Genomic DNA, 72,089 nt, shown 5'->3' on the forward strand with positions numbered 1-72,089 from the left:
CAGCCCTCACCTTACTTGACCAATCAGTGGAATTTGACTCAAGTGAACATTTTCTTCTTAGTTATGTTCTTTACTTGGATTCTAGGACTCTATACTCTCTTAGTTTTTCTCTTATTTCCCTAGTTGCTCCTTCTCAATCTCTTTTCCATTCCCTGATCCCTTGTTTTGTAGTGTCCCAGGACCCAGTCCTTAATGCTCTTCTATTCTCAAACCACATTGATTTCTTTGATGATAACATTCTGGCTTGCAGTTTTAAAGCCTCATAGGTGCTAATTCCGAAGTTTGCTGTTCCCAATTCATGTCACTCCCAATGTGCATCACTAAATGATAATTCTGCATCTCTACGTGGAAGTCTCACAGACAGATCAGACTCAACAGGTCTGAAATGAACGCCTGGACTTCTCCTAAAGCCTGATTCATCTTTAAGTCTTTTTTTTTTTTTTTTACAATTATTCATGATATATTTCAATAGTTTCATAGTACACGTTTCTCAAAAGAGTTATTCTGGACTGTGCTATCTTGTCAGAAGGGAAGACTCTTAGAAATATTCCAATTCAATAGTTACAAGGCCAAAGAGTATGACAATATTTTCTGAGTAAGCATTGGACATGAGTGCAATGAAGCACAGCACTGAAATATTATGATATAACAGACATAAAAAGAATCAATTAAACTAGGGTGGGGAGTATTGCACATAGAAGAAGAGGGACTTTTCAAAAGCAACACTGGAAACTAGCAGAGAGTAGAGGGAAGGCTTCAAAGACCTGTGTGAAAATTATCCTTAGCTATTTTAGATCCTCAATAGCCAAGGATATTTTGAGACATGTAAGTACTCCACATGTATGTCCCTTGCACTCTCTTAGAAAGCTGTTAGAGGATAAGCACTAATAAAAAATAGATCAAAACGAAGAAAGAAGGTGTAAGATACAGTAAATAGATACTCCCAAATGAATAAATAGCCAACAGAATTCCAGAATAACAATCAAGTCAGAAGCCTAAAGAGAAACAATCCTTAAATGTTACAGGTATGACAAAGATAGTCTATACGACATTAATGATGATGATGATGAATATGATGATGATGATGAAGATAGATAGATAGATAGATATAGATAGATACCTAGATAGACACACAGATAGATGATTGATAGCTAGAACAATAGATTCATGCATATATATATAAACAAAAAGAGGAAGGAAGGAGGAAAGGAAGAAAGAAAAATGGCAATTTATGTGATGTGTTTCTGCACCTGGAAAAAATTGTTGATAGGTACATAGTAGCTTTATAGAAAAATATGAATAAAGAGAAAATAATAAAAATGTAAAAGTCAATTAATATAATAACACCAATAGCAACAAAAAATTACCCTAAAAATTATGATAAAATACTTGGCCAATCAACATACAATATTTGCACAATTTTAATTAAATCTTGTCTATTTTTGTCATGATTCTTTGAATTGGGGTAATTTATTTTATAAATTTTGTATAGTAACTAAATACATTGGGAGAATGGATAAGGGCAAGTAATAGTTCTTTGAAGAGTGCTAAGGCATCCTCTCCAGTAAGAATAGCCAATAGATACAGTGTTTGAAATGTATGAATCAAGACGTATCAGCATACATTATTGTGTAAGGAATAGGAAAATAAACAGTAGGGAAAATGATTACAAGAAATACAGTGTGGGTTTGGGAGGAGTACGTGTTAAACTGGTGTTTCTTCTATTTCTTTATATACTTACATGCTATTTTTTTAAAAGTTCATTTAAAACTTTAAAATATCTTTAAAACATAATGTGTTATCATTGAATTATCTCTGACATATGGCTAAATTAAAATGCAAAAGAAGAAAGTATATAAATAATATTTTTATATTTTAGTAAATACACATACTACACATTTAGGTATACATTGAACATCTCTGAAAATATAAGCAAGAAAAGGTAAAAGAGAATATTTTGGGGACATGTTCTTGGCAAACAAGATGAGTAGAATTATATTAATATTTCATTATACACACATTTTTAATGTTTAAATTATTTTCCATAAAATAAATTTTTAATTAACTTACCCTTCTATTAAAATTACCAGTGATATGGTTTGGCTTTGTGTGCCCACCCAAACCTCATGTTGAAATATAATTCCTAATGTTGGAGGAAAAACCTGGTGGGTGGTGACTGGGTTATGCAGGAGGATCTCCTCCTTGCTTTTCTCATGAGAGTGAATTTTCTTGAAATCTGATGGTTTAAAAGTGTTTGGAACTTCCCCCTTCACTTTCTTTCTTCTGCCACCATGTGAAGACATGCTTGCTTCCCCTTCACCCTTCCGCCATAATTGCAAGGCTTTCTGAGACACATCACTGGTGTCTCTTCTTTTTCTTATAAAGACACCAGTAACATGGGATTAGGAGCTGATACAGTTTGGCTGTGTCTCTCCACCATATCTCATGCTGAATTGTAATTCCCAGTGTTGGGGGTGGGGCCTTGGAGGTGATTGGATCAAGGGGGCTGAGTTCTCATGGATGGGTTAGCACCAAATTCTCGGTGCTGTTCTTGTGATGGTGCATGAGTGAGTTACTATGAGATTTGATTGTTTAAAAGTGTGTATCACCTCCCCCCTCTCTGTCAGTCCTGCTCCTGCCATATAAAATAGCTGCTTCTTCTTGGCCTTCCACCATGACTAGAAGTTCCCTGAGGTCTCCCCAGAAGCAGAAGTCACCATGCTTCCTGTATAGCCTGTGGAACTGTGAGTCAATCAAATCTCTTTTCTTTATAAATTTGGCAGTTTCAGGAATTTCTTTATGGCAGTGTGAGAAATGAGTAATACAGGATCCATCCATAGGACTTCATTGAACCGTAGTTACCTCTTTAAAGTTTCTGTCTCCAAATACAGTCCCATTCGGAGTCTGGGTTTCAATATATGCATTTAGGTGGGGAACACAATTCAATCCACAGTGTTGTGTTTTATGTATAATATGAGATGCATTTCAAATAGTTTGGGGTTCCTATAGAAGGTGGAACTTCGCAAAAGACACACTTGTGGAAGACAGCTCTGCCACCTAGTAACTGGAATGTGAGCCACTTTCTAAAAATCTCTTGCTTTATCTTCTTTCTCTGTAATATGGAGAAAACAATTTCACAAGATAGTGGGGATTAAATTTGATAATATATATAAAACAAATAACTGAGTTTCTAAGATTATTTTTAAAAACCTTTATTAACTGTGGTATTACTAATATGCAGTAAAATAAAGTTTAACATTGTGCCCAATTAAATACCAAAAATGTAACATAATTGCTTTGCATATTTTGTGATTTTGTTATCCAATCAAAAATGGGTGTGATTTTTGTTAATGTTCAGTGTTTCTTTGTTGAAGGCTGTAATTGTTGAGCCTGGGGAACCATTATTTCTCACCCTCTTGGATACAGTCAGCTGTAAAGGGCAATAGAGCAGATTCTTGCATCTCAAGATTCACTGCTGGGCCTGAAGAAAAGAAAGAACTTGATAGGAGTGGGGCATCCTCTGATAATAAAATCACCCTATAAGAGGGGGCGGACTTTTATGCAATGTCTCTGATTTATTGAGTGTCTGTGTCTCATCTGTAAAAATATCTTACCAGGCTGTTCTGATAACCAAGTGATGCCTGTATGCAAAAATACTTTTGAGTTCTGTAAAACTTGAAAAAGTCTCTAACATACCTGCTTATTCTTCTTTTATATTTATATTAATTCTGTAAACAGTGGTCATTCACTTTTATTTTGTTCTCTTGTTTACATTACACAGTTATAGTTTCCTGCATATTATTCTTAAGTACATCATGTGGACAGAAAACTACATTAAATATCTATGTAAATGGCTCTAACAATTACAAAACTGACACCTAGAAACTGCAACACATCAAAGAAATGGAACATTTGCTAACATGCTAGACACTCCCCACTCTGTTTACATCTTTCAAATAAAAATATCTTCCCTCCTTTCTGGAGCAAACCGCTACCATAGCTTTTGTGGTTAGTATGTTTTTGTTATTCTTTATAGCTTCACCTACTATGTATGTGTTCTTAAACAATAGAGTTTGGTTTTCATTGCTTTTACACTTTATAAAACTGGTACCATAGTATATGCATGTCTCTTTTCTTTTTTTCATTTAATATCATATTTGTATTTACTTGTAAAATGGAAAGGTACGCAGCAATAAAAGTGAATAAAGTAGTTATATAACAATAACTTTAATTGATTCAAAAATACAGAGAAATATAAATTAAAATACAAAATATTCATTTTACTCACATCCTACTCATTCCTTGTGATAACAGTTAAGGAGTTTGCTATGTCTCCTGACAATTTTTTTGCTATTCATTTGCGTATATTTAGACTTGTGAGACTACCTTAAAAAAAAAAAAAAAAACAAGACAAGGAAAGATCATACTCCATATAATATTCTGTGACTTCTTGTTCTGCTTAAAAATGTATCTTGGAATCTTGGACCTCTTTCCCATAGAAAATGCATAAATATTCCTCACCCTTCTTAACACTTGCTGAATGGTGGTTTAGAGTAGAGTTACACCATAATTATTGATACTTTACAGATAAACATATACATTGTTTCCATTTTTATTAGTGACAAAAATAATGCATTGGACATGCTTGCAGATACATTTTTAGGTGTGTGAATACACATTACTGTAGTCTAAATTATTAGAAATAAAATTTTTGGAACAAAAAATATAAATATTAAAAATCTGATATTTTAATTCCAAAAACTGATGTCAAATAGCCATTTATAAAGAGCTTTACTAATGCAGTCTCCCAAAATAGTGAGTCTAGTCACTCAGTTTTTAATGGCATGGAACAACCACATATCCTTCTATTCACTACAAATGTTTGCACCAGACCAAGCAAAGAACGAGAAATATGTGGCACTGTTTCTTTGCTATGATCGTCTCTCTTCTTCCATTAGACACCAACAAGTCATCATGTTGCTTTACAGTCACTCATGTTATGTTTACATATAAATCATGTTACAAGACTAGATTAGAAATGGGAATTCCAGTTAAGACTTATCTCTTGATATATATTTATTGAATGAAGAAGAACAAATGAACAGGTGAGTCCCAAATTGTGCCAGGTACCATGCGGATTACAGGAAGCTAGGCAACAGTTCTTGTTTTCTGTTTAATCGTTTATAAAATGAGCAGTACCGAAGAGAATTCGTGTCAAAAGTCCCTCCAGCCTGCTGCAGTGGGCTCATGTCTGTAATCCTAGCACTTTGGGAGGCCAAGGCAGGAGGATCAACTGAGGCGAGGAATTTGATATCAGTCTGGGCAACATAGGAAGACCCTGTTACTACAAAAAATGAAAAAATAAAAGTTGGCCAGGCACTGTGGTATATGCTTGTAGTCCTACCTACTTGGAAGGCTGGAGCGGGAGGACTGCTTCAATTCAGGAATTCAAGGTTGCACAGTGGCACAGTGTGCTGTGAGCACACTACTGCACTCTGGGTTACAGAATGAGTTCCTATATCCAAAAAAAAAAAAAAAAAAGAAAAAAAAGAGAGAGAGAAAGGTGCCTACAACTAATGAATTATTTACCGGGTGGAGATTTCTGTGCTTTTTTTTTTTTTTTTTTTTTGAGATGGAGTCTGGCTCTGTCGCCCAGGCTGGAGTGCTGTGGCGCCATCTCGGTTCACTGCAAGCTCCGGCTCCCGGGTTCACGCCGTTCGCCTGCTCAGCGCCCGGCCAGATCTGTGCTTTCTTTGCCAACCTCTAACTTAGTGGAATATTGTAAAAAGTTATCCATTGGCCGGGCGCGGTGGCTCACGCCTGTAATCTCAGCACTTTGAGAGGCTAAGGCGGGCGGATCATGAGGTCAGAGATCGAGACCATCCTGGCTAACACGGGGTGAACCCAGGAGGCGGAGCTTGTAGTGAGCCGAGATCCTGCCACTGCGCTCCACCCTGGGCAACAGAGCAAGACTTCCTCTTAAATAAATAAATAAATAAGATTAACATTTATTTTAATCAGTAGATTTTGAGTAAAGCAGATTACCCTCCATACCACGAGTGGACTTCATTCAATTAGCTGAAGATCTTAAGAGAAAACAAACTAAGGTCTCCCGAAGAAGAAGAAATTTGGCCTCCAGACTGCTTTTGGCCTGAAGCTGCATTATCTACTCTTCCTTGAATCTCCAAACTGCTGACCTGCATAAAAATTTGGGGCTTCCCAGCCCCCACAATCATGTGAGCCAGTTCCCTTGCTCTGTCTCTCTCTGTCATATATGAGAGAGAGAGAATGAGATGGCAAACAGGATATATGTTGTTTCTCTAGAAAACCATAACTAATGCAATAAGTGAAAGGATATGACAAAATGCTGTGAGGGCCGATGACTGTTCTGTTCTATGGCAGGCCAGGAAGGTGAGCTATCAGGTTAGTGCTGAATGATAAGAGAAATAAACCTTAGAAATATGAAATCCATGATGCATATTTGAGTTGTCAAGGCTAGTAGCCCACAGGATCCATTTTGATTTTGACATTATCTGAGTATGTGTAGATCAGATTCTTTTGCATCATGTGGTCATATACAAGTTTTCCTTAGGTGGGCTAATTAATATTATCTTCCTGAAGTTCAAGACCACCTTCACAGAGTCTCTGATATAAAAATTATTTCTTCTAGAACATTTCTGAAACGTTTGTGTCCTCAGTTAGAAAACAAACTGCCTGAATGTAAGAATCTCATATTCCCTCTGTTTCCTGACCTTTTTCTCTTATGGTGTCCAACACAAAGCTGGCTGCATGTAGAGTAGGAACTTAACGAATACAAACATTAAATACTATCTGAAAATTGTACAGAGAATGCACAGTTAGGAGACTAACCTCCACATCTTCAGATGGCAGTGGTGCTGTGTTCTGAGTGGTCCCTCTAGTGAGTGTTCAACAGTGGGTGCTGGTAGGACCAGTAGGAAACATCAGTGACTCTTTCTCAGTAACCTCACAGGGTTACGGACAATTCAGGAGAAGGAATGCCATCAAAGACCAAAAAGACTCCCTCTTTGCAGGAAGGGAACTCTGTTGATTTTTTTTCCAACAGGAACATGCTCCCTTAGTTTTGAACTGAAAAATAAGGGCTAATAATAATATTCCTATGGGTTTGATTTTTTTATATGACATGAGAAACGGCAATAAATGGATTCCTGATGCTTATGAATGGACATCCATATACTTTCACTGAGGTTAAAAAAAATGACCCAGTACAAAACAAAAAAGGCAGTAGAGGTACCCATACACAGTCAAGTGGAAGACAGATATTTTAATCTAATAATTGACTTCTTCATGAATCAAATACTTCTTAGTAATTTCAAAAGAAAGAGTATCCAGTTTACTTCTGATGAGGGTAAAGCTTTGCTTCATTTGACCAAGACTGTTTAAGATTTGAACAATAATGTGTAATATAGAAAGTCTTTAACAGCAACCTTTACCATTCTAACTAGTGCATAATATTGGTTTTGCAATCATTTAGTAATTGTATAAGGAGGACATATTTATTACGAATTATTGATTTTATAATTACTGCTGCTGGTATTCACATTATTACACAATGAAAATCTTTTAATATACAATGCTCTTCACCCTCAGCTGGTGAACAGATAGTATAATGCAATTTAGAGAGTAGCCAAGAGTAGATTTTATTGGCATTTTTTTTTTTTTTTTTTTTTTTTTTTTTTTTTGCCAGCCAGCTAAATGGTTGGCTTTCTGAAAAATATTGCTAATGGTACTTAAGCAGAAAGGAATGTCCAATTTCAAGGTCATTCCTGGCAGTTGATTACAGTCACCCAATGAGCACAAGGTTCCTATTTAACTGTTAAGTTATTTTTGCTGCACTCATTGCTGGGAATTAAAAGTTATGGCTGTAAATTTGCTGCCAGCTAAATAGACATCAAAGGCCACAATCATACACTGGATCATGACACATGAAGATATATCTCTTATGAAATTGATTTTTCTCCATGTGCAAGGCAGCTTTGCATTACTCCCCTTGTGGAGTTTAGCACAGGAAATGTCTAGGCAGGATGAGTTGTAATTGTCAGCATAGTTTATATTCTGGGCTGAGAACTCCTTTTAATATTTTTTCCCCCCTGTGAAGATGTGCAAAAAAAAAGGTTGTCTAAGCATATATTTTGATTTCACTTGCCAACAGATTGTGAATAGCTGATTTAAGGTCACTGTCACCCCAAAATGGGAAAAGATTAGGTTTCTGAGGACCAGAAATATTAAAAAGTCTGCCCAAACAATATTTGCTGCTCACCAGAATTCGAAATTGCTGATTTTCACCCCAGAAACATCCCATGGAGTTTTGTAAAGGTTGTAAGTCTATTATGCTGTTTTAATCCATCAGACTTTCACTATCTGGAGGATAAGAGCATCAGATAGAATTACATAAGCTTGATTAGTATTTTTTTCTCTTCTGGATACCCTGTTGCTATTACAGAGAGACCCATATTTTTCACAAACAATGCAAGTAGTGTTTAAATAAAATACCTGAGAACTCAAATTATATTTTAAATGTATTCATGTAGGGTGCTATTTCTGGGCCTCCTACCTGTGATAGCTTTACAGTGCTGAATGCTGTGCATTTCACTGGTGTGACTGGGAACTGTAATGTTTGAACCAATCACTGGAGATAGGAGATTGACTGACCCCAGATTCTCATCTTTCATCTGCAAAGTGAGGTTAGTTATTATATTTCATGGAGAAGTTACTCCAAATTCACTAGCCTGGCTTTTAAAGCCCTCTAAAATGTCACCCTAACTTTACTTATCCAAATTGTCTCCCTCTATACTCCTCCCATTACAGTCAGGCTTCACTGCTTTGCTTCCTGCAGTCAGAACACACACATTTCCAGCCACTTGGCAGTTTCCGTCACCTGAAAAATTCACATATTTCCTCTCTCCCTCTCCTCCTACTTTCCCTCATACTCTCCTTTCTGCGTACCCATTTGTTGTCAATCTCTCACATACCAGTTCGAGACCCATGTCCTTCAGGAATCTTTCTCCCCTTTGTAAATTTTTACCCCTCACTCAGAGACTTAATCATATTCTAATTCTCTTATCTACCTGATTTATGTGTTGATTTGCAGTTGTTTCGCCAACTAAAGAAGATACAGTTGGCCCTTGTATCTGGGGTTCCGCATCCTGGGATCAACCAATCTTCAGATTGAAAATACAGTATTAACAGGATGCAGAACCAGTGGATATGATGGGCCATCTTTTCATATCAACAGGTTCCGCAACAGAGCCTACTGTAGGATTTGAACAGTCATGAATTGTGGTATTCACTGGGGGTCCTGGTTCCTCATGAATACCAAGGAATGACTCTATTTTTTTTTCAGGATGAAGAATTTTGTCTGCTCCTTTGTGAACATGTGGCTTGGCCCACAGCAGTATTCAGTTAACCCTTTAAAAAATAAATTCAATGCAATTGAACTCTGAGAAGTGGGATTGTAGCTGTTAATAACTAAGATAAGGAACATTCTGTGATGTGTTCTATCACACCATGATGATCCTTAACTTGACATGGTGATGACATCTTTATTAGCTACATGTTGGTAATTAATGTATGACTTAGGAGACAATCATCCTCCCTGCAACTGAGGGTGAAGAAAAGTACCTACAATTTTTCTTTTCTTCTTCTTCTTTCTTATTTATGTATTTATTTATTTGGAGAGGGAGTCTCTTTCTGTCGCCCAGGCTGGAGTGCAGTGGCGTGATCTCGGCTCATTGCAACCTCCGCCTTCTGGGTTCAAGCAATTCTCCCTGCCTCAGCCTCCCAAGTAGCTGTGATTACAGGCACCTACCACCATGCCAGCTATTTTTTAGTAGAGATGGGGTTTTGCTATATTGGCCAGGCTGGTCTTGAACTCCTGACTTCAGGTGATCTGCCGGCCTCAGCCTCCCAAAGTGCTGGGATTACAGGCATGAGCCACCATGCCTGTCCTCCTACAATGTTTTGAATATGCCAAGTACTGAGACTGAGCAAGATAGAAGATATTCTTTATTTTACCTAAAGCTGAAAATAATTTTGTGAGGTAGATGTTCTAATTCCCATTTTATAGACAGAAAAATGGGATTTAGAGAAATTAGGTAAGGTAGCTGATATGGTTTGTCTGGGTCCCCACCCAAATCTCATCTTAAATTATAGTTTCCATAATCCCCTCATGTCTTCGGAGGAACCCAGTGGGAGGTAATTTAATCATGGGGACAGTTACCCTCATGCTGTTTTCTTGATAGTGAGTGAGTTCTCATGAGATCTGATGGCTTTATAAGGGGCTTTCCCCCTTTTCCTTGGCACTTTTCCTTTCCTGCTGCCACATGAAGAATGATGTTTGCTTCCCCTTTCACCACAATTGTAAGTTTCCTGAGGCCTCCCCAGCCAAGCTCAACTGTGAGTCAATTAAACGTCTTTCCTTTATAAATTACTCAGTCTCAGGTATGTCTTTATTAGTGGCATGAGAACAGACTAATATAGTAGCCAAGGTCATAAAACTGGCAAAAAATCTAGCAAATGTTTGAATCTGACCTTGAAGTTCATATTCTTTTCCACATTGCCTTTCTTGATATTCTAGTATATGCACACAAGGTGCTTTATAAATGTTAAATGAATAGAATATATAGTTTAATGAAGTTTTCAAAAAGGGCATATTATATCATTTTGTCACTATTAGTAGCATGCTCATCATTCTCACTCCTTTAGGTGATGTCTTCACTCATTTCTATCCATGTGAATACAAATAGCCTTTCAGACACCACCAACAGCCTCACCTCCAAAATCAAAACTTTATGACTACTTTTGATCATATTCATCTCATTGTTTATACATCACAAATTATTATTTTATATTTTTGTTTCAAAAAGATTTTGATTTTAGGTGATTGTCTTTGTAACTTCATAATTAAAGTTCATTCAAGATTAGAAATGGGGAAACTGATGCTAAGGGGCCAGAAAACATTAAAATAAGTGAGCCTTAGAACTAACTGATTTCTAACTCTGGCCAAGCTCAGTCTTCTTTGTTTTATATAGCTCCATGGTTGGAATCCAAACACTCTTACACTCAGTACAAATCACACCCATACACACACACATATACACATGCACACACAACTTTTAAAGTAAGCTCAGTCATCTAATATCCTAACTCAGAGTCTATCTAGTTCAGGATTATGATTCTGAAAACAGCAAGGAAGGATGAGCTAGGTTTGTACAGCCCTCAATTTGATTGTGCAGTTACTTGATTGTATGCTATAAACCTATTTCCTCACAATATCATTTAGTTACTTGAACTAGAATCCATGCCATTAATTGTTTAACACTTAGAAGTCAACATATTGCAAGAAATGTAAAAGGTACTCAAGAGCTATTAATTATTTAATTGAGGCATCTGACACTACCTCTATCATAGCTCACATCAACAGATGAATACATATGAGACTTCAATGAAGGTATTTCCTTATAACACAACACCAGAGAAGACAGTTGCATATAGGTGTCATAAGGCAGAAGGAAAGAGAGTTTTTTCCAAAATGTGAGGGCATCAGCAACAACTAGGAATATTGTTAAAATCTTGATGGCCTCTACATCACCTCCTACTAATTTAAGAATAATCATATGAAAAGAAGTATTAAATAATAAATGTGGAGTCCGCCTTCCAGAGCCAAATAATGAACTTTAATCCTTGTAAAAGAAAGTGTCAGTGGACAAGCATTGTATTTATTATTTCTTTTTTTTTCTTTTTTTAAATTATACTTTAAGTTCTAGGGTACATGTGCACATTGTGCAGGTTTGTTCCATATGTATACTTGTGCCATGTTGGTGTGCTGCACCCATCAACTTGTCAGCACCCATCAACTCGTCATTTACATCAGGTATAACTCCCAATGCAATCCCTCCCCCTCCCCCCACCCCATAATAGACCCTGGTGTAATGTTCCACTACCAGAGTCCAAATGATCTCATTGTTCAGTTCTCACCTATGAGTGAGAACATGCAGTGTTTGGTTTTCTGTTCTTGCGATAGTTTGCTGAGAATGATGGTTTCCAGCTGCATCCATGTCCCTACAAAGGACACAAACTCATCCTTTTTATGGCTGCATAGTATTCCATGGTGTATATGTGCCATATTTTCTTAATCCAGTCTGTAACTGATGGACATTTGGGTTAATTCCAAGTCTTTGCTATTGTGAATAGTGCCGCAATAAACATACGTGTGCATGTGTCTTTATAGCAACATGATTTATAATCCTTTGGATATATACCCAGTAATGGGATGGCTGGATCATATGGTATTTCTAGTTCTAGATCCTTGAGGAATCGCCATACTGTTTTCCACAATGGTTGAACCAGTTTACAATCCCACTAACAGTGTAAGAGTGTTCCTATTTCTCCACATCCTCTCCAGCATCTGTTGTTTCCTGACTTTTTAATGATTGCCATTCCAACTGGTGTGAGATGGTATCTCATTGTGGTTTTGATTTGCATCTCTCTAATGGCCAGTGATGTCGAGCATTTTTCATGTATCTGTTGGCTGTATGCATGTCTTCTTTTGAGAAATGTCTGTTCATATACTTTGCCCACTTTTTGATGGGGTTGTTTGTTTTTTTTCTTGTAAATTTGTTTGAGTTCTTTGTAGGTTCTGGACATTAGCCCTTTGTCAGATGAGTAGATTGCAAAAATTTTCTCCCATTCTGTAGGTTGCCTGTTCACTCTGATGGTAGTTTCTTTTGCTGTGCAGAAGCTGTTTAGTTTATTTAGATCCCATTTGTCAATTTTGGCTTTTGTAGTCATTGCTTTTGGTGTTTTAGACATGAAGTCCTTGCCCATGCCTATGTCCTGAATGGTACTACCTAGGTTTTCTTCTAGGGTTTTAGGTCTAACGTTTAAATCTCTAATCCATCTTGAATTAATTTTCATATAAGGAGTAAGGAAAGGATCCAGTTTCAGCTTTCTACTTTTGGCTAGCCAATTTTCCCAGCACCATTTATTAAATAGGGAATCCTTTCCCCATTTCTTGTTTTTGTCAGGTTTGTCAAATATCAGATGGCTATAAATGTGTGGTATTATTTCTGAGGACTCTGTTCTGCTCCATTGGTCTATATCTCTGTTTTGGTATAGTACCATGCTGTTTTGGTTACTGTAGCCTAGTAGTACAGTTGGAAGTCAGGTGGTGTGATGCCTCCAGCTTTGTCCTTATGACTTAGGATTGTCTTGGCAATGCGGGCTCTTTTTTGGTTCCATATGAACTTTAAAACAGTTTTTTCCAATTCTGTGAAGAAACTCATTGGTAGCTTGATGGGAATGGCATTGAATCTATAAATTACCTTGGGCAGTATGTCCATTTTCACAATATTGATTCTTCCTATCCATGAGCATGGTATGTTCTTCCATTTGTTTGTGTCCTCTTTGATTTCACTGAGCAGTGGTTTGTAGTTCTCCTTGAAGAGGTCCTTTACATCCCTTGTAAGTTGGATTCCTAGGTATTTTATTCTCTCTGAAGCAATTGTGAATAGAAGTTCATTCATGATTTGGCTCTCTGTCTGTTACTGGTGTATAAGAATGCTTGTGATTTTTGCACATTAATTTTGTATCCTGAGACTTTGCTGAAGTTGCTTATCAGCTTAAGGAGATTTTGGGCTGAGACGATGGGGTTTTCTAAATATACTATCATGTCATCTGCAAACAGGGACAATTTGACTTCTTCTTTTCCTAACTGGATACCCTTGATTTCTTTCTCTTGCCTGATTGCCCTAGCCAGAACTTCCAACACTACATTGAATAGGAGTGGTGAGAGAAGGCATCCCTGTCTTGTGCCAGTTTTCAAAGGTAATGCTTCCAGTTATTGCCTATTCAGTATGATATTGGCTGTGGGTTTGTCATAAAGAGCTCTTATTATTTTGAGATACGTTCCATCAATACCAAATTTATTGAGAGTTTTTAGCATGAAGGGCTGTTGAATTTTGTCAAAGGCCTTTTCTGCATCTATTGAGATAATCATGTGGTTTTTGTCTTTGGTTCTGTTTATATGCTGGATTATGTTTATTGATTTGCATATGTTGAACCAGCCTTGCATCCCAGGGATGAAGCCCACTCGATCATGGTGGATAAGCTTTTTGATGTGCTGCTGGATTCGGTTTGCCAGTATTTTATTGAGGATTTTTGCATCGATGTTCATCAGAGATATTGGTCTAAAATTCTCTTTTTTTTGTTGTGTCTCTGCCAGGCTTTGCTATCAGGATGATGTTGGCCTCATAAAATGAGTTAAGGAGGATTCCCTCTTTTTCTGTTGATTGGAATAGTTTCAGAAGGAATGGTACCAGCTCCCCCTTGTACCTCCGGTAGAATTCGGTGGTCCTGGACTTTTTTTGGTTGGTAGGCTATTAATTATTGCCTAAATTTCAGAGCCTCTTATTGGTCTATTCAGGGATTCAACTTCTTCCTGGCTTACTCTTGGGAGAGTGTAAGTGTCCAGGAAATTATCCATTTCTTCTAGGTTTTCTAGTTCATTTGCGTAGAGGTGTTTATAGTATTCTCTGATGGTAGTTTGTATTTCTGTGGGGTCGGTGGTGATATCCCCTTTGTCCTTTTTTATTGCATCTATTTGATTCTTCTCTCTTTTCTTCTTTATTAATCTTGCTAGTGGTCTATCAATTTTGTTGATCTTTTCAAAAAGCCAGCTCCTGGATTCATTGATTTTTTGAAGGGTTTTTTGTGTCTCTATCTCCTTCAGTTCTGCTCTGATCTTAGCTATTTCTTGCCTTCTGCTAGCTTTTGAATGTGTTTGCTCTTGCTTCTCTAGTTCTTTTAATTGTGATGTTAGGGTGTCAATTTTAGATCTTTCTAGCTTTCTCTTGTGGGCATTTAGTGCTATAAATTTCCCTCAACACACTGCTTTAAATGTATCCCAGAGATTCTGGTATGTTGTATCTTTGTTCTCATTGGTGTCAAAGAACATCTTTATTTCTGCCTTCATTTTGTTATGGACCCAGTAGTCATTTAGGAGCAGGTTTTCAGTTTCCATGTAGTTGAGCAGTTTTAATTGATTTTCTTAGTCCTGAGTTCTAGTTTGATTGCACTGTAGTCTGAGAGACAGTTTTTTTATAATTTCTGTTCTTTTACATTGGCTGAGGAGTGCTTTACTTCCAACTATGTGGTCAATTTTGGAATAGGTGCGATGTGGTGCTGAGAAGAACGTATATTCTGTTGATTTGGGGTGGAGAGTTCTGTAGATGTCTATTAGGTCTGCTTGGTGCAGAGTTGAGTTCAATTCCTGGATATCCTTGTTAACTTTCTGTCTTGTTGATCTGTCTAATGTTGACAATGGGGTGTTGAAATCTCCCATTATTATTGTATGGGAGTGTAAGTCTCTTTGTAAGTCTTTATGGACTTGCTTTATGAATCTGGGTGCTCCTTTATTGGATGCATATCTATTTAGGATAGTTAGCTCTTCCTGTTGAATTGATCCCTTTACCATTATGTAATGGCCTTCTTTGTCTCTTTTGATCTTTGATGGTGTAAAGTCTGTTTCATCAGAGACGAGGATTGCAACCCCTGCTTTTTTTTGTTTTCCATTTGCTTGGTAGATCTTCCTCCATCCCTTTATTTTGAGCTTATGTGTGTCTCTGCATGTGAGATGGCTCCCCTGAAAACAGCAAACTGATGGGTCTTGACTCATTATCCAATTTGCCAGTCTGTGTCTTTTATTTGGACCATTTAGTCCATTTACATTTAAGGTTAATATTGTTATGTGTGAACTTGATCCCATCATTGTGATATTAGCTGGTTATTTTGCTCGTTAGTTGATGCAGTTTCTTCCTAGCCTCGATGGTCTTTACATTTTGGCATGTTTTTGCAATGGCCGGTACCAGTTGTTCCTTTCCATGTTTAGTGTTTCCTTCGGGAGCTCTTGTAGGGCAGGCCTGGTGGTGACAAAATCTCTAAGCATTTGCTTGTCTGTAAAGGACTTTATTTCTCCTTCACTTTTGAAACTTAGTTTGGCTGGATATGAAATTCTGGTTTAAAAATTCTTTTCTTTAAGAATGTTGAATATTGGCCCCCACTCTCTTCTCGCTTGTAGAGTTTCTGCCAAGAGATCTGCTGTTAGTCTGATGGGCTTCCCTTTGTGGGTAACCCAACCTTTCTCTCTGGCTGCCTTTAACATTTTTTCCTTCATTTCAACTTTGGTGAATATGACAATTATGTGTCTTGGAGTTGCTCTTCTCAAGGAGTATCTTTGTGCAGTTCTTTGTATTTCCTGAATTTGAATGTTGGCCTGCCTTACTAGGTTGGGGAAGTTCTCCTGGATGATATCCTGAAGAGTGTTTTCCAACTTGGTTCCATTTTCCCCCTCACTTTCAGGCACACCAATCAGACGTGGATTTGGTCCTTTCACATAATCCCATATTTCTTGGAGGCTTTGTTCATTTCTTTTTCCTTTTTTTTTCTCTATACTTCTCTTCTCGCTTCATTTCATTCATTTGATCTTCAATAATTGATACTCTTTCTTCCAGTTGGTCGAGTCAGTTACTAAAACTCATGCATTTGTCACGTGTTTCTCGTGTCATGGTTTTTATCTCTGTCAGTTCGTTTATGGCCTTCTCTGCGTTGATTATTCTAGTTATCCATTCTTCCTTTCTTTTTTCAAGATTTTTAGTTTCTTTGCACTGGGTATGTAGTTCCTGCTTTAGCTCTGAGAAGTCTGATCGACTGAAGCCTTCTCCTCTCAACTCATCAAAGTCATTGTCTGTCCAGCTTTGATCCATTGCTGGTGATGAGCTGCGTTCCTTTGGAGGGGGGAGATGTGCTCTGATTTTTTGAACTTCCAGCTCTTCTGCCCTGCTTCTTCCCCATCTTTGTGGTTTTATCTGCCTTTGGTCTTTGATGCTGGTGATGTACTGATGGGGTTTTGGTGTGGGTGTCCTTTCTGTTTGTCAGTTTTCCTTCTAACAGTCAGGACCCTCAGCTGTAGGTCTGTTTGAGATTGCTTGAGGTCCACTCCAGACCCTGTTTGCCTGGGTATCAGCAGCAGAGGCTACAGAAGATAGAATATTGCTGAACAGCTAGTGCTGCTGTCTGATTCTTGCTCTGGAAGCTTCGTCTCCGGGGTGTACCCTGCTGTGTGAGGTGTGAGTTGTCAGTCTGCACCTCGTGGGGGATGTCTCCCAGTTAGGGTACTCAGGGGTCAGGGACCCACTTGAGCAGGCAATCTGTCCGTTCTCAGATCTCAACCTCTGTGCTAGGAGATCCACTGCTCTCTTCAAAGCTGTCAGACAGCTGTCAGACTCCACCCAGAGGCGGAGTCTACAAAAAGACAGGCAGGTCTCCTTGAGCTGAGGTGGGCTCCACCCAGTTCGAGCTTCCCTGAGGCTTTGTTTACCTACTTAAGCCTCAACAATGGCAGGCGCCCCTCCCCCAGCCTTACTGCCGCCTTTCAGTTAGATCTCAGACTGCTGTGCTAGCAATGAGGGAGGCTCCATGGGTGTAGGACCCTCCCAGTCAGGTGTGGGATATAATCTCCTGGTGTGCCATTTGCTAAGACCCTTGGTAAAACCCTAATAAGGATGGGAGTTACCCAATTTTCCAGGTGTTGTGTGTCTCAGTTTCCCTTGGCTAGGAAAAGGGATTCCCTTCCCCCTTGCGCTTCCCAGGTGAGGTGATGCCTCACCCTGTTTCAGCTATGGCTGGTGGGGCTGCACCAGCTGACCAGCACTGATTGTCTGGCACTCCCCAGTGAGATGAACCTGGTACCTCAGTTGAAAATGCAGAAATCACCCATCTTCTGTGTCACTGGTGCTGGGAGCTGGAGGCTGGAGATGTTCCTATTTGGCCATCTTGCTCCCCCCTGTTATTTATTATTTCTAATTCCTCTACTTGTTGTGAGTCTCTACCTTTCAGAGAGAGAAGAGCTCAGTCCTTACCACTCTCCCCCACTAAAGAGAGAGAGAGAAAGAGTGAGAGATATTGAATGTGATATTATAGGCTGCTCTGAAATGTAGATATGTTTGCTCTTTCTCATCTTTGTAATCCCATATTTCAGTGAATTCATTCATTCTATCCATATTTATTTGGGATCTACTCTGTGCCAGGCACTCTTCCATACACTATGGATATAGAAATAAAGAGGAAAAAAAACCCTGATTTCAGAAATTTCAGATTCTATTGAGCAAGACAGACATAAAAGTAAAAATAATAATTATTAGCATTATTATTTAAGAGTGAAAGTAAATAAAATGTAAAAAGAAAAAAGGTAAATTTTGTGAAGATAGGAAGCCAGGGTGATGACAGAGAAGAATCCCTGAGATGCATGGGCTCTTTTAGATGAGGTGGTCTGAAGAGGCACTTAAGAAGAAGTGGTATGAAGGAGCTAGGCATAACATTTCTGGAGCCACAGAGTTCCAGACAGAGAGCAGCAGGGATGAAAGGCCTAACATAGGAACAAGTTGCAGTGGTGCTCAATAAAAAATTTTAAAATTCCGTGGGCCTAATGGATGAATAACAGGAGACAATGGTTTGAAATGAGATCAGCAGGGTCCAGATGAGGTAAAGTTTTATGATGACAGTAAGGAGTAGATAATTACTTGAAGTATAATTAGAAGCCACTGGAATGTTTTAAAGAAAGAAATGATATGTGCTTATACGTCAGTTGAATGTGCACAAGGTTATACTCTCTGGCTGACACTGTGGACAGCACAATCATGGTATAGTCAGCGGATTTTCCAATTCTCTTCTTCTTTAGGATTCTAAAGCAAAAATCAGTATGTAGAAGAAATTTTACTAATGTGTTCACCTCATAAAAATCTTTGCAGAATCTAGATGTATGTATTTACCTATGAATGTACATGTATTATTATATACATAATATATAATCAATTATCTATTTTAGGAAGATATTCACACACTTATAGAAAGTACCAAGATAGAAGATATAGCCAGGTAGAATCTTCTAAATATTTCCGTTCAGGCTATTTTTTGAGGTTTATGACAATGTGGAACATGCTTTGCTTCCCTTTACTTACCCAGTTGCAAGAGCAGCTTATTACCATTGTATTTTCCAAAATAGATTTTTATTTTCCTGTACCATAAAAATGTGATTGTTACTCATATACCTTTCATCTGTCTCCAGATGTTCAACTTGGTGACACTCAATCAAACTAATGAATTATGAAATGAAACTAATAGTAAGTCAACTTTCCCAAATCACTGGGAAAGAAGGCAATACAAAGTTCATTACTGAAATTCCAGGATGGTGAAGTTTTTCAGGTATAACTTGACCCAGTGTCAGCCTCTTCAAATTTGAGAACTGGTTAATCCTCTGAAGTGTCATATCACCTAGCCACAAAATCTGGTGCAAGGAGCGGTGTTGAACATTTTACAGGGCAGTCTGACATTACTTAGGAAGTGAGGTGCTTCAGTGAAACATGCTACAGAAATGGGGAACTATTTACCTCAAATTGGCACACAGAATCACTTTTGAAGTCTTCTGATATTTCAACCATCTCACTTTCAAAAGAGATGCTCCTGAAACTCCTTTCTGGGGTAGAAGGACATGTAAAATGCTATCTAATCAATGTCTCCTCTCTTGTTAACCTGCCTATTGAGCCAGCCTATTCATTATACATGTATATTTTGAAAAGCTTTTCTGAAAAAACACCCATGTTCCTTGAAAATACATCCCACAATCTCCACTGCTTCTATCAAAATTCATTCTTTCCATGATAATGTAGTGAAAGGAATGATGAATTGAAAACTCACTGTTTTCAGTTTTTGCCATATTTCTGCCAAGTTGAATAGAATGTGTTATGTTAGGCACATCACTTCTCCTCCCTAGGATACAGTTAACGTTATTTGCAGAATAAGGGAACTGGATTACTTGATTTACAAAGTATGGTCTACCTCTAAATAAGGTTCTCTTTGTCTTGATTGATTGATTAAATTTAATTAATTAATTAATTAGATTTTTGTTTTTGGAGACATGGTCTTGCTCTGTCACTCAGGCAGGAGTGCAGTGGCATGTTATAGCTCACTGCAGCCTCAAACTCCTGGGTTCAAGTGATCCCCCCTCACCTCAGTCTCCTGGGTACCTAAGACTACAGGTGCATGCCACCACCACACCCAGCTAATTTTTTTGAAGAAAAATTTAAATTTTTTGTAGAGATGGGGTCTTGCTATGTTGCCCCAAGTTGGTCTCAAACTCAAATGGTCCTCCCATCTCAGCCTCTCAAACTGGTGAGATTACATATCCAGCCCAATTTTATTTGTTTGCTCCCATCTATCACATACAAAGAGGCCAGGAAAAGGGTCTTCTTATTTACATTTATTATAACATTTTGTTTACATGAAGATTAAAATAGATGTGCCACTCTATATTTTGTTTTCCTTCAAGGCAAAATACTGAGTATACTTTCATTAAGCATCACAACTTCAGCAAACCATTTTATCATCAAAGTAGGAAGGCCAAGCCTGGCAGAAAATTATGCAGAATAGTCCTTCCTTCCTGATACTGCTATGAATACTTCCCCCTCTTGCCAATCCAAAGAGATTCCAAAGGCATCATGAGAGCTGATGATTCTAGTCAGTGCTTTGTTTTTTATTGCTTTTCACTTTTTATTTCTGTTTATGTCTTTTAAAATATCCCTAGGCTCTTTAGCTTTCAGACCAAGTCTTAATCTGACAAACCAGAGTCCACTTGCAATGAGTTAAAGGAGATCAATACTATTTTGGACAGACTTAACACTATCCTTCTCAAGATGCGGGGGTTAATGGAAGATTAAATGTGGCAGCATAACTTTTGATTATCTGTGTGACACAATTTGGTAAAATAGCAGATCATTCAGAAATCATTCATATTTGGCCTTGAGATATATTAAAGGATGCATCTTTGATCTCCCTCTCTAATTACGTTTCGCTTTGGTCTAATGTCAAAGAAATAATTTGCATTCCCAAAGCACGTACTAAGTAACAACAGAGGAAGGGGACTTAGGAAAAAGCAAGGGAGAGAGGACCAGAATAAGATTTTCAAATGCCTTAGAGAATTCATAAAGTAAATGTGTATGTAAATAATCCAGATTACATTAAATTTGCCCTTTGTTCTGCAGGCCAACTTCTCTTTCTTAAAACTATTTCCATTCCTCTCTTCCCCAAAACCAAAGTCATTGAAGATCAATAAATAAGCATGAATATTGTGAGTACCTTCTATAAATAGATAATTACAGAGAATGCATGTTGAGAAAACAAGTTCCTTGCCATTCAGAATCTTCCAATCAATGCTGACACATGAAACTAAAACATATGCAGTGTAGAAAATAGGAGTTGACAGGGCACAAAAATATCATATAATAATTAATTGTTCAATTGTTGTGGTGCAGCACACTCTTGCTATAACAGATTAAAGGAGGAGATCAGTGATAACTGCTAGAGTTTTGAACGTCTTCACAGGAATATTTGAAATGGTGTTTAAAGGCTCAGCAGGATTTGAATAAATAGAAAGAAGAGTCAGAACATTCCAGATTCCAGGGTCCAGAAAGAAAATGATATGAAAATGCATTATGCAATACAAATATTCATTATATAGGGACAGAAACTGGGAAATTTCAATTTATTTTACCCATAAATTTCAAATAAAGAATTTTGAATGAAAACGTTAGCTAGAAAATTTGAAATGAAAGATGGGTAAATTTCCCTAGACAACAGTGTATGTCAGTTGTTGAAATTCACTGCCTCCTTCCAGTTAGGCACTGTAGCTGGATTTAAAAGAATTCTAAATTCAAACAACATTTGAAGTTTTGTGCTAAGACGGAGGGAGCAAATCCGATGCTTTAGGGCATCAGGTTTTTTTGCTGTAGGGCCATGAGGAGGATTTGCACCCAATCTCATTGTCCCCTAACATCAAGAAGAAGCTGTGTTCAACATCAAGCTATCAATGTCCTGTTTGAGCATAGCCATAGAAAAAAAGATTCTACGGATTTTTCTCACTTTCCTGCAGACTCAGAGAATCTTCCCAAACCCCTGTTGTCTTAAATTCTTGTCACTGAGACCAAAAGGAGAAGTGATGCCAGTAATGAGAACCTCGTTGCTTTTTAGAAAATATGATGATAAACTGTGTGTCTTGTGTATTTCCCTAGCTGTAGATGTAGATCCTCTAAGGTGTTGAGATTCGTATGATGCCCAGGAGCAGAGAGAGGAAAGAGATGTGATGGTAGGGGGCTAGAGGAGAAAATTAAAACAAACAAACAAACAAACAAACAAACATGATATCCTCCTATCCTTAAATAAGTTATCAACTATTTGCAGAGACAAGGTAGCTGAAGAAGACACACAAAAAATATAAACATGTAAAATGTAAAAAAAAAAAAAGGTAACAGAGACAACAATAGACAATAAGGTAAGTCTGAAAAGAGACAAAATGGCATGAAAAAAATTAGTTAATGCCAAACTATGTGGAAAAGACTGTGTCACGGAAGGAGGAAATTACTGCTTTGAACAGCTTATTTGGTGATAAGATGTGGAATGAACTAAGAAGGGCATACCAGGTTTGGAATTACGGAGTCATGTGAGTCCTCTTATTCAGTCCCCAAAATTTTTCCATGAGTTAAATATCTTTTTTCTCAATATACAAGTAGGGAGTTTGAAGTTTAGCAAGGTTAACTGATTTGTTCAAGATTATACAATTATGTAATTGGTAGAATTAAAATTACAACCTAGGTGTGTCTAATTTCAAAGTGTTTGCTTTTCCCCACTCATGAGTGGGGCTTGAGGGGATATTGAGAATGATTATTATTGCTGGGGATCATTTTCAAAATTATCAGAACTGAAGATGACTCTAATTCGATCTCCACGTCATGAAGAGAGAGATCTAGAGAGGCACAGACAGAATGAAATAGGACAGACATAGAAAGGAAAAAAAACAGGATCAGAGGAAGAAAATGAGACTGTCATGAGTCAGGTGAAATAGTTTCCCTTTTTTTTTTTTTAGGAATTCAATATATCTTATCATCATCATACCAGTCAGCAAATAGACAATGTTAAATGTATTAAAGATTTTTTTTAAAAAAATTCTCAACCAGAATAGGTCTTTTCCATTTCTAATATTGAGTATGGCTAGCTGCTACATGTCTCAGATGAGTTTAATATCATATGCTTATGTCGTTGGTTTCCAGGCACATGGGAGTTTTTTGTTTTGTTTTGGTGTTTTATTTTTTGTTTTATTATTATTATTATTATTATTTTTTTTTTTTTTTTTTTTTTTTTTTTTTTTTTTTTGAGACAGAGTTATGCTCTTGTTGCCCAGGCTGTAGTGCAACGGTGTGATCTCGGGTCACCGCAACCTCCGCCTCCTGAGTTCAAGTGATTCTCCTGCCTCAGCTTCCCTAGTAGCTGGGATTACAGGTGCCCGCCACCACACCCGGCTAATTTTTATATTTTTAGTAGAGATAGGGTTTCATCATATTTGTCAGGCTGGTCTCAAACTCCTGACATCAGGTGATCCGCCCAACTCGGCCTCCCAAAGTGCTGAGGTTCAGGCGCGAGCCACCATGCCTGACCACACAGAAGCTTTTAAAAAATCCTACTGCCAGGGGCTGGGCGCCGTGGCTCACTCCTGTAATCCCAGCACTTTGGGAGGCTGAGGCGGGTGGATCAAGAGGTCAGGAGTCAAGACCATCCTGGCTAACATGGTGAAACCCCGTCTCTACTAAAAATACAAAAAAATTAGCCGGGTGCGGTGGCGGGGGCCTGTAGTCCCAGCTACTTGCGAGGCTGAGGAAGGAGAATAAGTTGAACTCGGGAGGCGGAGCTTGCAGTGAGTGGAGATTGCGCCGCTGCACTCCAGTCTGGGCGACAGAGCGAGACTGTCTCAAAAGAAGAAGAAAAGGAAAGGAAAGGAATGGAGCAAGGAAAGGAAAAAGGAAAGGAGAAAGGAAAGGAATAAGTTATAGTACGAGTCAGGTATGGTCGTTTTTTTTAAGATTCCCAGGTGATTCTAATGTGCAAGGCATTTAAGGACCAGTGGTTTACTTAATTATTCAGTTAATTTTCTTTAATCCTAAATTTATCTTAATTTTCTATTATTCTAAAATAGGTGGATGCCAGATAAATATTCTTGAACTAAGGTTTTAAAGTCTATTTAGACCTTCAAAAACCAACTCTGCCACCTCTTTGAGAACATTATTGAACATTTTTCAATATTTGTTTCTTCATCGGTAAATCAAGAACAACTACCTTCTAATGTTCTCTAGTACTGAATGAGAAGGTAAGTGGACAAGATGGAGCACAATACTCACTATCCGGTGCTCAGATCCGATTTTTCCTGCCTCTACTCCACCTAGTTTAAGGAGGGAATTGAGTCCAGAAAACAAAAGCAACTTGTCCCAGGTTCCAGAGCTACTTAAAGCATGGCAAAGCCTAGATGCTTTCAAGCATCTCTCTTTCAAGCATTGTTTTCACTATAAAATATTAAAGACAGTGTGGAGAAAAGTAACAGTAGCAGTAACTGAGATAAATAAATAAACTGGTGAATGGCTTTCCACTCTGCTACCTGAAAGTCTCCAATGTTGCCGTGAATCCAGCTATAATGTGCTTAATAAGCCTCATCGTGTATGTATGTTTACACACACACACACACACACACACACACACACACACACACACACACAGTCTCACTATGTTTCCCAGGCGGGCATTGAACTCGTGGCCTCAAGTGGTCCTCTCACCTCAGCCTCTCAAGTAGCTAGAGCAACAGATATGCACCAACCACCTTGCCCGTCTGGTCTATATTTTACCTCCTACACTTTTGCACCATCTTTCTATGCAGCCTGATTTCTGTATTGAAAGCTTCTAACATCCAGACTATTTATGCCTCACATTTTTCTTCTCACTCAGATATTCCTTCCACCTTAATACTACTTTTTATCCGAATGTGATTCACCTTTTGAGGACCAAGTGAAAAATCTATCTGGTCTACCAAAATAATTCTCTTTTTTTCTTTCAACTTGTATTTTAGAATCAGAAAGTACATGTGCAGATTTGTTAGAAAGGTATATTGTGTAATCCTGAGGTTTGGGGTACAATTGAACCCATCATCCAGGTAGAGAGCAGAGTACCCAAAAGGTAGTATTTAAGCCCTTGCACCCTACCCTCTCCCCTTTAGTAGTCTCCAGTGTCCATTATTTCATATTTATGTCCACATGTACTCCATGTTTAGCTCCCATCTTATTAGGCTTAGTGGTATAGTACTAAGGACACCAGGTTTGAAGTCGAATATACTGTTTTAGTCCAGATGTTCACCACTTTCCTCCCATGAATTGGCATGAGAGGAGGGGAAAATATTAGAATGCAACACATCACAGGACTGTTTTGAGGACTTCTCAAATAAATATTAAAGAAAAAGCTTTGCAGAGCAAAAATAGGTCAGCAAGCTTGGAGTGTTACAATGAGAACAACACATCACAAATTAGGTTTTTTTACAACTGGATTTATAGTTTATTTCTATATATGAAAAGATAACTACCAGGAAACAAAGCATTTAGAAAATTCAAAGTTAGAAAGTGACCGTCTTTAAATCAAGTTTCTATCTATTTTGGAGAATATGGTTATCTCTTCTTTACTTATTCAGTTAGTTATGTCAATTCTACAATTCATTCAGCCAGTGTAGACTCAGTCTCATAGTTTTAAACCAGAACTTGTCACTCATTTCCTCAATGACCTTGGGCCAGTCACTTAATTTCTCCACATCTCAATTTCTTTGTCTGTAAAATTGGGATAATAATCTTGACCTCGCAGAGAGGTTGCATGAATTAACTGATTAATGATTATAAAGCAATTTGAAAATACAGAACACTATATAAATGCTAAGTATTGTTATTAAGCAAATCAATTCAGAAAATCAAGATAATGACATTTCTTTTCAATCTATTTCTTAAAGTGCTTAACGCCTTTGCATCTAAGCTTCATGTTGTAAAAAAGCAGTTTAAATATTTATAACTTGAAGTTTTCTAATTTAACCAGTTCCTACTGCATATCAGGGAAGAAAAATGGAGGAAAAAATCTCATAAACTGAGAACATGAATTCTTCATTTTCTTTGACTTTTTGTTAATATCTAGTTTAATTTTAAAAAACAGCCATCTCTATCTATCTATCTATCTATCTATCTATCTATCTATCTATCTATCTATCTATCTGTCTATTTATCATCTATCTAATCTATCCATCTATATCATCCATCTGCTGGAATCTTGAAATTTCAGAGCTAAAGTGTACATATTCCAATTTCCTTGTTTTACTTATCTGGAGAAAGTATTGAGACAGGAAGCGATTTGCTCAAGTTTGCAAGGGTGATTTGTGCCAGAACTGATCTCTATCCTTAATCCTTGGCTGTCTAGCCTTAATTCAGGTGCAGAGCAAATAATAAAAGAGAGAAACAGTAGCCCTACCTTCACGGATTTTACTTGAGAAGACTTATAAAACTGATAGAGTGAAAAGCTATGATTAATTCACTGTGAACTTTAACAACAATATGAAATAATTGGATCAACTCCAAATTTATCAATTGTAGATTTTGTCTATGCAACTTTGGAGGTATAAGACTACTAGACCTGGCCACTGTGACACTTCTAACTTTCAACCATCACTTCACTTCACTTTGACACTTTTCCTTAAAATGCAGGTGAATACAAGAATTGGGTTTCAGGTTTTAGATATATATATATACACACATCATATAATCTCATGTATGTATACATACACACACACACACACACACACACACATATACACACACACATATTCACATATGTATTTTAAATAAAGATATATTTTGTACGGAGTGCTGATTTTCAATTAAAATATTCCAGTTCTATGTCCAGCTCAGGCTACTACCTATGTAGCCTTAACCAGCCATATCCTTTCACTGATGCCAGTTCCCTAATTTATTAAAGAAAAAGTCAGGATAGAAACCTGCTTAAGTCTCTCAGTGCTAAAGTTCAAAATGCTGTGGCATCTGAAGCCAGAGTTGAGAATCCCTCAGGTAGATATTGGATTCTGAATAGGTCATAGACAATAAATCTGATTGTAAAACCAGTCACACTTTAAACCAAATGCTCATTTGAGGTTTCCTATCTTCAAAGAATAAATTTGCAGAATGTTAATGCTGAAAGGAATATTAGAGATCATTTAGTCTGATTCCCTCATTTTATGATGAGAAAACTGAAGTCTTGAAATATTAAGTAAATAGTCCAAGGTCACCAAGTCAGTCCATGAGGAAGCCAGGACTAAAACCCAGGTTTTCACAAATCCCAGTTGTCTGTACTTTCTTCTAAATCATTAATTGAAATGACATTGGGGTAAATGACACCTTTCCTTTAAGGTTAGGATTTTATAAACAAAAAAATTCAAATATTATAATATTGCTTCTCCTGGTTGTCTTTCTTTCACTCTTCACATGTGTTTGTTCTGAGGACATAGCATTTAAAAGAGGGTACTACCTGTACAATAAGAAGGCTCAAATGTCATAGTGTCTAAATATCATAAATACCCACCTTTCCCTACGATGGTCTGTCAATAACAGGTTTCATGCATTTTTTTTGCTGCACAAGTTGGGAGAAATCTGTTGTCTGCTTCTCTTGAATGTTTGCATTAAGCAATAAATACTCAGCCTTCTCTTACTCAACTTTGGCTTTTCATAGCAATCCAAAAGATCAAGATCTGTTTTAAGAAGGGGTTTAGTACCATTCTCAAAGTAACATTGGCTCACTGAAATAAATGCTGCTGAGTTGACATCCTCTATTGAGCCATTTAAAGTATACTTTTCCATCAGGGGAAATCTTCACTTTGGCCCTTCAGGGATTCTAAACTAGTTCTCATCACAACTAAGTAGGTTTGTGAATGTCTGAAGACCTGAAGAACCTGGCAGAAAAGCCTTACACCCATTGTAATGAAATATGCAGGGAGGAACCTTAATTAGAATCCTCCCTTTTCAAAAGCTAGTAACCAAGAATGTGGAAATGCCATGTAGATCTAGATATATGAATATTCTTTGGTGCCAGATGATGTTTATGTCTTTACTGCATATAATGTTTGGTGTTCAAGTATGGAGTATGTTAGTGTGGTTGATTACATAGTTTCACTGAAAGATGATACAAAAATAAGAAGCTACTATGTAAAGGGCCAGTCACTGAGAAACTCGTATTTATTTTCCAGAAGAAAAGTTGGATCAGGTAGAACAGATATTTTGCCATTAATTCATCAGATTAGAAACCCATAGTTTGAAATGCTATGTTCATCAGTCCTGAGTTCTCTCTTAAGATTGATCAGCCCACACAATCTCCATTTCAATCTCCCACGGAAACCTCAAACTTGAAATATCTTAAACTGAACTCATCATCTTCTCTTCCAAGTAAATCCTTTTTGTAGTCAATTAATTAATTTGCATAGGTTACCCATATATGAATGTCAATGCAATGTGATTTTGTGCTAATAAATAGTTTTTAAAATCCTATATTTTTGGATGCTTGAAATTTCAGCATGTGAACATCATCTCTCTTACAAATTTATATTTCTGGAAAGGTATCAAATCATCTGCCATTTACAATTAGAATGAATGAATGTATTTGAAAATATTCTTGTATAACTTTTGGTGATACAAAGGGGAAACAGGAGAAAGAAGACATCGCAAAGGAATAAGCGTGTGTATGCATATGTCTGTGTGTACTCACTTATGTTTTAGGATATGATGAGAAATCAAGAGAAGGTTTTTTTTTTTTTTTTTTTTTTTTTTTTTTTTGAGAAGAAGTCTTGCTCTGTCACCCAGGCTGGAGCGCAGTGGCGCCATCTCGGCTCACTGCAAGCTGCGCCTCCCGGGTTCAGGCATTCTCCTGCCTCAGCCTCCTGAGTAGCTGGGACTACAGGCGCCCGCCACCTCGCCCGGCTAATTTTTTGTAGTTTTAGTAGAGACGGGGTTTCACTGTGTTAGCCACCTGACCTCGTGATCCACCCACCTCCGCCTCCCAAAGTGCTGGGATTACAGGCGTGAGCCACCGCACCTGGCCCAAGAGAAAGTTCTAACAGTAAAACTTATCTACAGTCCTCTGCCTCCCAAAGACCTTGCTCTTTCTGTCTTGAAAGGGCTATTCACCGTATCAGCAGTCCTCAGATCTCTCTATTCACCGGACCAGTAGTCCTCAGACGTCTCCGCATCAGAAGTGTAGATACCCACGCCCAATTCCCCCAGAAAGTCTGATTCTATTGAATTAGGATGGTGCTCTGTCATCGGAATTAAAAAAAAAAAAATACTCTTCAGGTAACCCTATTGGATATCTAGAGTTGAGAACCACTTCCCCAAACCCTCCATGGTCCTGCTTCCATCATCAACTTCTGGCTTCCTCCCACCTTTATATCTAACCACTTTTTTTTATATGTTGATGTAAGAAGTGTCCCTCTAGAGTTAGTTGCCCTCTCAACAACATGATGAAGCTGGAGGCTGATTTTCACTGTCTGCATCTCCTCCAAGTTTCAGAGTTTACAGCATGTGATTAAACATAAATGCTTACCACCAGTTTACCACCACCTCCATTTGAGAGGATGCAGTTGAGCCCTGAGGTGATAGGCATGCAATGTTCCCCCGAACATTAACACTTGAGACTAGTAAAACTAAGTTAGTTGCCCAAGCCATTTTGGGTTAGGCTCCCTGTGAGAATCTGCAGAGTGCCACTATCTTGTCTCTGTACTCAAACATTCACATGTTTCTAATAAGCTGAAGTCCAATAGAATCATGATCAAAAATAAATAAATAAATAAATAAATAAATAAATAAATAAATAAATAAATAAATAAAAATTAAAAAAAAACATGCACTTTGAATTTGAGCATGGGCTTTAAAATCTGGCCTCTGTTACTGATGGCATGACAATGGGCAAAGCATGCAATTTTTGTGAGTCTTCAGTTTTCTCACCTCTTAATTAAGGGTTGCAACACTCACCTTTGAGTTTCAGTGAAGGTTATATGAAATTGTGTATGTAAGTCATTTGCACAGCACCTGGCCACTGCAAATGCTCAGCAAATAGAAGTTATAGTGATAGTAATTGCTAGTAAAAATAATCCTTAAGAAGGACTAACAAGTTCTGGGTAGGTATAACTTTGAGAAAGTGCAGAATTGCTGGCAGTAGATTGGGGCAACCAAGACATTTCTCCCTTCCCATCACCTGATATGTGTCTGTTTTCATCTCCATAAATGGTACATAAATAGTATGGAGCTGGTCTTAAGAAATACATAAAAATTAACTATGGTAAATTAAGCAAAGAAAAGAGGGGTAGTCAACTGAACAGCAAATATATGAAAAATATCATTGAGGACTAAGAACAAAGAGTTACATTCGGATGCAGAAACCCCCCTTTTGCTCATTTTGCTGTACCTGTTTGGATGGCTTACAACCAGTCCTGCTTACTGGCTCTCTGGAGATGACTGTCAACAGCTGGCTGCTATACAGTGCTATGCAGGAGTAAATAAGACCCATCCTACCCTGCTGGCATGAAGGAAAGACCAGAAGGACCGTATTTGGAGACTTGACATTTTTATTACTAAGATTGTCTTCTGATCCATATTGACCTTTGCACATGAGAGCAGAAAAGACCCACACTTGGTCACCATGCCCTCCTAATTGAGGACTGCTGCTTTATGTAGCTTAAGTGCAAGAATAGGAGTGCAGAATCTCGGGTGCTCACAGATTCACAGTAGGAAGCCCACAACAGCTTGCATTTGTCACCTATACCCTGTTTTACATAGACAAGTCATAACATTGGCTCCAGCATGCAACACATATAACTCTAAGCTTGGTTTTGGCAGGAAAATGAAAATGAAAAAAGACATCCACCCTTTCCTTATGGAATGTAAACACCTCACTGCTGGGCAGAAATTTACATCAAATTGTCATCTTTGTAAGGAAATGAATATAAATTACTCATCAGAAACATATATTTTTTTCTCAATATTTGAATGACATGTTGAACCTGCTAATCAAATTGTCCTTGATTTCTCAATATATATATTTCTCTCTCAGTCTCATATAATATAAACTGGATAGATAATGTAGTATATTTTTTTCTTAACTTCCTGGATTATTAATTTGAATGTGTCATTTTGAGCAGATTGTGAGCTACCACAATAAAGTTTGAGAGCAAGGCTGAGTAATCATATTGGCATAGGGGTCTAATGGTAAAGAGGGGCATTGAGGAGGAACATGGAGGAGCAGGGGCCAGGTTTTAATGGAGCCACTTTCTCAGTATGTGCTACTTGACCTAGTTTCTGCTTCATACAGTCCAGCTTATGCAACTAGGTAAAAAGCAGGCTGTGGATGAAAACCAGATACTGTTTCTCGGCTGAGATTTCTGCAGCAAATAAATTATGAAATTAAAAGAGATAAATGCTCACATATGTATTGTGCAACTCATTTAGAAGGAATCATAGATTCGTAGACTGTTAGGTTTTTATGCACAACTATTTACATTGAATTATTCAGTCAATGTCAAGGAGACAGGGTTATAAGATTGAAGGATGAATATTTTCTGTCACCCTTCTGTGTGTGTGTGTGCGCGTGTGTGTGTGTGTGTGTTAACATAACAAGAAACAGCTACCTGGATATCAAGAAGCAATCACCTTGCAGTTAATATGAAAGATAAAAACAAAACAAAACATATATTCATCATAGCTATCCAAGTAGAACATCAATAACTGAACAAATGGCAAGCCCAAATTAAATCAAAAGGCAATAACAAGAAAAAGAGTGTGGGAGCCATAGATCATTGCACAGGGAGGTCACTGAGCTCTCAAAGCCTGAGGAGATGACCCGCCCTGAAAAACCCATATAGGTGTCTTCTGTCCGTTCACCAGGCTGAGAATCATAAGAAGCCTAAGGAAGTTGAGTCTCTGTTAATAGGAATCAGCTAATGGCCCAGGTGAAAGCCACTTCTGTCTTCAAGGAGCAAGGAAAGCCAGGTGTCTCCTAACATCTTCCCATGGTCAGTGAGTGGCTGAACCTGGAAAGCCCAAGGTAGACCCTGAGCCCTGTTAAAAGGCAAAACTTCTTTGTAAGCCATTTACTCCTCAATAGAACCTAGTGGATGTCAAAGATGACTTCAAATCAAGAAGAGCAAGGAAGTTCCCATCTTTACTCACCGTTTGCCCGCTTGTCTGTTGTGTCTAGTTGAAACCACTAAGGAGCAAACAAAGACTGGAGACTCAGATATAACCCTAAAATTTGCTCCTAGGATCACTGAGACCAGAGGGCATGAGAAATCAATTCAAGTTCCTTCCATTGCTGTGCCTTTTTCCTTTTGGAGTTCCAAGGTCTAAATAACTGCATAAAACAAATCAAGGGAAAATAGGGCCCAGCTGCCTGTGGCCTTTGTTGATGAATAGGGCTCTAAGTCAGTCACTCAGCTGTTTTATTACTTGTCTTTAAGGCTGATGAGTCCCAAGCAGACCTGCATCACTGAATTCTCAATAAAGGGTTAGTGCTTGTCCTGCAGAATAATAAGAACCGCTAATGACACCAATTAAGAGCTGTAAATGTCATTTATACTTGTTTGTTATTTTTCAAATCAATAAGACTGGAAAGACACAGCAGTCTGAGATAATTTAGATTGGAACAGTTTGTGGGGACATTTTAATGGATATATTGCAATCGGGATTCTTGTTCTCCTTTTGGAGAAATTGTGTTTCTCATTGGGTTAATTCCAATATTTAAAGCAGAACTTTCACTTCAAATAATTAAACATAGGGGAAACTATTTAAGGCAATGAAAAGAAAGACAAATATATACATTTCTGCATTCTGTTCATTAAATCCCTTGTTGGAAATTGCACCCATCTTCTGTGAGAAAGTATTGTTAAATGGGATAAAAAATAACAAAAATAAAAATAAATAAATTTATAAAGAGAGAAAAAATAGTAGTGCAGGCTACAGCAGTATATTCTGATACTGGAGGAATGTCTGGGGCACATGATTTTATAAGGTTCTTATTCTTTTGCCAAAAGTAAGTAGTAGACTTGTAATTGGTTCATTCATAAGATTGTGTAAGTTACACATAAAGTGTTTGTTTGTTTTGCTGAGGTATGAGGCAGTTGGTCAGAACTCTAGAGAAGTCCGTTTATTTCCAAAAGTGGCACAGGAGTCTCATTTCTCACTGGGGCCCTGTTCTAGCAAGAGAAAACTATTAAACATTTCACTGACAAGACTGCAACCAGGGACAGACAGCCCATCTCCATAAAACAACAGAGTGGTGCCAATTATTGCAACTAAAGGAACATCTCACCAGAGAGTTTGGGATAGCTTACCAAGCTAACTTCTGAGTATTTGTGAATACATTCTTAAATTTTTCTATTATAATTGGGAACGTTAACAAAAGATGGTAAGAAATGGCATGTAAAATTCCAAATACCTGTCTTGCGTGTCTACCTCTACACTTATTCCTCTATAAGTAGGTTCTCTACTTTGTTTCAAAAGTGAGACTTAAGTGGTTAATCTTTCGAAGGTGTATTTTTAATTACTTTTAATAGAACAGTAAAATCACCAGGTCGGGGGGAAAAACAGACTAAAAAGACATTTTGGGAAATTGCCATTTAAACAATCAATAATCATTTTGTGTAAATGTCTACTTGACAATAAAATAATTAGTGAAAAATGGAATATTTTACATACTCAATTCATTGTGGCTACCTCGCAATCGTTGCCCAGTTTGATTACCTACACTGAAGATAGCATGGGCATTGAAGAAGTAAGTTACAACAATTTTAAAAATTAAATTGACAAATGTTTAAAATAAAACAGATAATGCAGTGGGGGAAAATAAAGGGTATAGAAAGTATATTCTAGCCGTATGTCTTTTCTGGTTGATTTGATATACATTCACGCTTCTTTTTTTTTTTGACTTTTGACAGTGTGATGTCATGAAAAGGAGGAATGCAGGGAGAAAAACATGTTTAGATGTCTGGTATGCTGTTGTCCAGATCATTTAATACAGATTTGATACAAAGCTTGATCTTGTCAGTGTTCTCAAGCTTGCCTTTGTTTTAAATAATGCAACTTTAATATCCACAAATTATCTCTAACTTACCTCCCCACTCAGAGCTCTACTATTCCATTAAATATTTTTAATTTTCTTCATTGGCCAAATTTACCTACTCATTCTCCTCAAATATTTCCCACACTCTCTCACATGTCATTATCTCCGGAATGTCTTCTTATCTACCCTATCTTCATCTATGAAAATGTTAGCCTCCATAGGCAGCACAGACTTCAGCCAGTTTGTAAGGTGTTACTTGATTAAACCAGTTGGAAATAGTTTTATGTCAGTCATCCATTCACTTGTTCAACACACATTTACTGATGGTTTACTATGTGCCAGGCATTGTGGTAGGCTCTGCCCTCCCTTAAAAATATTATTTTTATATTTGGGCCAACCACATGGCTCTTGATATATTTTGCTGAATGTTACAGCAATTTGCACATAGACTTTATCTTAGCACAGTAGGGTAAGTTCCTTGAGGGCTGAGGCTTTGCTTTAGTCATTTTTAAACTTACTGAACTGCTTATGATGGCATCTTTCTTAAAAGAAATGAATGAAAGAACATCAAGCTATGTATATATAATTCCAAGACAATTGAACTGCTGAATTTGAGAGAAAAATGATCATATTAGGTAGCCATGTGCTAATTTAGATAAAACAGTAAGTTAATTCACTTAATTTCTTATCCCCTGCTTATCTGGATATTATTAAAAAATGGCATTCAGTGATTTTTCTCACTTGACTTTTTTTTTTTTTTCAAAGGCCAATCAGAATGCTCCAATAAATAAACAGAATCAGGAAGACCTAGTGTTGAGATATGGTTTGGGGTTTGTTTTTAATACACATGTGTAGTCTACAAGTCACTTGTGTCAATGGCTGGCAGTGAGAAAACTGAATGCAAAGGTGTATAGGATTCCTCTGTTTCATTTGGGCTGCAGAAAGAGGGGAAACATAAATGACTTCTGTAAGCCCAGTTACTCTCTAGTAAGCCCTAGAGCAACCTAAATACAATCCCCAGTGGGCAGGGATATGGTGGTGTCTGATACTAACTAAAATGCTCAAGGCCATACAGAACTAGGTGGATAGAGGGAGCAAATTTGGCTCGCCGTAGTGGATACCACATAGTTTCCTCTCAATGCTTCTTTTTCCTCCTCATTAATTCCCACTTTTTTTTCTGCCTGAGGCTCCCTGAACTCACTCTTTCTCTCTTCAAAAGAGATCCACCAGACAGCATCAGATAAACTCTCTTGCTCTTGGAATGGAGTTCGTTTCCAGCATGAGGAATAATTATCTCAAGGGATACATCACTCTCTGTGGAATCCCAGACCACAGAAAGTTGTGTGAGGCAGGACATTTTAAGGGCAAGCAGCCTTGAATTAAAATTAAACTAATTAGGTAACTTCCATTTTAATCACCCTGTGAAAAGGTCATTGTGGCCCAGGGACTTAGGCTCAATAGATACCTGTTTGATGACTGCATTTACTCATTAGTTTTCTAAAGTTTAGGTACTTGGTTTTGTTACTGACAAAGAATCCAATAAGGCCTGATGACCTCAATGGCAGAATGGACTCCCACTGTTCATATTATTTTCTCTTTGGAAAGAAATTTCCAACTACATCCCCCTATATGGGGAGTCACAGGGTCACTAGTAAACAATATTCTCTGTTCAGGGAAGATTTATGTGAGTGTTCCTTCTCAGCTATCAAATGTAGGTCAAAGAGTCTCTCATTTCCTGAAGCAAAGGCCCCTTCAGGGTCAGAGAGCTCATAAAACCATGTATAAAGCCAGATTGGGGATGACTAGAGAGAGGCAGATATGGCAGCTGGCTAGAGAGCCCAGACCCATCTTTAGGGAGCAGCGGTCCATTGCCATACAGTAATGCACACTCGGTGTTGCCAGATTTTCACAAAAAGCCAGAAAATGGAAGTTTTATGTAAAATCTCCTAATTTTCAAATGTTGACTTAAGATATTAACATGTTGTTAAAGGTAAACTATGTCTGTGGGCCATATCCAGGCCATAGCCCATGAGTTTGCCACCTCTGATTTTTAAAAAGGTAAACTTGTGAGTTGGTACAGTGGTGCATGCCTTGGAGTCCCAGCTACTCCGAAGGCTAAAATGGGAGGACTGCTTGATCATGGTATGAGTTCCAGCCTGGCGAACATATTGAGACACTGTTTCTGTGTGTGTGTGTGTGTGTGTGTGTGTGTGTATACACACACATACATATAAACAAGGCAAATTTGTGGTGTGATAGAGTGTGTGTGGAAAGTCTGGGCCCTTAACCTCTTTACTGCATTTCTTACAACCAGAGCAATTCTCATTTTCTCACCCCACCCACCCACCCACCCACTTCCATCCCCAGCTCATTGGAGGCCCACATGGTCAATTTCCTTGTCAATGAACAAAGGAAAAAATATTTTTTGAAGAAGTGCCTTTTTAAATAATATAAGAAAAGGTTTTTAATTAGTGCCTCTGATCTTTTGAGGTTAGCTTTCCCTAGATAAAAATTTAGTCACTACAACAAAAGAAGTAGTAGCCTTTACCTGGTTCTGTTGCTTATGCTTGTTTAATGATAAACACCATCTCCACCAATTCTGTATTCAAGTGTTAAAAAGTAACGAAGGCTTTTCAATTGCCATTTATGACTGCAACGAAAAATTTGCTTCTGCATAAGGCTTGCCTATCCTTACTAAATACTCTGATTTTTTCTTATTCTAATGCCCTTAATTAGATTTATAGACTCTTTACAGTGTTTTATGTTGATGAGGGACTTAGAATACAGCACACACTAATAAAATATCCCCACTACCCAACTTGTGCTTTTGCATGTTTTATTTCAGTGAATAATGAGTCTTAAATAATGTTCTGAATATGTTGTCGAGGATGTTCTAAAGAAATATGGACTGATGATCCATCAGGAAACATTAATAAACACACAACCACATGGAACTGGTGACCAAGAGAAAGTGATTCATTGGGCCATAAACCATTAAAGAATTTGGACCATGAATGCCTGCTACAAATAAAAATGTATTTAGAAAACAACAGTTATACATTCTCATTTTTTAATTTCCTTTCTGTGACTTTTACCTTGTGTAAATGTTTTAAAATTGAAGGTAATCATTGTATAACAGTCTCCATCCTGGGGTAAAGAAATTTACTCTACATAGTTTCCTTTTCACATGACACAGCCATTTTCATGGTTATAGCTAATTAGTTTGGTTTCGACATTAGATACGGAGGATGTTTAAGCAACGTAAACTAGCTGTCATCCAGCGGCATCATAATCAAAATGGCATAAAATTTGCCATAAAACCTGAAGCTAATAACATTTATAAGGCACCTTATTACATAAGGATATTGGAGAAGCTCAGACACTGTATATCACAATGCTTCCCCAGGGACCTGGTTCATTTTCCTAATGACTGTGTATGGGTTTACTTTAGGAGTTTTTATGTACCTGCCTGAGCACCAGGCTAACTCAGTCAGACTGATAAGAACTGAAGCAGAGTGAGGTCCAAACTAGATCTGCCTGAAAATGAATCAGCAATCTGGCTACCTTTGTTGTCCACTAGCTAAGCCTTCTCAGCATTTTGTGGTCATGCTGGTTTTAATATTCATCCATGTTTTATTTGAAAATGCTTATAACCTGCTCTCCACCTAAGAGGTTTTTGTTTTTTTTCTATGCCCTACTCTTGTAGCCTTTATGCTTCCACTCAACCTTGTAAGCTAACGTCAAGCTAGGTTTCCTCACAGATATTTCCCTACAACTCTAGCCCACATCAGTCTTTAACTTTGAGCTTTTATCTGGCCTGCATAGTCAGTGTCCATTCTTGCCTTCATTCTTGCCTATTTTTTTTTTTCTTTTTAAAAAATTGAATACAACTTACAGTTCAACCTTATATCATCACCAAATCATAGAGAGTCAATCCTGGAAGTACAATACGGCCACATGTTCCAACATTAAATGATATCTGACCAGTCCTACTTGGGACTTCCTTTTCTCTTTCATCACCCATGGAACAGTCAGCTGCAGCATGACAACTACGTTGCATTGATTTTCAGGATCCTACCCACAGTTCAATCTATTCACATCATTTCTTACTTGCTAATCTAGCTCCTGTCATTCCACCATGCTAGACCGTTTCTGGTGACCCTTCATTGTCTTGAATACATTTTCTGAACAATGACCCAATCGATGGTTTCCAATAATAACTGTTGCCTAGAAGCCCTGCTCTCAGTCCCATACAGTCACTTCTCATGCAGCAACTTGAATATCAAACATAATCTGTATGGTGAAGATTTTTCTATTCCTCCCTCAGCTTGGTGATCCCTCTGTAGGGAGGAGGACCAACCTTATTATCTGAACCATCTCTCCTATCTCTTCTCAGGGGAGTTTCTGAATGCACTATAACTTGGATCCTGCCAACTATGATAATCAGTTTAGCTTATTTCCTATCATGTAATGTGTTATGTTATATGCTAGCTAGTTTGCTGATTATGTCCTGTGTAAAGCTTGCCTTTTCTCTAACTAGATTATAAGCTTCTTATGAAGAAAGACGCTGTCATTATACTTCTTTATCAAAGCTTTAATGCATTCTCTAGTCCTAGGCATGTGGTAGTGCTCATACATTCATTAATGATTATCTTCCAAAAACAGCGTGAACCCAGTATGATTCTAATACAATAAAGACACCATTCTATCATCTAATCGGATCTGGCTGTCCACCATTGGGAAGAGTAATACAGTTGCTGAATGTAAGATGTGCCCCAAATCCATCCTAAACCTTCCTTTCCTTACATGATCTCCTTTTACTGTAAATTTGAATCTTCACTTCATTCAATTCTCAGTTTACAATTTCTGGCTTTATTCTCCAGTTTTCTAGTTCTTCTGCCTCTCCTCTTCTCTCCTTTCCTTCCCTTTAACTTAAGGACTTTTCTGTTGCCAAGTTTTTTATGTTTGACTCTGTGGTAACTTCCTGGGAACTGCCCGTGATACAGCCTGATTAAGTGTGGCCTTTCTCCTTGGAATCTTTTCCCTCTCTGGGGCTCCAGCCCTGAGAATCACTGCCTTGTAGAAATGATATGCCTTTTCACTTCTTTGGTATTGCTTATATCATTACTTCTACGCATCCCATTGTGCCATCTATGCCTCCCCAGACAGATACCTCATTTTCCCCCATGATAATATAATAGCAATAATAGATATTATATAATTTTATATGTATTATATAATACATGTAAAATATTTAGTGATAACTTCTTAAGCTCAAATAGTGATGCAAAATATTAGAGAAAATAAGTATAATAATTGGAATGCATGCAAATTAATTGGTAATGGTGTAGATCACAAAATGCTATAAATATGCAAACAGCAGTAAAGCATCATCAAAGTGTCCCCCCTATTTATTAGGGGAGTTTATTTGTGTATTGTGGATTATAGATTATTATAGTGAAAAGAATAAACAAAATTAGAAAGTGATTGCGTTACAATATGGCAAACAGACATCTATAACATTTTTATGAAAGACTTTAACTTCTTATGGTATTTTTGAAAATGAAATGGTTCATGAAGTTTCCTGAGACTGAGGGACCCACAGAACAATTGAAATGGCTTGAGAAAGAGAATTCATCTCTTCATATTAGGAAGCTAGCCCTGTTCTGATATTTGGCAATCATACAAACAAAAGTGTATGTATATTATGGACCATTCTAGGGAAAACCTTTACCTCATCAAACTTACTTGTGAATGTAAAGGAGTCACACTACACAACTAAGTAGAATACACAGCACATCTGACAGTAATAAGGTTAGGAGAAAACTAAAATGGGGTTATGGGATGCTTGTCAAGACTGGTGTGCACTAGTTTAAGTACAAATATCAAGATAGGTTTCACTGATATTGTGCTATTGAGCAGAGAAACAGTTTAAGAAATAAGTGATGTGATATCTGGAGAAAGCATGCTTTGGGTACAGGAAGCAGAGAAAGAGAAACATTTTATCCTTGCCACTTAATAACAAGGATCCCTGCGAGGTTGGTGGTCATGAATTTAAAGTGATATCAGTCATCAGGGTTATGTATATATTTTTTGGTTTTGGTTTGGTTTTTGCTCTAGTGGTCAGAATGGGTGGGAGCTGGATTTGACCAAGTTTCAGATTTTGCCAAGTGATTATAAAGAGGAAGAGATCAACAGAGTTGAAAGAGTAAACAAGGAAATGATAATAAAATATGAATCTCAAGTAAGGAAGAAAATGAGGGCATGGGGAAGGAATAAGGGACACTGGAAAGGTGGCAGAATCAAATAATTGTAGATCCTTGAGAGCTCAGAGACTTAATAAATCTGACTTCTAGTCTATGTAGAGTTGAGTGACAGCTGGCAGCCCCTGGGTACCTTTCGGGATTGGGCTAGTCACAAGAGGGATCAACACAGATTTAGAGGGTTGAAACTTTCTGCTCCATTCCCCAATCTCTGGGGAGGGTAGACAGGCTGAAAGTTAACTTAATCATCAATGGCCAAGGGTCTAATCAATCATGCCTATGTAATGAAGCCTCCATAAAAATCCAAAAGGACTGAATTCAGAGAGCTTTCGCAAAGCTGAATCAGGAGGTTCCTGGAGGGTGGTAGGCCTAGGGAGGGCAGGGAAAGCCCCATGCCCCTTCCCTTATACCTCATACTATGTATCTCTTTATCTGTATCCTTTGTAATATCCTTTAGAATAAAATGATAAGCATGTTTTGCTAAGTTCTGTGAGCCATTTTAGCAAATTAATTAAACCAAAAAATGGGGTTGTGGGAACCCTAACTTGAAACTAGTCAGATGTTCTAGAAGTCCAGACTGTGACTAGTGTCTGAAGGGGAGGCAGTCTTGGGGACTGAGCCCTCACTCTGTGGAATCTGATGCTATTTCAGGTTGATAGTGTTAGAATCATGTTGGAGAACACCCAGCTGGTAACTGCTGCAGAATTGATTGCTTACTCGGTTTGTGGGGAAAAACTCCCACACATTTGGTCACCAACATCTTCTCTATTTATTGTCATTGTGAGTGAGAACAGAGAAAAAAAACATGGTTTTGATTTTGTGTTTCCTCTAGTAACAGAAGATATGTACTTCAACATGGCAAAGACCACATTTGACAAACCCACAACTAATGTCATACTGAATGGAGAAAAGCTCAGGAACAGAACAAGGATGCCCACTCTCACAACTTCTATTCAACATAATATTGAAAGTCCTAGCCAGAGCAATTAGGCAAGAGAGAGAAATAACTTTGAATAACCTAATCAATTTTGAGCAAAATGAGCAAAGCTGGAGACAACATATTATTGGCTTCAAAATGTATTACTAACTATAGTTACCAAGACACATAGTACCAGCACATAGACAAACAGACCAATGGAACAGAATAGGGGGCTCAGAAATGAATTCATGCACCTACAGCCAACTGATTTTTGACAAAGATGCCAAGAATGCACACTGGGGAAGAGAGTCTCTTCAATAAATGGTGCTGGGAAAACTGGACATCAGAAAATGATACTGGACCTCTACCTCTCATTATATACAAAAATCAACTCAAAATGGATTAAAGGCAAATATAAAGTTGAAATTATTAAACTACTAAAAGAAAACAAGGGAAATGTTTCACAACATTGGGCTGGGGAATAATTTTTCTTAATAAAATAACTCAAAAGCAAAAGCAAAAATCCCCCAAAATAAACAAATGGGATTACATCAAACTAAGAAGCTTTTGCATAGCAAAGGAAACAACTTAATGGGGTAAAGAGACAATCTACAAAATGAGAAAAAATATTTGCAAACTATACATCTGGCAAAAAGTTAATATCCAGAATATTTAAGGAACTTAAACAACTGAACAGCCAAAAAATAAATAACCCAATTAAAAAATGGACAAGAGACCATAATAGACATTTCTCTAGAAAAGATATACAAATGGCCAACAAGTGTATAAAAAAAAAGTTCAACATCACTAATCAACAGGAAAATGAGAATCAAAACCACAATGAGACACCACTTCACTCCAGTTAGAATGGCAATTATCAAAAAGACAAAAGAAAAAAAGTGTTGGTGAGAATGTGGAGAAAAGGGAATACTTATACACTGTTGGTGGGATTGTAAGCAATATAGCCATTACAGAAAACAGTTTGGAGGTTCCTCAAAAAATTAAAAATAGGTCTACCATATGATTCTGCAATCTCATGACTGGGTATGTATCCAAAGGAACTAAAATCAGTATGTTGAAGAGATATCTGCACTCCCACGTTCATTGCAGTTCTACTTACAACAGTTAAGATGTGGGATCAATGTAAGTGCCCACAACAGATGAATAGATAAAGAAAATGTGGTACATATACAGAGTGGTATAATATTCACCCATAAAAACGAACGAAATACTGTCATTTCCAACAATACTGATGAAGCTGGAGAAACATCTTGATAAGTGAAATAAGCCAGACACAGTGAAACAAATACCACATGATCTTAATCATGTGGAATACTATTATTATATTTTGAAACAGAGTCCTGTTCCACCATTCAGGCTGGAGTACAGTGGTGTGACCATGGTTCACTTAAGCCTCCACCTCTCTGGCTGAAGTGATCCTCCCACGTCAACCTCCCAAGTAGCTGGGACTATAGGAACACACCACAACACCCTGCTAATTTTTGTATTTGTTCGTAGAGACAGGGTTTCTGCTGTTTGACCAAGGCTGGTCTCAAACTCCTGGACTCAAGCAATCCTCCTGCCTCAGCCTCCCAGAGTGCTAGGATTATAGGCATGAGCCACCATGCCTGGCCCTCTTGTGGAATCTTAAAAAAAAAAAAAAAAAAAAAAAAAAGTGGACGTCATGTAAGCAAAGAGTAAAATGGTGGTTATTAGAGACTGGGGATAGGAGAAGAAAGAAGAGGATGGCGATACAGTTTGCATTGGGTACAAAGTTTCATTTAAATGGAGGGAATACATTCTGGTGTTCTATGGCACAGAGGGAGTGAATATGGTTAATGATAAAGTATAGTATATTACCAAATAGAAGATAAGCTTTTAAATGTTTTCACCACAAAGAAACAACAAACACATGTGTGATTGATACAATAACAACCTTGATTGGATCACACAACACACATATGTACTGAAACATTAAATTGTACCCCATAAACATATACAACTACCGTGTATCAACTTAAAGAAAAAATAAATACAAAATTTAAAAATATATGTATAAACAAAGGCAAAATAAAAGTAAACTATTTTAAAGTGATTACATATTAAATTATTCAACAAATCAATGCTCATTTATATTTACCCCAGAAGGAGCAATGAGAGGTCAGCTGTACTGGGCTAGTGACAGCTGCAAGTGAAGACTGATAAGGGAATATTTTCTGAACAGCTCAAATAACACCAGTAGTGAATGATTTACTCAAATGGTGACAACACTTTGTAAAGCTCCAAATACATGGAAGTAATATCTATCTTTGATTTTCACAATAGTTGCATTTCTGTACATTTTCATACGTATTATCACTGGGGAAAATATTTTGAGTTTAAAATCTAAAGTGGAGTTGTTTTCTAGCCTCAGGTATTAATAAACTGCCTTTTCACCTACATGAATGTCCAGTGGAATGTATGAAAATAACCTGAACTGCAAACAAATCTTTTCTTGTGAAGGATCACCCCTCTGCTTGCAGACAATCTGCTTGACCCCTGTCACTTTGTACCATGTCTCAATTCCAGTCATTGTGAAAACCAATACCATCCACACACATTTTTGAAATGCACTCATGCTTTCTCTGATGAGAACAAGAAGATTAACATTCATTTTAGCTTATAGAAAAAAAGAGGAACTTAATGAAAAATCTGAGACACAAATGAAACTTTAAAATTGTGGTCAAGACAATTCTCAAAGTGACTAAAACGTGAGACATTTTGGACAGAGGCTAATCTTGAATATGCATATATACTTTGATGAGTTAAAATTTTCCATCATTTGTTTCATGACTCAAAAGTTAGATGTGTCTGTTTTCTATCCAATGCCATACTTAATATGCACATGATTTAAAAAGAGAAAAGAAAAAAACGCTCAAAGTACATTGCATATTGCTAGTTCCAAAACACGCTAAGAATTAAGAAATCTTTGTACAATTCTGGGTACCTGAACTTCAGCTGGGTTTATAATACAATGAATATGCCTTCTGTATGTTATCTTAATACATGTGGGCCAGTGAAGGTGTGCACATTTCCACACCTACATGCTTACCATTAGCTTCATATGGAGAACCGGCCTATTTGTGATAGGAAAGCTAAAGCTAGTGTTTGCATTTATGTATCCAACCTGCTAATCAGTTGTAGCCTCCATCTAATCAGAAAGCCAGAAAGTATTGCTGGCCAAATGGAGGAGAATGGTGGTGATAATAGTGATAAGGAAAATCAAACCTGAGAGTCTGACTTACTATAGTTGCAAATACTATTTTCAATAAAAAGGTTTGAAATGGTACATTGTTATTCATAGTTAAACAGAACAGAACAGACCACCTCCCATTCTATCAAAATTTATTCAAAATTGTCATCATCAAAGCCTTTTCGGGCTCTAAAATAAATACAACCTAGTTCTGTCTTTACACATATATCCACATGCCTCTATAAATGCACATCCATTTTGTGTGCATAGATAAGCATCGTTTGGTTTTTGTTCATCAAACACTTCAGAATATTTTTTCAGATATTTAGCCCTCTCTTCTCTTAGTTTTTTGAAGACATTTAATGTAAAGAAAAAGAAAAAAAATGCATTTTTTTATTCATTTACACTTCAATCATCCATGTTGTTTAATATGAACTATTTGATATTCAAGAGCCTTTGGGGCTTTTCAAACATGCTTTGGAAAAATCTTTTTTTTTCTCCCCTAATATAAAAAGTAGCATTTCGCCAAAGGCAAGTCATACTGAATGCCAGGGAAGCAGGGTGCTACTTTACTCTGAACTTGTGAATCCTGAGTAATGTCTAAATTGGGGAAAAGAGAGCTCTTGGTAGTTTGTTGTGTATGCTTACATGGGCACCTTTGTTCTATACAGTCACAAATCAATCTTTATAATCTATATTATTTTACAGAATGAGAATTTTAATCTCAAGCTAGGAAGACCAGGATACAGACGTAAGATTAGTTTATTTCCTTCTTCCTTCTCTACCCACTTCTCCTCCTCCTCCCCAGCCCCTTCCTTCTCTCTTTCGTTTTCTTTCCTTTTAATATGTGAAAAGAGCCACTGGGTCTAATCAACATTTTCTCTTAGGATAATCTTTCTCATGTGGAGAAATGGACAGATAGAGAAACCCTAAAAGAGTCATGAAACTTTGACCCCTCAAGTGGTTCATAAATTTTTCTGTTAAAATTCCATACTCATAAAGACTTAGCTTCTACTTGATTCCAGATATATGAGGTTCACTCTCTCCAGAGGGGGCAACACACATCCTTAAAAATTACCAAAATTTAATTCCTTTTTGAGGAAAATGTTCAAGATTTGTGGGGTTACAGGTCTATAAATTTTGAAAATCTGTTTTAAGGAAAATGTTAAAAATTATAAATACAAAATCAAGTCTTCAACTTAATATTTATTTAAAATGATAAATGAAACTATAATACGTTACACATTTTGAAAACTATTAAAATCCAGAAAAAATAGTATATTTATATTTATTATAATATGTTTATTTGTTTACTGCCTAGCAGTTAATAATCTATCATTTTTCTTAAATTTTTTTGACTGCTGGCCCTTTGATCACATTGCCGTATGACAATGATTTTGTGGCATCATTTTTTTTATGGAGTGAATAGGAAGATCATTCAGTCTTTCCTTTAGCAAGGTTGACAGAAATGTGTTTTTAATCATTGATGCTTTATTAAATTTTCTTTCAGCATCTTAACTTGTCGGTAATATCATTTAAATTGTTAAGATTGTTGTCAAATTTGGGTAAACATCTCTCAGTTTTTTTTTTTTTTTTTTAATACAAGCTGTAAAATGTCAGGGCATTTCAAAGTATGTATGTTTGTGTGCATGTGTGCAGTGACAAACACAATATCCTCTTTGAATTGATGACACACACTGACCAATTTGTAGTCAATATCCTCTTGGGTAGTGATCTTTCGAGAGTTGTATGTTATCTTTATCAATGATTGTACTTTATGTCAAACCATCAAGAAATTAATAAGAACCTGTATAGATGTAAGGAAAAGGTCATGCCAGACAGAGAAGAGTATGACAAAGGTCTGACCTGGAGAGGACACGGGAACAGTTTGAATGGGGTGGAGTGGAGAGCACCAAAGGGTGAATGGACACACTCTTTGGAGCTAGGCAAGGAGGTGGAAGGTAGAGCTGAACGCTGGATAGTGACTTCTAGTCCATCAGTCTTTAAAGCTAACGAAATGACAGCCAGTTCTTGAATTATGATGCATAAGCAGTATAGCTTTACATTCATTTGCATTTGAGTTCCACAAACTCAAGTCTTATACTTACTAACCTATGTAACCTAGTTGGAGGTAATCTAACCTTTCACCTAAGAAACTGTGCACCACATAAATATATCCCACTAAATCCACATTAACTGTAGCTACAAATCACCTCCCCTTACCCAAATTTCAAAAATGCCTTCAGCCATTCTAGTTACATGACACAAGGGCTAATTTGATACAATGGATGTCACAGTTCGGGGGTGGAGGGGAAACATGGTCTTAACCTACTAAGGTAAAAATATCTTACTTTCAAATTTTACAAAAGAATATGATCACGTGAACAATTGCATGGATTATTTTCACATTTTGGCCCACGCTGGTGAAGGACCCTGACATGTGAAGCCCACATTTTGGCCCATGAAAGTGAAGGGCCTTTCATTGGTTTCATATTAACATGCCTCTGTTCTTTCCTCTTTGGTACTTTGGCTCTGGTTTTACATGCTTGGAGCCCTACTGTATAAGTGTTTAAAACATCTGGGGGCAGTCATATGTTTTTGTTCATAAGTCTCTTCTTCCAGATAAACATTCTCAGCTCAGACTCACATTCCAGGGTATAAGTGTCTCCTCCCTGCTCTCCCCATCTGAGCCTCCAGTATGCTTTTGCCCCTTCAATGTAACCTCAGGAACTAAACATAACAGCCAACTTTTAGTGCTTATAACTTTCACATTTGTTATTTCAACTATTCTTAAGTGTTTAATCAGAAGGTCTGTTAGAATCACATATTGGTAACTGTGTGGGACATAGCGTACTTTCATATAGAACTGGCAAAAAGTGTATACTGGGGCAATTATTGATGGAGATTCCATTGAGCAGTAAGTAACTATTTAAATCAAAAACCGTCACATCCTGTGATCTGGCACCAGCACTTATTAGATTCAGCCTCTGAAAAATATGCACATGTGCAAAGTGAGTCATGTAGGAGAATGTTCACCCTGGCACTTTTTATAGCAGGGAAAGGCTGGCAATAATACAAATGTTAATTTAGCAGTGAAATGACTCAAAACAGTGCTGTATTTGTATTGTGACATACTCTAAGAAGATCAATAGAGAGGTAAGTTGATAGATTTACAGATTGTCAAGACATATTTTTTAGTAAAAATTAGACAAAATTGTCAGGATACTACACAAAATACAATGTCTTCATTGTGAAGCAAGCAGGGACAGAATACACATAAACATACATGTAGAAATATGTAGTAGTAACTGACATCTCTGTAGAAGGCCAGAATTGGGATGATTGGTTAAAGGAAACTTTTCCCTTGGGTGTAGCTTTTTAATATTTGTTGTTTTAAACAATATTTTCATGCTGTTTATAAAGACATACCTGAGACTGGGAAGAAAGAGAAGTTTATTGGATTTACAGTTCCACATGACTGGAGAGGCCTCACAATCATGGTGGAAGGCAAGGAGGAGCAAGTCACATCTTACATGGAGGGTGGCAGGCAAAGAGAGAGAGCGTGTGCAGGGGAACTCCTCCCATGACATGTGGGAATCATGGGAGTTACAATTCAAGATGAGATTTGGGTAGGGACACAGCCAAACCATATTAGCAACACGTTCACATATTAGTTGAATAACTAAAATTATCTAAAACAAAATTATGCCAGTAACATAACAATGTTGCATTGCTATTCCCCTGCTTGTTCACATACAAACATGCATGCACGTGCACATACACATACATACACACAAATCCAGGAAAGATTCTGTATGATCGGTTTAATGAATATGAAATTAGAAGTCTAGATTTAAAGTGCACACATGCAAAATACAAAAATAAACCCTTCTTGAGTGACCTGGAGTCATGTTTTCATGTTTATCATATGAAATAAGTTGTCAGTAGGATAATATTAACCTGGCAAGAGTTGCAGCACATGAAATTCCCTGATGAGGTTTTAGATTTTAGAGAAAACATTTCCTTTAGGTTCTCTGACAAAGAACAAACTCTTGAACTTGTATTTGAAAAAATGAGAATGGGCTGGGAAGAGCCAGGTTTGGGAGTAAGGGCACAGAGAGTAGAGGAGGAAGGCCAGCAGGTGCAAGGAATGGTGGGCTGACCTAAGCCTCTCTCTTCTCTCTGCTCCATGTCTTCATCTATATCACAGGATAAACACAACCACACCCACCTCATGGAAATATGGTGAGGGTCATCGGGACAGCATACACGAACTCTCCTTTGAAAGTACCCATTGCTTTACAAATACCAGGCATTGTTACTTATAACTTGATGTTTAACCAATAAACACAAGATTGACGTGTTTTTACTAACCATAAAAAGTGAGAGTAAAACTAGAAAAGCTCAGTAAATGAGGACTGAGTTTCATAATTTCTGATGCCTGTGACTGTATACCCAGCACTGACAGGTCAACACAGGGTGTTTCTATAACCAAAGTCAGTTAAATGGCCAATGTTAGGCAGCATAAAGTTAAAAATATGTGACATTGTTTTTGATCATTACCATTACATTGTAAGTAAAATACTCTGCTCCAAATGATAATTGTTTATCTTCAATGACGAAAGTCTGAATCGGATAAGACGGGAAGAAATTTTTATCAGAGGACCCTTTAACTGGACGTATATTGGGTCAGGATTTTAAGAAGATTTCTTCTTCTTCTCTCTCAAACAAAATAATAGCTACTCTGTTCTTTCCTTTTGCTCTCAAGCCTGAAGATGATTTGTGCCAGGCAGAGATCTGAATCTAATGTTTTAATGTTGTTTTAACATAGTTTTCATTTTTAATCTGTAGATAATCCTAATATAATAGACTGTGAATCAATATTTATAAGTGAATTTTAATCTTTTATAGCAGATCCATTAACAAACCCCAAATTTATTGAGCCATAAAAGTTAGGCCAAGCTATGGCATGTAGTATAGTCTTATAGTTCCCAATTGAATCACTAGGCAGTGTAGATATGTTGCTTCACACTGCACAAGTGCTCTCAAAAAAAAAAAAAAAAAAAAAAAAGTAGCATATTTGTCTCCTCTTTTACTTTTCCTTGGGATAAACACGGAAACAGTAAAAAGGGGCTAAGGCACCGCAGGGGATGCAAAGCAGACAGGCTACACAGCCTACAAGGGAGGCTATTACAGAGTTACAGTGGCTGTTGCAGGGCAACCAGCTGTGCATCTGGAATGAGCTGGTGAAAACGAGGTGCTTTTAATCTGGAAACAACATTTTTTTCCTTGGATGTTACTTCATTTCCCTTCAATTTTTATTAGGACATTTTCAAAATTTATCCTCCCACCACCAGATGTGCAAACAATAAATATAATAGTGGTTTTGCCCCCTTAGCATTTTTGTTTTCAGTGTTTGAATTGAAAAAATGCAAGCATAGTCAGAGCTGCTCAGCTAAGTGTTTCTGGGCCCCTAATTCAACCAAAAAGGTCATGAGAATGTGTGCAGTACTCCCTCCACCTACTTTAATGGTGTGTGCTGTTCATCACTCAATATTCTTGGACAAGTTTCCTCCCTCCAGTTCCTCAGCTACCTAATTAGTGAAGCACAGACACCTATGTGTATACACACAGAAACACACAAAATAAGGTCCTTTCAGAAGAAGGGTTTGACATGTTGGCTGTCATATAGACCTAGGATTTCATATAGAGAAAATGCAGACTTTTTCAGTCTAGCACTTGAAACTGCTGCTGTCTTTTGTAAAACTGACCAAACCACTGGAGCACATGAAATAAATCAGCAGACCATGACAAAATACTACCACTTTGTAGTATACTTAAAATTCCCATTCAAGGTTAAGAGTTGTTAAGAATTGCCCTAACTCTCCCTAGTTTTTTAGAAATTAATGAAATCATTGCACTGTGGAAACCAGAGGACTTGCTGAAACAATGTAGTAGTTCTTCTGGCTTTCCTGGAGACCTGAGTTGGCGATCAGTTGCCAAAGGTCATATGGCCTGTGTGAAGGATAGCCTGAACCAACACTCACATCTCTGTATATTATCATGCAAATATATATTATTTTGACAAATAAGATAATTTGCATTTTCTGTCTGTTTCTCCATGGGCATGCATACTCATTAGTTCAAAACTGAAGAGCAATTTTGCAAAGTAGCAGTGAGACACAGTGCTCCAGATTAGATGTCCTTGACATCTCCTGACTTGAAAAAAAATTTGTATTCAAAAACTATTCAGCTCCCCAAGAACCACGTGATTCTTCTTTCTGCTTCCAACACTCATCGCTGAGCTGAAGGAACTGCCTGACACATCAGTCTCTTGATGGACAATGTACACCCCCATCTTGCTTTGTACACCCCCAGCTTGCACGTATCTGATCTGGCTTACTCAAATGTTTTTACACAAGTATATTGTACTATCTCTTCTAATATGATGCTTCTTCTTTCAAAGATACTTTTAACATGCTGACCATATTTTTAATTTGGGAAGGAAGTCAGTAAGTGCTTTATGTCTAAACTCATTCGCCCAGTACCTTGCTGTGGAAACAAAATAATTTTTCTTTTTAATCTAAGAATCCTAGTTCTCAGAACTACAATGAAAAAAGAAATTTAAAAAGTTTCAGAGGATGGAAAAATCAAAAAAGAGATGTGGAGAAAAGAAGAGTGGAGGGCATGGGCCTTTGTGACCAAGTTCAAGCTGCTTTCTGTAACTCCTCTTTAATGCCTCAAATGCCTAGAATCTTTACCAGCCCTAAGAGTTTAACTCTCCATCATGTTATCCTAAAATAGTCTGCTTTCTTCTACAAAGACATAGTTCCATGAGTGCATGAATCCTTGTATACTGAAGCCCAACTGTCTCCATAGAATATTTCGGAATTCCCTGTGCCCCTAGCTCATGAGTCTTAGCCTGTCAATGACCTACTTTCTCATTAGAAGTTGATGGACTAACTATAGTGAAGATAAGTCTCTGCTATTCTGAGTGCTTGCTAAGCCCCCAGACTCCTTGTGAAAGGCCCCTTACTCACAACTGGAATGGGTTATGACCTGTGTCTCTGCCTCTCTGAGCACAGTTGATGCAAAAGGGGTGAAAAGTCACCAAACAGAAGAAAACTTTGATTTGTTTATCAAATCAAAGTTGTCCAACATCTCATGAGGTAACTAGACATGAAAGCACTGCCCACGAGGGCATTTTATGGTGGTGACTGGTCATGCATTGAACTCTTTGATCAATTCTTTGTTGGAATGTGTGAATGCAGTACACAGAGAGAAGGATCAATACAGCAGCATGGCATAGTCAACGCAATGCGGAAAGAAAAGGTATCAAGTAGAACCATGAGTAAGAAATTACTAGAAGGAAACAGAAGAAAAGTGAATTCGGTGCTAATAACCAGATAAGTGGTACTAGCAGAAAGAGAGAACATTCAATGACCATAGTGGACAGCATTATTGTGAAGTCACAGGCAAACTTTGGTGAGGGGCTATTCTAAGTCTTGTGGTTGAGTCACATGAGATTCCATCTGATATCTAGAGTTAACCAAAAATAAATGCTAACAATTGCTTCCATCCACAGGGTTGTAAATGAGGTTCCAGGTGCCACACAGTCTTGAAGAGGATCTGCTGGAATGTTTTACTCTTCTTCCTTTCTTTCTCAAATTTTTCTGCAGTAAATCTTTATTATCTGAGGTAAATTTACACACAAGTGAGGGCCAATGTATTCTGCCACACATTGATATACCTGTTGGTAATTTAACTCCATAATTTTGGAAAATGCTCTGCATCAAATAATCTATACATTTTTTCCTGTTTCCAAACCTAGTTCAACTACATCACATATTTATTAGAAAAATTATCAGAACTTAAATATGGAATGTAAGATACTTATATTTTAATTATGAAATAAAGAGGGAGTCATAAAAGATGTAAGAGCTGAAAGGCTGGTCAAGGAAAGTCGTATATACTTAGAAATGTGTTTAATTAATATTGATATAGAACTTGCTATTTACAAATCACCATCTAAGCACATATCTGCTATATTAAAGATATTAACTCTATAAATTTTAACTCACATAATCCTCATAACAACCTTGCAAAATAGATACTATTGTCCTTATTTTATAGATGAGAAAACCAGGGAAGAGAGTTGAAGTTACTTGCCAAAGGCCTCACAGTAGGTGAGGGCAACAGCTAGACTGTGAACTCAGGAATCTTCCAGAGTACAGCCTCTCATCCACTATATTAATGATGCCTCTAAATTCAAAATTGAACTTAAACTTCGACCAATTATCAAATATTTATTAAGCATCTCTGATAGACAATGTGAAGCCATGCATACACACACACACACACACACACACACACACACACACACACAAACGCAATGTATAATCTTGATCATGTGTCCAAATTGTGAAGACAGTAATTAAAAGTAACTTTATATTAATGTTATTCTCCTTTTTTGTTTTTGTAGTTTTTAAAGCTATTTATTCAACGCTAACTAGTCAAGCCATACTCTCAGTATTTTAAAGATACCATCTATAACCATAACAGTATTCTGTGAGGACTCTCTCCACTTTATCATTCAGGCAACCAGGCTTAGGGAGACTAGCGACTTTCAGTTCACAGATAATGAGGAAAATGTTCCCAAAATAAACATTTAAAAGCTGTAGACACTGTCTTGGTATTCAGATAAATAAACAATTACTATGGCCATTAAGAAATAGCTTCAAAGGGGAAGTCAGATTTGACCTTTATTTTATTTTTTAATATATGTATTTAATGATGGGTAATATTCCCAAGAGCTGAGAGGTGAGGTGGGGTTGGAACTATCCTTTCTACAAAGGAACTGGGAAAGTCATCACGACCAAGGATCTGGAGACATTCTGGCTGGCGGAGAAAGAGTAGGACATAAATTTGATTAAATCAGGTGAAGCCCTATTAAAGATGTCCTGAAAAAGAGCAGAGGAGTTTGGACTTAATATAATAAGAAATAAGACTGTGAAGGTTGTTGAGAGGCAGAGGATATGATAAAAGCAGTGCTTGGGGAAGATTAATCTGTCAACAGTTTGCAGGATAGATGCTATTTTAAAGATTGTATATTGTTATAGTACTTTATGTTTCCTTGGGGGTGTTTTGTATATATTTTTCTCTCCTCTGTTAGATTATAAACTCCTGTAAGGCATAGCCTGTGTTTTCAGCTTACATTTTCAGTTTCCCACAGTGTTTAGCCCAGTGTTGGTCTGTTACTGTTGATGGTTAGGAGTGTAGAAAGGCCACCTAATGATGGGAAATATTCAAATATTTCAAGCTACTAAGTACAAAGCAACAGTGTCTTTCCTAGACTAAATTAAAATAATTCTCTTTTTTTTCTGAGTTAGAGATTTTGGTACCCTGAGTTCAATAACATGAGAAGTTATTTAAAAGAAGGGGAAGATGAAGGAGGAAAATAAGAGGAAGAAGAGACGGTGCCTACGTGAGATAGACTTGTTGAGGCACAGAGACTCTAATAATGGGAGAAATACCCTCTAATTCCATGTAGGTAGAAGATTGAATAACTCTGCTAATCACTAAGACTGAGAACTGAAAAGACCACAGAGCCAGATCACACAGTTCTATAATTAGAGCCAAAATAATTCCCTACCCACAGCCCATATTCCAATTCTGCTCACGTGGCAAGCAGCAGCTCTGTGAAGCAATGTGTGATGCCACTCCTGGGTTTCGATTATAGCAAAAAAAAAAAAAAGGTAATAAATAATGTCTGCCTGGTATGGGATGAGACAATGATAGCACATAAGCCCTATCTTTGTCAATCTCAACTTAGTTTGATCTCAGTTTTCTTAACTGTGAAGAAACTGAGACTCAGAGTGAAGTAACTAATCCCTAACAGCTTGTAAAAGGAGGACCCAAGACTGGAGTTTAACATTGCAGGGACACATTTAGCCTTTGGTCACTATTTGAATACTCCACATGCCATTTTGTTCAGTACATTGGGATTCTTTATTTATCTCCATCCTCCAAAAGCATAAAGCTAAATGACAACTTTTGACACAAATATTCATAATACCAGAGGTTTTTCTTGATGTCCTTATAGGTGGAAGAACAAGCTTCCTTTGCCTCCAGATTCTGGTTTTTCAGTCCTCTGTGATGCTAGATTTGCCAAAGGGAAAATAACTGAATACCCTCTGGGGCAAACCAGCATCTGTAGAAGCTACTGCATTCAACACCTGCTTAATGCCTGCAGTGTGAAAGTAATTTATCCTTCTAATTTTATAGTGTAATACATCAAATCTTTCCTTCATACCTGCCTTTCAGGCCTGATTCCTTATGCATATACACTTCCCTGGGTAAAGGAAACATCTTTGTTTCTGAGGTTTCTTTATGATCATGGCTAGTCCCTACTTAGATAATCTCCTCCACCTCCACAGTGGTACTCTTGGTAATGGCAAGTTCAGCTAGCAGTATAGTTTACATCGCCATATACAGTCGGTTAATGGCTGCTTTATTAGGTATCTCCAGTGAGATGATGGGCCATCCGAGAGTATTAACACCTGGATTTACAGTCATCATGATGGAACACATCGAAGATCTTTACTAAGCTGAATTACTCAATAACATCTTAGAAACATAAATAATCAAGAAGCCTCATTTTCGAGCCTAAAAGCCAGGAGTCTGTCTTGCTAATTGACCATGATGGAGTTATAATAGTGAAATACAACACAGAAAAACTCTCTAGAAGGTTGCCTCGGGCATATAACATCAATAAAGCAATGGTGATCCCATTTCCAGCCCCAAATTCTTACGAAGCATTCCTTCAAATCAGCCCCATGTTTTGAGATGCAGATCTATGGGGAGGTATTTTAAATGTCTAGTTATTTCACAGAATACATAGAGAATAACTATCTCCATGTAATTAAATGTGAGCTCCACAATAATTCCAAAAATCTTCTAGCCTTCTCAGAATTAATGTATAGGCTTCAGGCATTAAATAAGATTAGTTAATTCATCAAAGAAATAATCATAAAGTAGAATAGAATAGAATAGAATAGAATAATCAAAATAGAAGCAAACAATTGCTGCCTGAAAGTAAACAATTTGCAGCTATATTTTTGGAATAAAGAAGGAAAAAAGTAACATATAAATATAAGATTAGTCTGCAATTAGGCAATGGCTAATTTGACCAGTGCCAATGATAATTACTCATTTCCCTAGTGTTAAAGTTTTATAATCATCAAACAATGGATCCTTAAAATGTAGATGAGGCAGGCAATGTTTTCATTTTATAAATTACGAAATAGGCTCTGTTCATTCCAGTCATGTGCTGTGATAGATTTTGATATTTTATATGGCTCCAAAGCCAACAGGAATAGTAAGTATGGTTTATTCCCCCATGTCCATCTGGCTAGATTACCCTCTGGACTATTGGTCACATCCTGACCATATTGTGTTAGTTTTTACAAGAAATAGCATTTATAGCTCAACCTGCATTACAAGGAAAAAATGACAATCAAGGCTTCACAATAGTGGTCTTCAAAACATTACAAATTTCTAAATGTCAAAAACCATGGGACATTTCCAAACCAATCAACAGTTAACAGAAAGCCATATTTGTCCCTTGAAATAGCCTTTACAAAACTATAACTGAGGAAATCATGTCAGTGGAAGAAATCAGATGTAAACAACCCTATCTTCCTTCTCACCTCTAAACTGTCTTTGTTGATTCCTGGGCATAGGCTGAACTAGCCTTGGGAAGGAATTTAGCTTATAGTTTAAACTCTAAAACAAAATGGATAATAGCCCTTCACCAAAAAATCCCTTTCTCGCCTGGGGACCAGTCTGCCTTTGTAGGACTCACAAATTAGCTACAAGATTGGATGTCATGGTTTGGGGGCCATGCAGCCTTTGGCTGCAAGAGTCTGGACAAGAGTCTGGACCTCTCCAAATTACTCCTGGGAGTAACACCACTATTGTAAAACCGAAGATCAGTGCTTGAGACATTTTGCAGACCCTGCACTCAATGGATCTGCTGACACCACCCAGACCACTAATCTGGCCCAACAAGTTCTGCCGTCACACCCAGGAACAGAAGACCTAACTTTAAGAAAACCTAACTTTGACCCCCTATGATTCCATCTCCAACCTGACCAATTAGCACTCCCCACTTCCCAAGCCCCTATCTGCCAAATTGTCTTTAAAAACTCTGATCCCCAAATGCTCAGGGAGACTCATTTGAGTAATAATAGAACTCTAGTCTCCCACACAGCTGGCTCTGCATGAATTACTCTTTCTCCATTGCAATTCCCCTGTTTGATAAATTGGTTCTATCTAGGCAGCGGGCAAGGTGAACCCATTGGGCAGTTACACCCTCAGTTTTCTAAAATTATTTATATGTGATCAAGGTAAACATCCAGTTTGGGTCATCAGGGTAACTATATATTTTTGAAATAAGTCAAATACTGTGTTTCTTCTTGAGTGCAAAGGAATTAAATAATTGCAAAAAGCTGATCATTTGTTTGATGCTCTGTTGCTAGAGCTGAGCCCTTTCTAATTTTATATATAGTGATGCACATTATCACCATGGACAGAATATATGGTCTGCTGTAATCAATCCAAGGGGTTACAAGGACTGTTGCTTGCCTTTTAAGAGTAAAAACCTATGAAATGTTAATCACCAGGAAGTGTTCTCCTTTTTCTCATCTGTCTCCCATTTTCCCTCATGCTCTTTCTTCCTTCCTAAAGCAAGAGCCCTAGCCTTTCACTCTTTCATTCATACTGGAAGTTAGTTGTGTCCAATTATGATGATTCAAGATTCTGATCTTAGCCGTTTATGTCTACAAGCTTTCAAAGATCTGGAAAGGCAGTAGCCGGCAAAAAAAATGCTCAGCAGACCTTAGGGTTTGCTGAAATAAAAAGGAATATATGCAAAGATATGGATTCACTTTTGGCAATACATTGCTGAAAATCTCCCTTACCAATATAATTGCTGTGTCAAGACGAAGGCAGAGCAGGAGGGAAAGCAACTAGAATAAGTTATCATCAAGAAAGGGAATGAAGGGACACAATTTTAAGAAGCAATAAGGGACAGGCACCAGAGGAATTTATGTTGGAGTCTTTGCAGAGAGAGTAATTAATACATTGCATATGGAATCAACCCATTGAGGGATGCAATGGAAGTAATTAGTATGAAGTTTTAATAAAGGAGTTAGACATGTATTTAGAGGAAAGAGAATGCTGTGATGTACAATTAATAACTCTGAGGCTGGGACGAGGCATACAGGACATGGGCTTTCTAGCTGCTTTTCCCTATTCACCCATCAGCCAGTCAGCTAAGAATGTGCCTTAGCGAACATTTTCTACAGCAGGCTCCCAGGAGTGACTTGTCTGTGGAAATCAGGGAAATCTAAAAACAGCTCTGTTCTGTTTCAGAAAGGTAAATGAACCTTCTATGGAAAGCAGAGGTGTGAACGCCTTTAGACAAACTCATTACAAGCTCCAGCACACACTTAGTGAATGGAATTGTGACTTAGAACCTCATACTGCCCAGTGTCCTTAGGGGCCAAGAATAACAGATAAGTACAAAGACAGGACGTTCATTTAAATACTGTAAATGAGTGGCAGTATAGTCCATCCTGCACTATCATTTTTATTCCATCCCTGCCCAAAGGAATATAGGAAACCAAGACCATAAACTGGGGCCATCACCCATAAACAATTGTATACATGGTCTCCTACTTTTGAGCAAAGGATCTCTACAATTACAGCATGAACTCCAAAATTAACTAATGTCACAGGTAAAATCTGTGGTTTGTAGTCAACTCTGGTCCATCCATTTAGGTAAATATGTGACTTCCTAGGTAGAGTTTATCCTATTAACTACCTTTTATCTATGAATAACCAATTCGGTCAAACAAACTGCTCTAGGCTTAATTGTACACATGAAGTTAGGTTGAAGTTATGTCTAGAGAATGTCTAGAAAAAACTAAGAAGTTCTTGAAAGGGCTAGAGAACAAATGAACTACCTAATTAAGCTCCTGAACTTCCACCCCAACATCTTTTCATAGTGATGCCTGATAAGTAAAACTTGTCATTAGTTATTTTGTGGAAAAGGCTTTCTGATAGTTGGATCTCACATTGACATATCTTTCAGTAAAAATAGGTAAATTTTTACTGAGTTTTATTAGATTTGCTGCTCGTTCAATATCTCATTTAATTGACACAACAATACAGGAAGATAGATATTAATGAGAGAATTTTATAGAAAACGAAACTGTCTAAAGCTGGTAAGTGGCACAACCAATGTTCCATCTCAGCTCTTCCTAATGCCAAAGTCATGAAAATGTATCTCAGTGCTCTTTGAGAGCAAGAATAAAATTGTCAAATGAAAACCTAGGACAAGCAAAGGTGCAGGAAAGGAATATAGTGACTGAATAGAAAGAAGGAATGGCAGCAGAAAAGCAACCCTTCTGCTCCTCCTCCTTCTCCTCCTCCTCCCCTCTCTTCCTCTTCACAATTGGAATGATTGGTTCTATCTATAACTGCTATATTAATGACAACGAAAGGCAATACGAATTGGTATTTGATCAAATATACAACTTTTCTTTTCCTTTTGGGTGAAAGATTGGAATACATTTTGCATCTTCTATGAAAAGAACCAGAGAGTCCAGTGTTATCTGGCACACACAGAGAAGTGTTGAAAAAGAAATTAGTAGTCCCTTTTCCCTTTTTAATCACTGCCCTTTCTCTAGAAATGTAACATTAAGCAATGTGTCCCCTAAAAGAGGAGACCCTAATGTCCCTTAAATAATTATATGTATGGAAAAGTATACTTCCCCTATTTGTCAAGTCATGTATACAAGTATTCAGAACTCGAAAAATAATTTAAAAAGATTTGAAAACCATGATGTTTTATGACAGAGATGTTTCAGTTGGATTAATCAAGGAATGTGGGAATTCTTCCAAAACCAGGTTATAAAATGTTATACTGTTTTATGAGACTCAAAATTGAATGGTGCAGATTACAGGTAAACCACATACACCACATGAATACCCATAAAATAAAACTAGATTTTAATTTTATTTATCCATTCATCCATTTCTCCATTCAACAAATGTTTAATAAACACCAATGTGCTGGTCACAATGCTATGTGTGGGCCATAGAGTATTGAAAAATCAAATGTTTTGTCCTCATTGAGTTTAGAGTCTGGTGAGGAAGACAATATGTAAGTAAAATAACTGCAATTTGTGATAAATGCTATGATGAAAACAGTGCAGTGATAGGAAATAAATAAAGGGTTGGAGGAGTACATACGAATACAGATAAAATTTGTCCAGGACAGTAAAACAATAGAAATAGCTTCTCTGCTGTGATTCATGAGATTTCAAAGAAGAATGGAAGGCATCACATGGAGAAATAGAGTACTAGTGTCCCCAGTTTATGGTTGAATGTGTGCAAAGGCCTTGGAGTGGAAAAGAGATTATTTTGTTCTAAGGAATGCTGGAAACAAGTGTGGCTGCGTTACGATGAGGGATGAGAAAAGTGGGCAGATGTGAAACTGGTGAGACAGGCTACACCAGCATGGCAGGAGAGATGTGATACGATCTTACTGGTGTTATCTAGATGTCTTAGCTGAAGACTGAGCATAGACTCAGAGTCAGAGAAGATGCGGAGAAAGCAATAAATAATTTGGTACAGAATTTATCCAAGCTATATTGATGGCTCAGCATACTGGGATAGTAGGAGATGAGAAAAATTGAAAGATCACAAAGTTTTAGAATTAAGTGATTACCTTGATGAATTGGATATTATTTCAGAAACTGGTGATTGCTTGAAGATTGCTTTTTGGCATTGTTTGTTTTTGTTTTTTGCTTGTTTTTGGTCAGAAACACCATCCTTACTACTCTGAATTTAAGAGGTGGGAAAAGGGAAGTTTAAATTGAGAAACAAAGTGGTTTATAGGAGATCAGTGATTTTCACTGGGGCACCTGGATCTGCTTTCTCCAAAAGACTCAGAGGAGCAATCAGCATTGTCTTCTTGATTTTTACTGATTTGTAATATATTACCTGATTTTGACAAGATGGCCTAAGAACTGCAAAATGATAGAGATTGCAGACCACTGATACTTAAGACCAAGCTGTGGGGAGACAGGAAGACACATGGGAAATTCCGAGGATAAAATATCCATGTAAGAGGCCGTATGTCATGGCTCACATCTGTAATCCCAGCACTTTGGGAGGCTGAGATGAGACAATCACTTGAGGCTAGGAGTTTGAAATCAGCCTGGGCAGCATAGTGAGACCGTCTCTACAAAAAATAAATAAAACATTAAAAAAAAATAGTTGTGTATGGTGACATGTGCCTGTAGTCACATCTACTCAGGAGGCTGAGGTGGGAGGATTGCTTTTAGCCCAGGAGGTGAAGGCTGCAGTGAGCTATGTTTGCACTTTAGCCTGAGCAACAGAATGAGACTTTGTCTCGAAGAAGAAGGAGAGAGAGAAGGGGAGGGAAGGGGGAGGAGGGAGGAGGAGGAGGAGGAGGAGGAGGAGGAGGAGGAGAAGAAGAAGAAGAAGAAGAAGAAAGAGAGAAGAAGAAGAAGAGAAAGAGGCAGAAAGAGACGAAAGAAAAATGAAGAAAAGAAAAGAAGCAGAAGAAGCATACGACGCAGAAGACCGATGAAGAAAAAGAGAAGAAGAAGAAGTTCGGGAAGAAGTCCTTCGAAGATCGTGCGTCCGTTCACATTGGGCCTTCCGAGTTCGGGCGTCGGGGCGTCTTCACCTCTTTCCTTACGGTGTTCCTTTACCCGGGGTCGCCGCCGGCTTCGGCGACTGGTCTTCTCCTCTTACGACGATGAAGAAGAAGAGGAGGAAGGGAAAAACCCATGTGAGAAGAAACAAAGTGACTTCCATTCCTACTTGGTATCTGAGACTGATTTCAGAGCTTTGAAAGTGAAGAGACTTTGATCTTAGATGAGAGGAAGCAGGTAAAGCTATTACAAACCTGAAAGAAAACTGACTCAGTTGGCCAGAAAGACTCAGAAATAGGAGTCTGGACAACAGGGCAACAGTCTCCCAAGAGAGAAGCAATTGCATTCTTGCTGAGAAGCAGCTTCCCTGGTGCATAGGAATGAAGTGCTTAGCTCAGTGATTGCTGAGCTTACCTCTATACAAAGTGCCATTTTCACTCATGTAGCTATTCATTCAGGGAATATGAATTTACTGAGCCCCTTCTATGCTCTAGGCTGCAATCTCTAAGAAGTAGTATGATAAGTCATATTATTTTCTGTTTGGAAGGAAGCAAACAAGGCAGACAATTCCTCATGAGGCAACTCCAGGAGCTCCTGTTGGCTGCATTGCACAGCTACCTCTCATCTATCCTACCCAAACTCTCCCCTGTTTTCTCATTACTGTCTCAGAGCTTCAGTTCCAGGCCACATGAAGTGAACAAGCCAGATGCCATCCTTGTCCTCATGGTACATTTAATCTTAGGCCACAGGGAGAGTATGAATTAAAATACACACACACACACACACACACACACACACGCACACACACACACAGGTATTAGTCAGTTAAAGACAAATTTTTAAATGTAGAATTTCAAATACTGTGGGTGTTGTTTTAAAAGATTTAAAGTGCATTCAAATCATTCAAATGACTTTTTTTCCCCTAGAATTTCTCTAATACATCATTTTCTTGTCTGACGTATTATAAAGTTAAGGTGAATAATTGTAGGTACATGAACTCAAACATTTCAGAGTGTTCTTCCCACTCTTAATTAAACAGTTGTAGGAGAACACGTTTCAGCAAAACTTTAGGTTTCTGGCTATATTTTCCCCCATCACAATGTTCTCTTATTAATGCAATACCAATGTGTGCATAGGCTGAAAACTTCAAATGTGCTGTATTGACTCCCTGGGCCAAGAAGTCTCTGCTGCTTGCTAACATCTTCAGTCCTATCATTGGTGTCATCTCCGGGCTCTGTAATCTTCCCAGGGACCTGCTGAGTGCATAGCTCGCCCTAGGACCTCCATGAAAGCCTGGTTTCCAGTTCAAAAGTCAGGAGGCAGCAGGTTTGCACTTCTGCTGAGCTGCAGGGAAACATGCTGATTGCTGCCAAGAAATAAAGGCAAATCAGTCACAGAACTCTGCCGAATGAGAGGAAATCTCATGAAAGGCAGATTACAAAGGCGAATGAGGAGTGAACACACTCACTTAAGGCTGAACTCTTGAAGGAAGAAGTTGGTTTGGATTCTTTATTTGGAAAGAAGTAAACTCTGGATAGGCAGAGCAGGCAAACACCTGCTCAGGTCCATCAGGAAGCCAGGCTGCTCACAGGCCACTCACCTATCCCACCCAGACCTCTCCTTCTACCTGGTCAGTGCCTCAGCTCCTCAAACTTTAGATTAATACTAACTAGTTAAAAAAAAGTTAAACCAGAGCTGCTACAGTCTAATGTCAATGTTTTCCTTGCTGGCTCTAGTGCAAGTTCTAGTTCCTGACCTTCTTCAGGTGGAAGAATCAGTGTACTGCCTTTTGCCCTCCAAAGATGTTTCCTTCTCCAATAATGTCTCATAGTAGATCCTGCAAAAATGACCAGGACCTTTTGTCTAAAATGGGGAAAGGATGTAACAAAGGACAAAGGAACACATTCTCCTATTGAGCAGGGAAGTGCTCTGAGGTGAGGCTACTGGTATTTGGGGTTGCCCTGAAAGAGAACTGCTAGGCTGAGCTTAGGCTTTGATTGTCAAGATTAGCTCAAAAATGCTTGATGAAATTTCTGTGATGCTGAAGGTAGAAGAACAGTAAAATATGCTGTATTCTAGGAAATAACTAGCCATGACTAAGCCTATTCTGTATATTATGCCCAAGAGTTTAAAAGCAGATTCACATTCAAAATGGTTTTGTTATCACAGAAGAAAACTGGTGGTTAGACACGATATGGTATTTTTTTAATGTAAGAGAGTGATAGATCTGGTAATAGTATTTCTGAAAACTTGTAAAATTGCTGGGTCCCCAGATTTGTTGGTAATTTTTGCCTCCTAAAATCTTTTCTCATTAGGAAATTGCTATAATTGGATTTACATGAAAAGGACCCCTGGGTATATTCTTTGGACAGCAAAAAAGACATGAGAGAGGAAGAAAGCATCACCCCTGTCATCTGAAATGAGCAGAAAGAAGCCCATGTGGAATGAATGAGTGGTAGCAGCTATGTGGAATAGAGAATTAATCCCATAACAAATTACACTCATTGCCCTATCTTAGGCTCTTTTGTGCTAAGCATTTTTACTTTCACCTCATTTAATCTTTAGAATGATTTTATTTTACACAGGAGAAAACTATGGGTCAAAAAGGTTGTGCATTATTCCTGGGTAGAAAGAGGTAGGATCAGGAAGTGAGCTCCACCTTGGGGTCTTTGAAAGGAGTAATGTACTGATGACAGTGGACTCTGCAACAGAAAACCACCCACGGGGTCTTGTCTCAGGAGCTGGAATGTGGGTTCCCAAATGAGGACTTCCTAAAACAAGGTTCAGCTTTAAAAGGAACATCCCCTTTATTCAATATGGGGGTATAATTCTTCAGTCTACAGGATTGGGTTGTCCCCTTCATTTTGCACGCAGAGCAGAGGCCCTGTGATTAGCTTGAACAAACATGGAGATTTGTGATTAACCCACAAAGAACCCTTAAGTAGCCAGAACTGAGAACCGTTGGAGGTTTTCCCTCTCTTGATTTTACTACCTGATGCCATCTACTACAGCTTGAACTGAGTTAAGTTAGAACCACTTTTTCACTCAGTATAGTATTTGTTCATTTTTAATTGATTCTTACGCTTCAAAGACTGGGTCCCGGATGTGTTCCTTACTGACTTTGCTAGTTATTTCATTCAGGCAGTCCTTACATGGTCTTTGGGGACTGTGATTAGGCTGAGAAAAGCTGAATTAATTTACTTTTTATACAGATACACACTGATTGGGATGGAAGCAGAAAAACTTGAGAAATAAACCAATGGGATAGTCAAAGATTTTAATCTTAGACAATCTCTCCCAAACCAGCAGCCTGATTTCTCTTTCCTCTGGTTGGTGCAGTATGATGCAAAAACTATTAAATGTGTTTTCAAAGGAACATTAAAGGCTAAGCAAATATGCACATAAATAAAATAAGCGTAGTGCTTTGTTCTTTTGTGTTAGTCAGAAAATACACATAAGCATAATAATGAGTATGCATACCATAGTTGTGTGCCATATTGAAAGTATAAGACTTCACTAATCAGTGTGTTCTCCTTGCATCTAGAATAAAAGCAAAAATAAGTATCCCCTCATTCCTTCTAGCACCGTAATTATCCAGATGTCCATCCTGATCCCTCAGAGACGTATTTGTTAGCCAGCTGTCATAATTGAAAATATCTGCACATTTATTTTGTCACAATTCTAAAGAATAGTAATGGAAAATGCTCCCCTTTTAAGTGAGCATCTGAGGTCTTAGACATGCTGGAGTTAGTGATAGGAATCTCTCTTAATTACAAGAAAAGGCGAGCTGACTAGGAAATAGGGAATGCTAACTCCAGTTCCCCCTCTTTCCCCAGCCAGATCCATGAACTTTAGCAGCCATTCATTTCTGTAGGTAAAGAAAGAGAAAATTAAAGTAAATAATCTCTTAGATCTCTTCCAAAAATGTAATTCTATCAATCCCCATGTTTCCAAAATCAGACATTTCAAATACAATGTTAGGACAGTAGAGGTGATAATTTTCACTAGCATCTCTCAAAAATAACCATGGAAAATACTTCATGGAAAATTATAAAGCCTTTGGCATGTTTGCTTGCTGTATGGTATGTACTTCATTAAATAGTCAGATAGATAGATAGATAGATAGATAGATAGATAGATAGATAGATAGATATAATTTTTTTTTTTTTTTTTTTTTTTTTTTTTTTTTTAAGAGAGAGTCTTGTTCTGTCACCCAGGCTGGAGTGCAGTGGTGTGATCTCAGCTCACTGCAACCTCTGCCTTCCGAGTTCAAGCGATTCTCCTGCCTCAGCCTCCCGAGTATCTGGGATTATAGGTGCCAGCCACCACGCCCCACTAATTTTTTTGTATTTTTGGTAGAGATGGAGTTTCACCACATTGGCCAGGCTGGTTTCAAACTCCTGACCTCAAGTGATTCGCCTGCTTTGGCCTCCCCAAGTGCTAGGATTACAGACATGAGCCACCATACCCAATCAGTAGATAGAAATTTAAATGCTAACTTTCTCCTACTACTTTCAATAAATGGATATATGGCTTTCAATATTCTAATCACAAACACTGAGTTGCCAAATAAAGCTAGGTGTCCAGTCAATGCAGATTAATCTGTGTGCTATATAGAGATGTGTGTGTCTTCTCCCTCTGCATGAGCTCACTATGAGAAATTTATTTAACCTTTAGCTTCAACTTTGATGAACCTGTGGTGAAACTGTACTTTTCCTTTCCACAGAATGGTTTATATTAACAATAAAACAAGGGGAAACATTGGAAGTGACAAAGATTAATTTCTTCTTACTCTCCCTGGTGAGAATCTAAAATGACAGTTGTCATTTTATAAAGCTGTGACTTCACTGCAATACAGAGGCAGACCAGGTCATCAACTGTGCCTTTTGTGTTGAGCAGCTGAGCTGCAAAAGAAGTTGAACATACACCGAGGAGCATAAATTAAGAGTTAGCTATTGTTTGTCACCTGGCAGGGTTCAGACTGGGAAATTTTGAAATCAAAGCCAGGTTCCTATTTTATAGTCAAAACACTCTACATTTTATCTCTCTACTGCTATATCCAGCAGTTTCTCTGATGTGCCTCAAATCATCTCATCTTTTCTAATGAGAGTGAGAAAGAATACCTTTACCTTTGTTCCCCTGATCCATGCTATCTTTTAGTGCTAGCAACAGGGAAAAACTGCATCATCATTTTGGAATATCCTGAACATATTTAAAATGCTTTAATAGTAAATATATATGGATGCTTTAAGCATACAACTTATTTGGCAAAGCAAGAAATACAAAAAGTCATATCAATTTCACACATATGTTGGCATATACAATTCAGGGTAATGTTTCCTTTTCCTTCTAAAAAATGATTATTTTGGGTGATGTATATACCTACAAAATGGTCCTTAGATAGCCTGATGTTTTACAGAGAATAGTTTGTGACTTGTTTTCCAGCTGAGAACTTCAGGATATTTATATACAAACACCAAGTATTACTGAAACCATGATTCCAATTCAGTAAAATAGCATGAGAAGTTGCTTTTTCCTACTTGATATCAAATCATCATTCATAGGCCTTTTTACTTCAGACTGATTGTTTCAACTTCATAAAGAGATACGCTAAGAATTTTCCATGATTTAAAATGTTGGTGGTAGTTCAGAAAAGTGTTAGCCATTAATTGGATAAAGAAAAAAATATAGAGCAATTATTATACACAAAAATATTTTTATATGGAAAAATGTAAGAAAACTATCTTTCCTGGGGTAATTTGTAATTTAATTCAAATGATCAGAACATTTGGAGTTGGTATGAGGGTTTCAAATATATATAAAATATTATCAAAACTTAAGAAACTTCTCTAGTAATTATCTTAATATATGTGCATAAATATATGATAGAACAAACAATGATTCTGACAATTTAACTTGGGGAATAGAAAGACTCCCTTCGAAAACAAAGACAAAATTCCACCTATTAGTAAAAGTAAGGAATAAGCATCCAGCAAATCATTCTGATTATACTGGCACAACATAGTAAAGAATGAGGAGAGAAAGTCCCACCTGGGATTTTTGAGAACCATGTCTCAAATGTGAAGTATGTCAACCATCTTTAGTTGTTTATTAGTATTATCACAAATGCAAAGGTGTTTAAATATGAAGATGCAAACTGAATTGAATGTCCAAAATGTTATAAATAGACATGAGATTTGCCATCCCAGAAGAGAGGAATGATCTATATTATTATTATCCTGAAGAATAAGTCAATTTATATAGCAGTGACAGTACACCCAGCTCTGTATGGTGGGTGGCTGATGCCTGTTTCGGTTCAGTGGGCCTCCTGTCTAAATAAGACTGAAAGCAAAAGAGGGCAAAGGCAAAAACTAAATTCATCATCAGAGATACAGAATTGGTCTCATCCATTTCACTGATCCAGTTCTATATATCTTTTGTCCAAAGGTGTCACCAAGAAATTCTTATAGAAAGAAGAGATACTGTCTATTATCTACTTCAATACAAGACATTCCCAGATTTAGCACTGTCTTCCTATATTCCCCAGGATATCACCCAATGATTGTGACTCTTTTATTTCTTCCTTTTCTCAACCTTCTCTGTCATCTAGTTCTGAAGATTATTCCCAAATGCCTATAATATTTATGAATATCTTTTGTAATAGGCAGATACTCCTTCTGGGTTTATAGTTACTGGGGAATAGAATGAGCAGCCATTCTTAAAAGGGGAAGAATGGCATAGCCAGCTGAAATTACTTGTGTGATAAATAAGTGAATGAGTGACAGATGTTGCAGCCCCATCACTAGAAGATTTGGGAACTATTCTTCTTTACTCCTTTCCATAAAGTTTCTCTGTTTATTGTGAAATCTTTAAGCATATAGAGAAGGGAAATGAGAGCTCATCTCAGAGGACAGCACTGTATTCATTCAACAAATCCTTCAATAAATATTTACTGGTCTCTGAGCTAGGCCTCTGAGGATGGCTAGGCATTTTATCAATGGAGTTAAGTATATAGGAGGGCTGTGTAGAATGAAGGATCAAAATGAACATAGGCATTAATAGAAGAAAGGACACATTTGAAAGCAAATGGCTCAATCAATTGAATTAGAGAAAAAGGTTGATATTGGGCTCTGTCTAGGTCCTGTGCTCTCACATGACCCCATACATGGAATATATGTGTGCATACACATGGATACACACTGTATCAGTAAACATGATCTCGTTAAGAACATTGATTGTCCTGGTAAATCATTTTTTTAAAAGTTTACTCTCTTTGAACTCATGGGCAATTCAGTCTATAAAAACTAGTTAGGATATAGAAAGCAAAAGAAATAAAATGATAGAAATGAAGAGAAAGACAGATCTGGGAAAGTTCAGAAAAAGGAGAATGGGGAAGTACAGAAACAGAAAGGAGACACAATTCTCCAAACAGCCCTTACTGGAGAATCACCTTTTGCCACTGACTTTGCATGGCTTGTCTTTTAATCACTCAAGCTTGAGTTAAGTGGTTCTTTCAGGGCCAAAGGCTTTCTCTCTGCTTCCTCTTGTAAAGCAATTTCAATGTCTCTAACCCAGATACACATACATGAAGAAACACAATCACAAGGCAAAACCAAAAGAACCAAGCTCCTGCTTTTTCTTTGAAAATATTTTTCCTACCACTGAGTCAAGTTCACATTTTAGTGACATTGCCCCAAAAGCAGGTTAGGAAGCTGGGTCTTCACTGTCTCTACTTTTATTCCTTCTTCCCTATGTACTCCTATATTAATTCTGAGCCTGCAACCTGAATGCTCCTTCTGACACTAGAATTACCTGAGCATTCATCTAATGTAATATCTCCTGCTGGAATGCATATGCACCATTTCTGGCACATATTGGATATTCAATAACATGCAGTACATGGGTGGGATGGAGAGAAGATGACTCACCAACTACAGTGTGAGGGAGAACCAAAGGTAGAGAGGAATGAGAAGAGGGCATTTATAACTAACTCTGGTCAGAATTGGAGATCTGACAAAATTTATTTTTGCCCCTCCTGTTTTACTTTCCTAGCAACCCTTGTCCTCTCTGACTGAAACTCACTGAACCTCAAGTGCCCTCAGGCTGCCTGCAACTGTGAGTAGCAAAACCAGTTTAAAGGAATAAATCTCAAATGTCTTGTGCGAAGAAGGTGTAAGTGTCTGTTTATTGTCTATTGGTTTGACATGGGTAGGAGGAAGAATAGAAGGTAGCCTGAAGGCACATGGACTTCAGACTAAAAATCCAGGGTTATAATCCTTGTCCCATCACATTCCAGTCATGTAACTGCTATAGCACTCAATTTCACCTTCTTATTCTGATGATAATAGTAGCAATGTATTCGGTGTATTTTTATTAAATGGCCTAATGGCTTCAAAGGACAAACCCGTCTGGCACAAAGTAGTTTATTAAAAATACTTGCCGGGGCAGAGGAAGATGGCCGAATAGGAACAGCTCCAGTCTCCAACTCCCGGCGCGAGCGACACAGAGGACCGGTGATTTCTGCATTTTCAACTGAGGTACTGGGGTCATCTCACTGGGGATGCTGGTCAGCATGGACAACTGCTGGACAATAGGTGCTGGTCAGCAGCTGCAGCCCGACCAGCGAGAGCTGAAGCAGGGCGAGGCATTGCCTCACCTGGGAAGCGCAAGGGGGAAGGGAATCCCTTTTCCTAGCCAGGCGAACTGAGACACACAACACCTGGAAAATCGGGTAATTCCCACCCCAATACTGCGCTTTAAACACACGGGCACACCAGGAGATTATACCCACACCTGGCCGGGAGGGTCCCACGCCCACGGAGCCTCCCTCATTGCTAGCACAGCAGTCTGCAATCTAACCACAAGGCAGCAGCGAGACTGGGGGAGGGGCGCCCGCCATTGCTGAGGCTTAAGTAGGTAAACAAAGCCGCTGGGAAGCTCCAACTGGGTGGAGCTCACAGCAGCTCAAGGAAACCTGCCTGGCTCTGTAGACTCCACCTCTGGGGACAGGGCGCAGCTAAAAAAACAACAGGGAAAGCAGCAGAGGCCTGTGCAGACCCAAACGACTCTGTCTGACAGCTTTGAAGAGAGCAGTGGATCTCCCAACACGGAGGTTGAGATCTGAGAACAGACAGACTGCCTGCTCAAGTGGGTCCCTGACCCCTGAGTAGCCTAACTGGGAGACAACCCCCAATAGGGGCAGTCTGACACCCCACACCTCACAGGGTGGAGTACACCCCTGAGAGGAAGCTTCCAAAGTAAGAATCAGACAGGTACACTCGCTGTTCAGCAATATTCTATCTTCTGCAGCCTCTGCTACTGATACCCAGGCAAACAGGGTCTGGAGTGGACCTCAAGCAATCTCCAACAGACCTACAGCTGAGGGTCCTGACTATTAGAAGGAAAACTACCAAACAGGAAGAACACCTATACCAAAACCCCATCAGTACATCACCATCATCAAAGACCAGAGGCAGATAAAACCACAAAGATGGGGAAGAAGCAGGGCAGAAAAGCTGGAAATTCAAAAAATAAGAGTGCATCTCCCCCTGCAAAGGAGCGCAGCTCATCGCCAGCAATGGATCAAAGCTGATCAGAGAATGACTTTGACGAGACGAGAGAAGAAGGCTTCAGTCCATCAAACTTCTCAGAGCTAAAGGAGGAATGACGTACCCAGCGCAAAGAAACTAAAAATCTTGAAAAAAGAGTGGAAGAATTGATAGCTAGAATAATTAATGCAGAGAAGGTCATAAATGAAATGACAGAGATGAAAACCATGACACAAGAAATACGTGACAAATGCACAAGCTTCAGTAACCGACTCGATCAACTGGAAGAAAGAGTATCAGCGATTGAGGATCAAATGAATGAAATGAAGCGAGAAGAGATACCAAAAGAAAAAAGAAGAAAAAGAAATGAACAAAGCCTGCAAGAAGTATGGGATTATGTAAAAACACCAAATCTACGTCTGATTGGGGTGCCTGAAAGTGAAGGGGAAAATGGAACCAAGTTGGAAAACACTCTTCAGGATATCATCCAGGAGAACTTCCCCAACCTAGGAGGGCAGGCCAACATTCAAATTCAGGAAATACAGAGAACGCCACAAAGATACTCCTCCAGAAGAGCAATTCCAAGACACATAATTGCCAGATTCACCAAAGTTGAAATGAAGGAAAAAATCTTAAGGGCAGCCAGAGAGAAAGGTCGGGTTACCCACAAAGGGAAGCCCATCAGACTAACAGCAGATCTCTCGGCAGAAACTCTACAAGCCAGAAGAGAGTGGGGGCCAATATTCAACGTTCTTAAAGAAAAGAATTTTCAACCCAGAATTTCATATCCAGCCAAACTAAGTTTCATAAGTGAAGGAGAAATAAAATCCTTTACAGATAAGCAAATGCTTAGAGATTTTGTCACCACCAGGCCTGCCTTACAAGAGACCCTGAAGGAAGCCCTAAACATGGAAAGGAACAACCGGTACCAGCCATCGCAAAAACATGCCAAAATGTAAAGACCATCGAGGCTAGGAAGAAACTGCATCAACTAACGAGCAAAATAACCAGTTAATATCATAATGGCAGGATCAAGTGCACACATAACAATATTAACCTTAAATGTTAATGGACTAAATGCTCCAATTAAAAGACACAGACTGGCAAACTGGATAAAGAGTCAAGACCCATCAGTCTGCTGTATTCAGGAGACCCATTTCACATGCAGAGACATACATAGGCTCAAAATAAAGGGATGGAGGAAGATCTACCAAGCAAATGGAGAACAAAAAAAAAGGAGGGGTTGCAATCCTAGTCTCTGATAAAATAGACTTTAAACCATCAAAGATC

Source organism: Rhinopithecus roxellana, chromosome 21, assembly GCF_007565055.1.
Source record: "Rhinopithecus roxellana isolate Shanxi Qingling chromosome 21, ASM756505v1, whole genome shotgun sequence".
Classification (NCBI taxonomy): Eukaryota; Metazoa; Chordata; class Mammalia; order Primates; family Cercopithecidae; genus Rhinopithecus; species Rhinopithecus roxellana.